This window comes from Periplaneta americana, chromosome 1 (genome assembly GCF_040183065.1).
Source record: "Periplaneta americana isolate PAMFEO1 chromosome 1, P.americana_PAMFEO1_priV1, whole genome shotgun sequence".
Classification (NCBI taxonomy): domain Eukaryota; kingdom Metazoa; phylum Arthropoda; class Insecta; order Blattodea; family Blattidae; genus Periplaneta; species Periplaneta americana.
In genome coordinates this window covers 205,960,718-206,032,806 of record NC_091117.1, presented here as the reverse complement: position 1 = coordinate 206,032,806, position 72,089 = coordinate 205,960,718, and the positions used below count along the sequence as shown (strand labels likewise).

The 72,089-nt window shown below is 35.1% G+C and overlaps 1 protein-coding gene across 1 annotated transcript; it reads left to right on the top strand.

The window, feature by feature from the left end:
- Positions 1–56,588: 56,588 nt before the first annotated feature.
- LOC138706643 (collagen alpha-1(VII) chain-like) lies at positions 56,589–69,911 on the top strand. The gene is made up of 2 exons (XM_069836189.1): positions 56,589–56,665; positions 61,855–69,911. Exons 1-2 carry the CDS (start codon positions 56,651–56,653, stop codon positions 69,709–69,711), a joined length of 7,872 nt encoding a protein of 2,623 aa, XP_069692290.1. The 5' UTR covers positions 56,589–56,650; the 3' UTR covers positions 69,712–69,911.
- Positions 69,912–72,089: the final 2,178 nt, after the last annotated feature.

Sequence of the window (72,089 nt, the reverse complement as noted above, 5' to 3'; positions counted from 1 at the left end):
AGAATTTAATATTACAGTTAATATAGTGCCAAATGTCAATATAATGATGCAAGATTATTTAAAAAGTAGAGTAAAAACATTATAATACACTTCTTCATAATTTAAATATCTAAGGAAATACAATTCTTTTTAATATTGTATGAAATTTTTCAATTGTTAAACTGAAATCCAATTGAGAATCACAGTTTAAAGACAGAGAGTTGTAAGTATTACACATAATAAACAATGGAGAGTTCTTGAAGAAAACAGTTCTAGGAATAGGAATAATAAAAGGTTGCCTATGACGTAATTCTGTTCTTTTTACATTGAACTGAAGGAATTTAAGAAAATCACAGTTGTTCAATATAGGCCTACCATTAACAGTCTTATACAGCAAAATTTGGCTATTTATTAATCGTCGAGATTTTAAAGTTTTATAATTAAATTCAAAATGTAACTGATTATATGAAATTTGCTTGTCATAGGACGACACGTGATGTTTTTAAAAATATAAATAACGTAAAAATCTTTTCTGTATCCTTTCTATTTGCATCTGATGGGAATGGAACTGAGGTGACCATATTGCAGACGCATACTCTAGCTTACTTCTAACCATAGTTTTATATAGAGTATCAATAGTATTTATATTTTTTAATTCTTTTGTATTTCTGATTATAAATCCTAATTTTCTATATGCATCAATTACCACGTGATTTATGTTGATATTTTGGTCACCTTGGAATAAGTATAATAGTATTGAATAAATATGTAGCATTTTAAATGCAGTACTACAGGGACATCATTTTATTTTTACTAACACTTTTAATATTAACTTGCCTATACCTCTGACTCAAGCCGTTTGCTACCCCCTTCCACGACTGGAGTTCGATGATACTGGCGTAATATACAAACAAATAACTTTACTAGGTATAGGAGGGAAGAAAAGTAGTTCATCCTTTTACGTAAACTAGGATATATCGCGATTTTGAGTTTGATTATTTTCATTAGGTTTTTGTTTAATCAAAATACAGTACAGTATTAACAATGAGTGTTTTTACTCACGAACTGAGCTGTCCATGTGGACGTATTCATTATGCAGTGTATATTATACTATCTACAGCACATTAGCGTACAATATAGAGAAGGAAGTTAAATTGAAAAATAATCATAATATGGATATTTAAAGACATTTTTTTTAAATGTTGGCCGTTCATTTCGATACAGGCTTCAGTTCTAATGTGCATATTATCGCACTATAGCCTATTGCATCTAATTCCAATTGCCAGTTTCGTCCTTCGCACTAGTAACTCATGTTGAAATAATTCTGTACCTACTCTATAAAAGAGTACCTTACGTACTGTAAATTCAATCTTCACTTCTGCCCGATCCGAAAAGATGAAATTACGCAGACATACTATCTACTGTCCGTCCAAGTGGTTATGTCGTAGAAATGGAGGTAATTACGTGACGGTTAATTACTTAACGAGGCCCTTTTATTTCAGTTATTTTAAACAGTTGTATGATTATTACATAGACGTCCAATTCCTAACAGAAATTAATGTTTTCAGAAGAGAGCTAAGACAGCCCAGCCACTAGCTGGCGAATAAAACTGGTGGGGGAAACCGGTATACGACGTAGGCAAATGGACGACAGTACCTGTGCGAAAATGATTCAATATTGAAAGCTCTTTCGTCACTGGAAAATGCGAACATATTTTTGGAACGTACTGTTTACTATGACCTTAAGGCTACTATATGCGGTCTTGGATCTGTGTGGAGGACGGTTGAACTTCATTAGTAGAAGGGGTGGGAGTGAAGTACATTCAAAAACTCAGGTACAATAAAAATTGAGGTAAAAATAAAATGATGTCCTTGTATAATTCTTATGATTTAGACGCTGTCTGGAACAAGATCTTGATTACAAGACCTTGAACTTGAGATACAGAGCATATAACATTTTAGACCCGGTTTTACAGCACTGCGCAGAACGAGATTCAAATGTTTCTAGAGGGCGCTGGACCGTGTTTATTTCAAGGATATTTTATCAGGAGGATGTGCAATTAGGATTCGAAATATACTGTAAAAGAAAGAGCGACGTAACGTACGTTAAATTGTTGTTATAGTGAATTCCTCACTACATCATGATCAATTGATGTTTCATTGTAGATCGGCAACATAAATTTTTTATATCCATTATGTATGGACAGTTTCATTTCCAGATTCTTCTATTTTTATTTAAAAACACTGTATCGACTACTACGTTGTTTAGCGTCGATGAAATTAGTGATAAGGAAATGGTATCGGACGAGATGAGGGCAAGGATTTGCTCTGTGACTACCTAAGATTCACCTTGCAGTTGGGAAAAAACTTCGAAAAATGCCCAATCAGATAATAAGCCCAACTGTCCATACCTGTGGAGTCTGGCCGCGAAACCAGGTGGCCCGGGCTCGGTTCCCGATCGGGGCAAGTTATCTGGTTGAGGTTTTTTTTCCGAAATTTTCCTTCAACCCAATATGAGCAAATGCTGGGTAACTATCGGTGCTGGACCCCGGACTCATTTCACCGGCATTATCACCTTCATCTCATTCAGAAGCTAAATAATCTAAGATGTTGATAAAGAGTCGTAAAATAACCTACTAAAAAATAAGCCCAACTGGGAGGGCAGAGCTTCGAATCAGCAGGAAAATGCGCTACCACCTGAGCTACGCCGGTTGTTCTCATGCTGCATACGGCTGTCTTTGATTTCCGTAGCGCTCGCGCTGGCTGCTGACTGCACGCTGACCAAGATCACGCGTTCACAGCAATGCGTTCCAATAACGAAACGTAACTCTGTAAATATTGAGAATAGAACCCATGTTTATGTGACATTTTTTGCTCAGAATGCCTTCAGAAATAAGCCCCGTAAAGGACTGTAAATCCTCGTGAATCACCTGTATGACAAGCGGAACTCCACATAACAATTTTCTAACAACCAGCAAAACAATCATCATAGCCTATTACATATCCGAAGGCCGTCAAATATATCTCTTTCCATACGAATGTAATATTCTTTCGTCTTTAACATCAGAAGTTGCCATTGCGAGAGAATGAATCACCAGTTTTATTCTCTTCAAAATATAAATACATTAGGGATGAGCTATGTTATAAGTCCTTTTGTGTATATTAAGACGTGTTATTACTTACATTATGAAAGTAATGATTAGGCTTCGAGACTTCGGACCCAATAGAGCAGTTCAGTGGGAAATCCGCATAACGACGTACTGAGTATAGTGGTAAAGCGTACAGTGGGTGGGGTTCTGTAGAATGAGTGCCAACAAATACGCAAAGAAAAACGCTCTGGATTTGAAGGTTCTAAGGAATAATTTGGTTTTCATACAAACCTATTTTCAAACTCTGTCTGAAACTATTACACGGTTAGAAAAGTCAGAGCAAGAGACGCCGGAAGCCCTCAAATTAATTGAGGAAATGACACAGAGAATTAATGAAACACCAAGTACACCGGGTACTGAACGTGTAAAACAGAAGTGGAAATCAATTTTATGTAAAAATAACGGATATAGAACATTGTGTAACATAAACAGCAATTTAGTGGACATAGAGTCACTCGAGAATAAAGGACTGTCTCTTAGAAACTGCAATGATGTTAAGTTTTTTCGTTTTGCTCCTATCACGTCATGCGACGTAGAGCGCAGCTTTCTACAGTACAAACTTTGGCAGATAACCGGAAAAGATTTACGTTTGAGACACTGAAAATGTATCTTGTAGTACACTACAATTCGGTACTGTAACTGCACTTCCTAAATATGACCGAAGGGATAAATGAAGAAATTAAAATTGCTACATGTTTATTTCCACCATTAACACTGTGTATAATTAAACACAAATGCTTATAAAAGACAGGAGAATAAGTGTTTTTCATATTATCTTGACATTGTCATTGTGTAATGTATATTTACTTTCAGAATGTACATATGTGTGCGTTTCCCCATACTACCGTACTCTACTATAAATAACAACGTTATTACCTCCACACATCTCTACCTTTCACTACCTACAGCGAGTCAACAAACTATAGTACATGCACAGTAAAGTTATTGTATCGGGTCCAAAGTCTCGAAGCCTGGTAATGATCTAAGGCGTCATGCCCTGGACTGGGGTTACGGAATGAGCACTGGTTCGAGTCTTCATGAGGGGAAAAATTATCTCGTAAAATTTCGGCCAGTGTATGAGATCGGTGACTACCCAACATTGTGACGAATTTGGGGAGCTACATTCAGTAGTGAAATTGTGATCAGTGAATCAACTATGAGTGCTAACTATCGTGCTAACTATACGTTACTCTCACACTGGTTGAATAATATTCCACCTATGCTAAGGCATGTGAGACTCAGGCTAGCAGTCGGCTGATAGGTATTGGTCTTTCATAGGCTGTTGCGAACAGGTCTATTATTTTTTATGCTCGACCATGTCGAAATGTAGTAATTATACACCTGGTAGCAGCCCTTTAATGGACCTCATTAAAGTACACCTATTCATTAAAGTTCAGGTGTTCCACCGATCAGAAAATACCATTGTAGCAATATGAAAGCGCAAGTATCGATTATTCTTGGATATGCAAAAGAAAGACAACAATAAATCGATAAATCACCTACATTTGAAATAAAGTCAGTTCTGTTACTATAATAATTAGCGTTAATTGTAAATAATATTCAAATAAATTCAATTTGTCATCTGGTTTTTCAATGTCTAATTCAATTTCAAGGTTATATCAAGATTAATGTTTATTTTACTATCTAGATTATATCAAAGTCAATGTCGACATTTGTTTCTAGGAAAAAATCAATACTTTCGCGTCTGCGCACATCTCACAATTTACGAGGTATTGCACATGGTCAGTTCCGCTCCTCAGTCAGATAAGAATAACATGAATACTTATGAATAATTTCAAGTTGGAAATATGGTCGAGCATAAAAAGTTGTATGAAACTTGCCTATAATGGTATTTCATACGCTCGTATGAAAATTATGAAACTCGCTTGCGCTTGTTTCATAAACATACTCGCGTCTTAATTACTACCATTATAGGCTCGTTGCATAATGTACTATTATGAAAGTCAAGTCCCATAGAAGATTTTGGAGTTACTCTTGAGACGAAGAACAAAGTATCTAAATCGATAATTGAGGAAACGTCGGTAGAGTGCAGGGAAGAGATCTGTACTGCTGTGGGTTTTCCTCTCCTAACAATGTTTCTCATTATGTAAGTTCTTGGAGGCTCCATTATCAACGAGCAAGAATTATCTTCTGTGCATCAGTGCAACTGACATTTGAAAGCGGTGTTAATATCACGCTATGTAAGTTAAGAAATAAAACCAAACATTGACATCTGTCGTTGTCAGTCATCTTTCAAACAAATGACGCCCTAAAATATTATTTATCACTCATATTAATTCGTGTCCTTTGAGTGATCGGACAAACATGACTCGTAAAAATTCTTTAATACTACAGAGTGACTTATATAGAACTAACACATTTCTTTCTGTCTTTATTTCAAAATGAATGATGCTAGCCACAGATTGTTATACCTCAAATGTAGAGTATCTTTGGAAGATTACTTACTAACCTCTATAGGAAATATTGAAAATTCTTTATTTATTCGGCTGAAAATTCACTTAATGATCAGTTTTTAACGTCACATCAAGCAGGAGTTTTGATTCCCTGTCACGAGATGCGCAGATGTTTATTCTTTATTCCTTATTGTTGTCAGCTGTTTTCGACATTTTTAGTCACTGAAAATGCAGTACACATTAAGTCAACGGCTCTTCCTTGTGAAGCAATACTGGATTACGAATTCAATTACAGCTACTCAAAGGGCATATCAGAAAGAATTTGGTGTTCGTAATGCCCCCAAAGAAACACAATACTGGGACTGGTAAACAAATTGGAAACAACTGGATCTGTGGTGAGTGAAAAAGGCAAACACATCGTAATCCATAATCGTAAACATCTGCGCATCTCGTGACAGGGAATCAAAACTCCTGCTTAATTTGACGTTAAAAACTGGTCATTAAGTGAATTTCCAGCCAAATAAATAAAGAACTTTCAATATTTGTTATAGAAGTTAATAATCTCCCAAAGATACCGTACTCTACATTTGAGGTATTACAAATTGTGGGTACCACTATTCGTTTTAAAATAAATAAAGAAAGAAATATGTTAGTTCTATATATATATATATATATCACTCTGTATATCTTATGACTTATTCCATTCAGAACTGCTATTGGCAGTTCCAACAGGTCATCGATGTAAGACAAGATTATGGACACCAATGTGTTCGATCCAACGATATGGGAGAACTTAATTAAGATATTTATAGAAATTTCGGTAAAACTAGACTATGGGGGTCGTCTTGGTGAAAAATGACGTCATCGGAATGTTTGTCTGGCTGTGCAAAATAACGAGGTTTGTAACATTTCAAGATAGGAGAGCCATGTTAATTTCATCCATGCCCTTTCGCTGATAAATTAAGTGGAAAACATGAACCTTTGGTATATTTGTTCCGTTTGTGCTATATAATTTGTTGTGATTTTTGTGTGATTTACGTAGGCTATGCCTCTTTACTGGAATCCTAGATCATATATGTAACAGATAACTCATCGCTATGTTAAAATCGGTAGCACTTTGAAGAGAACAACCGCCAGGATCGCCACCCGTCCGCCGTAAACGAACACGATATGGCAGTACAGTCGCTAATGCAATTCAAATGGGAATTATAACGTGACTCCTTATGTAATAACTAGATGGCAGCGTAGTAAACCCGACAAAAGTTGTTGACGTCAAAGCCTATAAGGGCGACCTATCTGTTACATATATGATCTAGGGTGGAATGTCGCATCAGCTGAGAAAACTATGCGGAAAGTAAAATAATTATTATTTCTTATTTCTGTTCTGTTCCTGATTCTTGTGTGCCGTTATTTGATTATTGAGATGTTCTATTAACTGATATAACTTCAAAATTAGCCATGAAACTACAGCATATATATAATATGTGCATTAGATTTATATGCAACATTCAGAAATATGACTATTTCACCATACTTCGAACAGCTGTCGTGACTCCGACTTAAGAAACGCAGAAAACTACATTCACTCTCGCCTCTGTATTAAATCTTGTCCATCTTATCTGTCATATCGGTTTCAGAATCTCTCATCTCTTCACAGCTTTGGTACCCGATCTCAACAACAGACTATTATTCTTGTACCTAAGCACAGAACATGCTGTTACTCTCAATCATTCATAATTTACATCTCTTGAATCTGGAATCTTCTTCACGCCGATATTAGAACCTGTCGAACGGTAATGTCTTTCAAAACTAACATGCATAATTACCTAATTCAACAGACATACTAAATTACATTCCCTCTCATAAGGAATATTTAATAATTTCAGTTTTTTTCAGACTAGTTTACTGAATTGATTTTCTCTTAATATGTTGAACAGTGATCATATTTAAGTATCTAAATAATTTACTTTTACTTTATAAATGATAGTCCTAAGTAATTATCTTTACATTTATAATGTAAATTTCTTGTACCAGGTGAAATTCATGACCGTACGAAAATGCTGCTTGAAAACAACATCATGTAAGTAGCTAAATTTTATTTCTTATATTGAATTATTTGAATTATCTGAACTGCGACCGAACACGGGCGCTGCTCATTCGGTCCTCAAATTTTGTTAATATTACTGTATCTCCTTTTTTATATTGATTGTATTATTTTATTTCTATTTCTATAGTTGTAATTATATTCTGTATTCTTTATATTTAAATAAATAAATAAATAAATAAATAAATAAATAAATAAATAAATAAATAAATAAATAAATAAATAAATAAATAAGTAAATCAATAAATAAGTAAACCAATAAGTAGATAAATAAGTAAACCAATAAATAGATAAATAAGTAAACCAATAAATAGACAAATAAGTAAATCAATAAATAGATAAATAAGTAAATCAATAAATAGATAAATAAGTAAATCAATAAATAGATAAATAAGTAAATCAATAAATAGATAAGTAAGTAAATCAATAAATAGATAATACGTAAATAAATGAAAAGATAAATAAGTAAATCAATAATTAGATAAATAAGTAAGTCAATAAATAGATAAATAAGTAAATCAATAAATAGATAAGTAAGTAAATCAATAAATAGATAAATAAGTAAATCAATAAATAGATAAATAAGTAAATCAATAAATAGATAAATAAGTAAATCAATAAATATGTAAATAAGTAAATCAATAAATATATAAATAAGTAAGTAAATAAGTAAGTAAATCTTTGTCTTTACTCTTTCGAATTCTGCACACTTCAACACCAAATTACCTTTCGTCTCGTTTCTCTTATCTATACTCTAACCACGACGTAAATACCAGATCACTTATCTGTGGCACGCTAAATATACCTCTTCATAGAACATCTTGTTATTCATCATCTTTTACAATATCCACCTCGCGTCAATGGAATTCCTTGTCACAAAGTATTAGGGGCTGCAAGACAATAAACACCTTTAAGAACAGCTTAAAAGATAACCTTATTAGCATTTCACTCCATTCATATTGATTTAAACTATCACTGACTACATTGTTACTTTTTTCTTTAGACATCATCCTGATTGTGCTGTATTTTAATTGTCTCGTAATAATCTCTTTCTATTATCTAATATTATTTGAAATATATTAACATTCTATGTATTTTAGTTTAATTCTGCTACACAGTTTATTTCAGTGTTTAATTAATAGTTCATAGTATTTTGTTGTTTAATTTGTAAATAACTTTTGTATACATGTAACTCTCATCTAAATCAAATTGTTGAATTCTTTGTAAGTTCATGCATATGTATATACACTTTTTGCTGGTTGAGTGGAAGAGAAGGCCTTACGGCCTTAACTCTGCCAGCTAAAATAGATCATTATTATTATTATTATTATTATTATTATTATTATTATTATTATTATTATTATTATTATTATTATAAATAGATAATAAGTAAATAAATAAATAGATAAATAAGTAAATCAATAAATAGATAAATAAGTAAATCAATAAATAAATAAATAAATAAATAAATAAATAAATTTCAACGTTACAATTGCTTGTTTGTCAAAATGTGTATATGATAACGTTATGCAATTTGCGTTCTTTTGTTTTGTGTGTTTTCGGAAACTATAATTTCAGTTAATGCTCCGCCATAAATGTTGTGACTAAAACCTTGCGCATCCCTCGTGTTTAACGTACGGCTCGTCCTCCCCCACACGTTACCTGCACTTTGTTTACGTTTTCACTGTGCCTAAACGAGACGCTCTACTATATGTGTATTTATCACAGCCGGGAAGACTAGATAATGCAAGTAATAATGGTGAACCAGTAAAGTCAAAACGTGCCAAAGTGACTGCAAAAACATGTGAAGCAATATAGATAACACAAAAGGTACGACAGATCTAATATTCCATTTATGATATAGAAATTATGGATCATAGGCGGAGATGAACAAGACAGCGAAAAAGAAGGAAGATTGGAAAATGATGAGTTTGTAGTGAAGGACCTGAAATTGGACGGAACTTGGATGGATATCCCATTATAACTTGCGTAGTTCGGAAAGAGGAACAAGATCTATTATATTAAATTCTAAAGATGTAATAACGACAAATTTTGACATAAATTTCGTATTAACTTATTACGTCATATATTTCCACCTTCTGAAAACAACTTTTACGTTAATTAGCACCAATGTATCGTTTAATATCAAAGTATCAGCGTTAATCTTTTAGCACGGATATTATAATTGGCAATTAACATGTTATTTCCACCGGATAAAGTAATTTGTTTTCGAAACTGGATGATTGTTATTATTCAGGCGTGAGAGTTGCCAGAAGCGTCTTTTTGTGGAGGATAATGTCGGTGATCGTGCGCGTTTCATTCAAGAAAATGTGAGAAATAATGAGTCGGTGGTATTCAACTGAAAGCGACATAAACATTTCTATTCAGCTTAATGACTCTGCCTAACATTTGCATTCTTTTTGTGAAGATCTGCGAGTAGAGACCCACAGGTCGGTTGTAATGATCAAAGGAATTCTACCTCACAGAGAGAAGTGTCTGAAAACACGATCCCATTGGATTTAGAAGCGGAAGATTTGCGTTTAAAATGATTTTTGCGTGAAAAACGAATGTATTTTTAAAGGAATTGACAATGTTAAATTTATCCACGACTTTGTACCTGCAAGGAATAAAATTTACCAGCGACTCAGAAAGCAAACTTAAACGATTCGTTATTATGTTCACATTAAGAGCTCGGAAGCAGATATCAATTTCAATAACCATGCAAAAATATCTTACATTACACTGTATCTTAATAATGGATTTTCTCTATGTTTGGTACATTGCAGGGATTTAAAATATTTTTTTAATTCAAGATAGGCCTACCAATAAAATATAAATTAATTGAATTGTGAAAAACGTTTTTAGTTCATCAGAAATATTTATTTTCAATTCGTAAGATATGATTTTAAATGGATGGATATGTACAACAAATACAATAAATGAAAAAAGGAATCAATGTGCACATTCAAAGCATTCTTTACCTACAAATGCGAAAACCCAAAAGAACCACAAAATTAAACCCCATTCAGTTCCTGTATTTTTTATAGCAAACACTACATACTGAAGACAATGCAGACAGAATTAATAATAATAATAATAATAATAATAATAATAATAATAATAATAATAATAATAATAATAATAATAATATTTAATGTGCTATACAACAGCCAGGGGCCAATAACAGTTCAGCACATGACAATTTCATTATAAAACATAATTACAATAAAAGTAGATAAGAATAATTATTAAATTAAGACAAATATAATGAGAATTGAAAATGAAAGTATGGAATCTTATATATGAATATACACTAAAAAAAAAGTTAAGCATAATTAGGCATGTAACGGTTTTTATTAATTAAAATAAAATAGATGAATTATAATTGGGTTTCTTGGTTCCACGGAATAAACTTAAACGTAGAAATACACTATTTGTTAACAATGGACTCAATATGAAATGAAAAAGTTGCATTGTTTGGAAACAACGGAAAAGATAAGGGAAGTTGAAATTCGTACATCATCAAAGAAAAGGAAATGGTGCTTTCAGTACCGTGTTTAATAACGTGTTGGTCCTCCACGAACCCTGAGGCACTCTTGTATGCGACGGGGCATACTCAGTACCAACGCATCTAAGCTCTCCTTAGGCAAATTGTCCCATTCTTCCAAGGCAGCATTCCTGAGTTCTTGAATCGTTAATGGGTGACGTGGACAATTGGAAATGGCTTTCCTGAGAAATCTCCATGCATGCTCTATGCAGTTCATATCCGGTGAGCATGCTGGCCAATCCATTCTTCGGATCCCATGTTCTACCAGATACCGCTGCACACTATGAGCACGATGAGGCCGAGCATTATCGTTCTGTAGAGTGAACCCTTCTCCTACAGTCTCTGCAAAACCACTTACTATGGGTTGGAGGATGTTGTTCTCATACACGGCAGCGGTCATGTTTCCCTCTATTGAAACCAGTGGTGTGCGGCGGCCAAACATGACACCTGCCCAAAACAAGATTGAACTACCAAACTGTTGGTGACGTTCCACGGTCATTGAGGGATGATTTCGTTCCACTGTTCATCTCCATACACGAATAGAGTTGTTGTCAGGGTTTAGGCCCATTCTCACTTCGTCTGAGAATAAAGTTCTGGTCCATTGGTCTCGTGTCCAATTCTCATGTGCTCTAGCCCATCTTGCATGACCACCCCTGTGATGTGGACGGAGTGCTGGAGTCTTGAGTGGTCTTCGAGCATACAACCCTATGTCATGAGGTCTATTGCGCACAGTTTGGCTACTTACAACAACACCAGTGGCTTCGCGCAGGTCATGGCGCAGAGTTGTAGCTGAGGCTATAGGGTTCCTACGTGCAGATAACCTTACATACCGGTCCTCACCTGGTGTTGTTTTGCGTGGACGGCCCTCGCGAGGTCGATCTGCTATTGACTGGGTTTCCTGGAACTTTCTCCACAGTCTGGAGACAATACTCTGATTCACATGAAGGATGTTAGCAACATCAACTTGTCTCATATTTTGTTCCATCAAAGTAATGATTTGGATGCGGTCTGCCATTGTAAGGGTGTTCCGAGCCATTGTACTGCACTATGAAGCAAAACGATACTGATTGAACTTTGCTCGAATTACAGGCTTTGTTTACTAGCCGTGATTTGGACGTTATCTAGTGATGCAGAATAAAACAAATGAAAGAGTTTGAATTGGTAAACATAATACGTGCCACATAAAACCAAAAGAAACATAAATATAAGGTATTATTGGGTAAACTGGAAATATGCTTAACTTTTTTTGACCAGTGTAATACAAATGATATAAAAGATAGCAACAGTAGTATTCTAAATACATATCTAAACAAAAGACATAAATTTTAACAATTGACATAAGACTCCAAAATGTATATCTACATATTAAATGGATCAATATGTAAATTAGCATATATTTTTATACATATGCTGATCGGAGAGAGAGATTTACAATTTCTATTGTAAAGAAAATATTAAATCTTAAACCTTTAGCAGGAATATGAAGACTGATATTGCTGATGAAGGATTTACAATAAATATCACTCTTAATGACTTTACAAAAACATAAGTAATCAATATCTTGACGTCTGGCAAATAAACTACAGCAATTAAAATATTTTCTGTTAATCTCATATTTATAATCATCGGAATTAATAATAATAATAATAATAATAATAATGTTAATAATAATAATAATAATAATAATAATAATAATAATAATAATTTCAATAAATCGATTACAAATTCAGATGGATGTCAAAATGTTAAGCAGGACGTACATTTTAAAAGACTTGCTGTAGTGTGGGTTTTAATATATCGTCGTTTTTTTTTTAAATTAGTCCATTTAAATTATTATTAATTAATGAAAGGTGATTATGCTTAAGGCAACAATTTTGCGATAAATGTAAAAGTCTGTTTAAAACGAAATACTTTCATTATAAAACTATTCCATGCACTTGTTTGCGCCTCGTTTTCATTTGCTTTCGAGGATAACGTAATGAAACGTCACTCCACTTGCGACAGAGACTCAGAGTATCGTCTGTCTCAAAGTGCCCCACGTCCTTTGAAACTGACCCGAGTTTCCTTCCATTGCTTTCATCTCTCTAATTCGCCAGATATTGTGAGTTGGCTGATGCGTGCTTATCTCCAACTGACCCAGTCAACGTGCGTGTTTACACATTCTTCCGCTTTGTACTAGACGCTGACAAGGCGTTTATTGATCTTCATCCTTGGGTTAATCAGTAGTATAGGCTACTGGCGTTTCACACAGAAACATAATTTTCGTCGATTCACTTATACATTTCAAATGGTCATCGAGACTAATTCTGTGGCCGGGAGGAAAAAGGTCTTAAGTATAAATTTTATGCTTTTCAGGAGAGCAGTAGAAAGATTGAAATTGGTGTCAATTACACTCAGGGACAAAAAAAAAACCGGACACTTCTATATTTGCTTGTATTTTGTTGCCAATTATTTTAAAATGAAACAAAATCCATTTAAACAAAATAACGTTTCATTTAGCACCTTATACGACAACATTTGAAAAAAAATCTCTGATGACAAAATTCACAAAAAATTACAAAGGGCGTATAACTATGGCATCGTTTGGTCTAACTGTTTTTTTTTTCATTTTATGGTGCCTTAAACATTAAAAACTCTTTTTAGTAACGGGTATTACCCCCTCTGGCTTGAATAACTGCATCCATACGTCTTGGCATGCTCTCAATTTGGTTAGCAATGTCTTCTTGAGGAATAAGTTCCCATTGTTCGCCAAGTGCTCGCCTCAACTCTTGTAACGATTCTGGTCTCGGTCGTCTATTCTTAACACGCCGTCCCAGCATGTCCCACACGTGTTCAATTGGGTTCATATCTGGACTCCTTGCTGGCTATGGAAGAACATGGATTCCCACTTCTTGAGATAATCTCCGACCGCATGGGCAATATGTGGCCGTGCATTATCATGCATTAAAACAAAATTATCACCTACAAATTGGCCAAATGGCACAACATGATCAGCCAAACATTTATTTATATACCTATCAGCTGTTAGTCTTCAATTTTCAACAAAAACCAACTCTATACGAGCATCCGTACACACCTCTGCCCAAACCATCACTCCACCACCTCCATACGGCACATTTTCGGAAATGCAATAGTGTGAAAATCGTTCTCCCCTCCTTCTCCAAACTCTTTCATGTCCATCAGGTGAGCACAGATTGAAACGGGACTCATCGGTGAACAGAACACAGCTCCACTGTCCATTTCTCCAATCCCTGCGATCATTTGCAAAACGCAGTCGTTCAACTCGATGCATCCTGAGAAGTCTGGGACCAGTTGCAGGTCTACTTGATATCAGTCCACTTGCTTTCAACCTCCTTTTAACTGTTTTGGCCGAAATTGGGCGTCCATGCATGTTAACAAATTGCTGGGCTACACTAGTAGCTGGCAGGTAGCGCTGCCTAAGAACTCTCAACACCAAATACCTGTCTTCATTTGGATTTGTAGCTCTTGGACGACCCGAACCTGTTCTTCTGGTATATTATAGGGTCTCTCTATACCGTTTTATGGCATCATGGGTTGTGCTTCTAGCCATATTCATAACATTTGCAATGTAACGTACACTGCGTCCATCATCGTAAAGGGCCACAGCTCGAGCCACATCTTCAGGTCACATCTTGTTTTAAGACAAATGTTACAACCCCACTTAAACTCAGAAAATGTAAAAATAAAGAATAACGAATGATAACGATAATGAAGCACAAAATGGTTGAGACAAAATTGTTATAGCTGAGACTCCGAAAGCAAAATTGGAATATTTGGTTGTAATGGCTTGTTTATAAAACAAAAAACAATCAACAATGTATACACGTCTCCATAACAACGGATGGCTACCATAATATTGTATGAGAAGATAATGTTTTGTAAAATACCAGCAAATATTAAAGTGTCCGGTTTTTTTTTGTCACTGAGTGTTTTATAGAGTTTTTTTAATTAAGAGCTTTTTCTTGATATTATTTGTTTATATTTCTTCTAAAATACGTAATGTTGCTCATTTAACAATTGTCTTTGTTATTTCCAAAAATAGCCGCACTTAAGCCCTTTTAAGACTAGAAGCCAAACTGAGTCGAAGGGGCTATTAAACATAAGACCTTTTTCATGTCAAAATAAATGAGAAATGTAAATTATTAGAAATGCAAAGTAGGTCTTAAACAATTATAGGACTGTTTACCCTGGTTCTTAAAGTTTTAAAAGGAAAGGGCATCAGTATGTGATAAAATGGCTAAAATACAAGTTAGACCTTTTTAATAGGGAAGCATGGAAAGTAAACATGTGATGGTTTGTAAGGAATAAAGTATTAAATATTCTTAAGTCCTTTATTCTGTGTGTGCTTGATTCAAAAAGTACTTAGGACATTTGGTAACGCTCTATAAATCCAGTCAGGAGTCTTATTTGACTTTAGCCATTTTACCAGATTGTAGATAATTGTTTCCGCTTTCAGAATATATAAAAATCTCATTTTCACAAAAAATTGACTTAAGACCTTTTCCCTCCCTGCCACAGAATTAATACTGAAGTAAACATGTACAACCACTACCAAACGTTTATGGACACCCCTCCATAAGTGATGTTTCACTCCTGTTACACCTATGTGAAATCCCTTGATGTTTATAAAGGGATGAAATGCCTGTGAAAAATGAAGTTTTTGTTGCGAAATTGTCATGTATATATGACAAGAATTCTAGCAAATATACCGAAGAAAATGTTAATATTCCTAGCATTTTTTAAATGCGACCTGCAACATTGCCTATAAAGGGAACGAGTATGATTCGGATGATTTTATTAAATTCATTTCCCAGTCTCTACAAGTTGCAAAACTATCTATTATACCTTAAGACAGTGACGTCAAAGCAAGCGCATTTTTCTGACCTTGACGTGCGCGGGCAGCAAGCGCTAAGTATGGAAAGAGGAAGGGTTGTGTATATGAATAAGCAACCTGTTGGATTAAGAAAACAGTGGTGCACAAACTTCAAACGGAACGTGAAATTTTATGTCGTTATTTTTATATGGCTTCTTTTGTGTTTAATATTATCTATATTTTCTGTAAAACAAAAGTACTAACACTGATTTCTTAATATTGCAGTTGTGTTTTAAATCTTAATAACATAATAGAGAGTTAAGAAGGAATATTCACTTAAATTCCATAGTAGTATAATATTATAATGTATTAAATGGATGAAACACATCATTCATAAAGAAAGTGATATTCCAAAGAAAGAGATTGAGTATGACATGATAAGTTGGAATTGATATTGATGGTATCTTTAGCCTTACAAAAGTAATCAATAAACTAATCAAAACAATATTACAGTATAAAGCAAAGTTACCTAGGTACTGTATCTGTTTTAAGTGTAACTAATATTACATAACAAAACTCTTATCGCATTATGCTTTTAAGGTGATATTTGTGAGCAACTTCCTGCCCTGTAAATTATTTTCTCAAAATCTGCTGAAGCTATAGAGCTGACATTTTTACAACACATGGGCACGTATCTTTTGCTTATGATGTAACAGTAGTTGCTTTGTTAATTCATTTCCTTACAAACAATTTCCATGCGAATATTTTCAAAATTTTCAATACGCTATCTTCAGTAATACGTATATACGGTATATTAGATTTACGAAAACATTCTGTAAGGCTATTAAATAAATAGGCCTATACCTGAAAATTCCAATTTTCTATTCGAAAAGTTGAGAAAATGTTTGTTTTGAATAAAAAAATGAAACTTGTGAAAAATGAGCATTAAAATTAAAACTTACATTCTTATAATGCACTTACACTTCTCAGGCAAATCTAAAAATTAACATAGATACAGTTTTAATAAGTTCTCTTCCCTTTATCTATTGATCAGTGCTGGCCATCCCTGAATATAATTCGATCAAGCGGCATATACCACCTCTTTCTTCTGTCTCTTTCCTTTCCGCTGTAAAGCGCTCAGGTTCTCCTGAGCTCTAAAGCGCGCGCTTGCTCCTGTGGGCATCAATTGACATGCCTGCCTTAAGATATAGAATGAAAGTAGGCCTATCTGTAGTCAACAATCTTTACCTCCAAGCTTGTAACATGACCAAACACGCTATCAGTTTTTTTTCTTGTTTCTTCATTATGGCAACGCTACTTGCATCGTGTATTTATAAGAGCCAAAGGAAACGTTACACACAATAGTAAATATGAAAAATAATACAGTTGGGAAGAGGAAGGGAGAAGGGGAGGAAAAATGCATACATGTTCGCATAAATCCATTTTGTATGGAAATGAAATTTAGCCATTGACAGGCATAAAAATGAGGTAAGGTAACTGAATTCAACTGTCCAAGAAGTTTGCATTTGAAGGAAAATGTGTCACAGCATCAATAATAAAGTAATAGATGCATGACCTTGTTGAACGAAGGAAAGAAGAACTTTGTCTGAAGAGTGGTTACTGCTAGGAACGTTCATAAGTGGAAGGACAGGATTATAATGGAAATCTCATGTAAAAGGCATATTAAAATGTAGATAGTTCTGAAAGACAGGAACTATGACGACAGTGAAGTATAAAGAACGAAGACAACTAATCAATAAAGTGCGTAGGAAAATTAAAAAAAAAAACAATTTTACATTCTTTTACATTCTTCTTTGATTTTGTTACAGAAATTCACTTGAGATGATTTAAATAATTTGCACGACGCTACGATTCGGGACGAAGATTTAGAATCACGTTCTTCAAAATTGCTGATGTCTAATTTATGATTTGTGTGTGTACTTTTCTTTGGAATCAAATTACCTCAAAACTTAGAAAAGTCATTCTTCATGTTTATGCTTGACCTTATTTCAATATATCGATATTTCAGTAATTCCTAATCATATCATATATGCACATAAATATACACCACTACAAATCTTACTAAAGTTTATTTCCTTGGCACACGGTCCACCCAGTTTGTGTGCATGCTTGAAGGCCCATAAAACTTGATCAATGGAATGCATTATTCAGCGATGACAGAGACACTAATATTTTCTGCGGCTTCGCGAGAGGATGTTTCGTGTAATAAATCTGAATAAAGAAAGCCCTAGTTTTTGCAACTTCATCTAATTATTATTTACTAGCATAATATTTTATGGATATTTTGAAATTAAGGGCAACGTAGACGTCATTTTGCATCCGAATTCTTAATTTATGATAACTCTATGTATTCTTAACAGTAAGATCAAATATTATCCTGTCTTCCTGATTGGAAAGCCTAGAACATCATATTTTAATAATATAACGATAACATCATACTCTCGGTGCAAATTATACAGGATGATTCACAAGAATTTACCGTCCTTTACGGAGCTTATTTTTGAAGACATTTTGTTCAAAAAATGTCATATAAACATAGTTCCTATTCTCAATATTTTCAGAGTTACACTAATTTATGTCGAAACCGACATAAAGCACTTCTTTCTATCCCTCATCATAGAACGTGTTTATACTCATCTTCCTACACTGTAGAAATACCTCGCCTCTGGAATTCGTTACCTAATGACGTCAGGGACTGCCGGACTTTATCACAATTCAAAATTAAATTGGAAAATTTTGTCTTAGTTAATGTTTTTAGGTATTACTAGAAGTATTGATTTGTGGTTTTTTTTCTATTTCTTTTTTAATCTAGATTAAAGTTGCAAGTTTCTTGTTTATGTTAGTTAATTAGTTAGGATACAATTAATTAATCATTTAAAGTTTGTGTGACTGCAACCTGTGTATATTTTTGTGTGGCTTTACTTTGTTTATAGTTTTTTTCCTCTCTCTCTCTTTATTTTTTGTGTAGCTTTACTTTGTATATAGTGTATTTTTTCTATTTATTTCTATTATTGTATTTGTATTCCTGGTGTTGTGGAAGAGAAGGCCTGATGGCCTTAACTACACCAGAATAAATAAATAAATAAATAAATACATTCATAAATAAATAAATAAATAAATTTAAAGTTGTTTGTAAAATAAGTTTTTTCTTTAGTTTGAAAGTAAAAGAATAATGCAAATAGAGAATGAACCATTCAGAAATATCATTTCTTTAATTGGAAAGTATTATGAAGCTAAAACTGTGCTGTGAACTCCTTCGCTGCTCCGTACAGACATTTTTCTCTATTTTAAACTAGAAAATTACATTATTCTTACGCACTTATCACAAATTATAAATCACGCTACTTTCACGGACTTAATTATTTGCAGTTCAATTTTGCGTCCTATTTATAGTCTTGGAGAGTTTACATCACATTTTAAAAAATGTCGCCGTCCGCTTGAGTACACTTGGCCGCACGCTTGTGAACGGCACTCGTCGCTCTACGTAACTGCATACGGCTATCTTTGATTTCCGTAGCGCTCGCGCTGGCTGCTGACTGCACGCTGACCAAGATGACGCGTTCACAGCAATGCGTTCAAATAACGAAACGTAACTCTCTAAATATTGAGAATAGGACAAATGTTTATATGAAATTTTTTGCTCAGAATGTCTTCGGAAATAAGCTCCATAAAGGACTGTAAATCCTCGTGAATCATTCTATATTAACACTGGTCTACACTTTGAAACCTTTTTCTATTGTTTTGCTCTTATACGCGATTATTCAGTGACTTTTTTGTGCTGAATTATAAAATAATTTCCTATATTTTCCAACACGTCAGCTTTTCACACAAATTATAAAAAATGTAAATAAATGCTAATATATTAGTTACTACCCAGAAATGAAATTGTAGCTTTGTGAAACGTCATAAAAATTATTTTCAACAAGCATTTTGTAAGAAAATCTGGACTGAAATTTATTATTAATCATTATAATCACATCATAACCTTATCATTATAACCTTAATAATAATCATTATAACCTTAATTATATAATAATCATTATAACCTTACCTCAAATTTCGAATAAAATATTATTTTGGTGTTAGCTATCATCGTCACGAGAATTTTGGCGCATATATTTTCTCCTCAGTGAAGTAATCGTCATTGGATAAAAATTATCCTCTAAAATATTAAGTGAAGGTTTGTTGAACAATATATATTTTTTTCTCGATGTTATTTATTCTCGCTTTAACATCTTTGGTCATATCGCGAGTTAATCTTTGGTTGAAATCCGAAGGCCTGTGTACTATTGTTGAGACTGGTTCTATTGTTGTGAACTGGATGGCGACTCGCAGGGGCGGATGCAAAGGGGGGGGGGATTAAGGGGATATATCCCCTCCCGAAATTTTGAGAAAAATACAAAACAAGAAACAAAAATAATATTAATTTTAATTCGTGAATGTACATAGGAATTAGAGAGTTTTCCACGTAAATTCTCTTTGCTAAAGTGTTAAATTCCAAGAACTGTAGGAAGACAAACACAGCGTTCGTACTTCAAGACAAAGAGTCATGAAGAGTATTTTAGGCTTTTAATTTTCCTTCTCTTCTTAGACTATTTCATTAGTCAGCTCAAGGATAGGTTTTTAAATCATAAGGGAATCCTAAAGTCCATACAAACTTTTCTGCCTAAAAACATAGTGCGAGCATCAGATGAAGATTTAGAAACTGCTGTTGAGGCTATAGTAAATCAGTGGCTCAATGATGCTGATGCATCACCAGTGTCTTTTTTCAATGAATTGAAGATGTGGAGAAGAAATTTCCTTGATCAGAAAAATCTTCACCTAATACCTACTGATTTTATATCATCTTTGAACAGGTGAAATGAAACTATTTTTCCCTGCACGTTGCCTGTAAGTACAGCAACACCAGAACGGTCGTTCTCAACATTGCGGTGTTTGAAGAATTACTTGAGGAGCACGATGAGAGCAGACAGATTAAATGGACTGGCCTTGATGTAACTAATATACATAAAAATGTAGAAGTAAAAGCTCATGAAGTACTGGATGAAATGTCTAAGAAGCCTCATCGCCTTCTTCTGTAAATGTCATTCTGTCATTGTTTTTTTGGTATTGCAGTCATTGTAAATTAAAATTAAAAAATTATGGTTTATTTAACAATGCTCGCAATTGCCGAGGTTATATCAGCGTCGCCGGTGTGCCGGAATTTTATCCCTCAGGACTTCTTTTACATGCCAGTAAATCGACTGATATGAGGCCTGTCGCATTTAAACACACTTAAATGCCATCGGGCTGGGTTGGGGTAGAACCCGCAACTTCGAGCACAGAAGGCTATACTGACTACGCTAGTCAGGCCAACTTGTAAATGTTTGAGACTCGGAAACAAATTGTGTGTATATAAACTTATTTCTCATTACTCCATTTTTACTATCTCCTCAAATCCCTCCCCGAAAAAAAAATCCTGCGTCCGCCCCTGGGCGACTGTATATGTATTACTGATTTGTTATGAATATGATTTCGGTGATGAATGAGGCCGGTGATATTCAGGGATGTTGTGGCCCGAATTTCCTGGCATTTGCCTTAAGGTTGAGGGAAAACCGTGAAAAACCTCAACCAGGAAATTCAACCCGACCGGGAATCGGACCCGGGTCCTCTGCGTAAGAGACCAGCATGCTGACCCCTGCACCACAGAGGTGTTCAAACAATATATTGTCGAGATAAATTTCGACAATATTTCTAACTTATGTAGATATATATTGCGTTAGGATAAATCGCTGAAAAAGCTTCCAACCCACGTTTATCTGAGATACATTCGGCTAACAAGCAATATTCAAAGTTACGCTACTGCAGTGTATGTAATTAACGTGTTTTGCAATAATTACTTCATTGTTAGCGTATACGAGTATTCCTCTCTCTCAGAAAATATTTACATTCACATCGATCTTACACACGCTCATCTCCCCCCCCCCCACATGAACTATTCCTGGATTTGCGATTTTGATTATGACGTTCTACATTCCCAATACTATGTTATTACTACATTTGAACGCCGTCCATTATCCTCCTATATGACGTAGCCTATGTTGTTTGTACGCGTATTGTTTGCATGGCACAAAATAAATGCTACATATGCGTTAAGTATATCGTGGCATCTTCATCGAGTTTTGGTATTCATGTTTTGTATGAAAGCATTCATGCAATGTAATGCGCGCAGAGAGGATGGACGGTGTAATTTGATCCAAGACAAACAGTGACGCCAATTTCGACTCTGACTCTGAATTTCGGACAGTGAAAAATTAGCATCAGTGAAGATTATAAACGACAGAAATTTTAAGCATAGCATGTTACACACTACGGATGAGTATTTCAGAAAAAAAAATTGTTTAAACTTATAAATGAATGAATAAATTAATAAAAAGCAAATAAATCCATAAATAAGTAAATAAATACATAAATCGGTAAACAAATAGTAAGCAGGTAAATAAATGCATAAATAGGTAGGTACCTATATGAATACATAAGTAACTGAATAGGTATATTAAGGAGTAAAGAAATACGTACATAAGTGAATAGATTAGTAAATGCATAAATAAGTAAATAAACGAAGAAATAACTAATTACATAAATGAATAAATAAGTAAGTAAAGAAATTAAAAAATGAATAATTACGCAAGTGAATAAATAAATAAATAGGTAAATAAATGTATTAATAAGTAACTAAACGAATAAATGCATAAATAAGTAAATAAACGAATAAATAACTAATTACATAAATGAATAAACAAATGAGTAAAGAAATTAAAAAATGAATAACTACGCAAGTGAATAAATAAATAGGTAAATAAATGCATTAATAAGTAACTAAACGAATAAATAGATAGATATATAGATAGATAGACAGACAGACAGATAGATTTATTTTTATTTTATTTTATTGGGTTATTTTACAACGCTGTATCAACATCTAGATTATTTAGCGTCTGAATGAAATGAAGGTGATAATGCCGGTGAAATGAGTCCGGGGTCCAGCACCGAAAGTTACCCACCATTTGCTCGTATTGGGTTGAGGGAAAACCCTGGAAAAAACCTCAACCAGGTAACTTGCCCCGACCGGGATTCGAACCCGGGCCACCTGGTTTCGCGGCCAGACGCGCTGACCGTTACTCCACAGGTGTGGACTGGATGGATGGATAGATAGATAGATAGATAGATAGATAGATAGATAGATAGATAGATAGATAGATATATAGATAGATAGATAGATAGATAGATAGATAGATAGATAGATAGACAGACAGACAGACAGACAGACAGACAGACAGACAGACAGACAGACAGACAGACAGACAGACAGACAGACAGACAGACAGACAGACAGATAGGTAGATAGATAAGTAAATAAACGAATAAATAAGCACATATACGAATAAATAATTACACATAAGTAACTAAATAAGTACATTAATGAATAAAAAAATAAATAAATAAATGGGTGAATAAATAAGTACATAAGTAAATAAATTAGTAAATGCATAAATAAGTAATTAAACGAATGAATAACTAATTACATAAATAAATAAATAGGTTTATAAATGAATAAAGAAATACGTAAACAAATGAAAAAATGAATAAGTACTCTAGAGAATAAATAAATAGATAAATAAATAAATGAATGAATAAATAAATAAATATATAACTAAATAAATAAATTTATAAATAAATAAATAAATATGTGTATAGTACATAAACGAATAAATAATTATACATAAGTAACTAAATAAGTACGACTACATTAATGAATAAATAAGTAAGTAAATAAATGAATGAATAAGTAAAAAAGTAAATAAATACAGAAATAAACAAGTAATTAAACGATTAAATAAATATGTACATAAGTAACTAATTAATTATATAAATGAATAAATAAGTACATAAGTAACTAAATATGTACATAAATGAATAAACAAATAAATAAATAACAAATAAGTATATCAATGAATTAATAAATATGTACGTAAATAAATAAATTAAAAATATGTAAATAAGTACATAAATGAATAAATACATAAATAACTAACTCTTTACATAAATTAATAAACAATTAATTAAATGAATGACAAATAAAATGCATAAAGATATAGCACATGGAAGAAGTTGGCGAATACCATTCGGGAAAATATCGCTTCCATTTCTCAAAGAAAACTGCGACAATTGGTGCACCATTTCTTAAGCGGATCCCACTGAAGTTTGGAAGAAGCCAAAGAAATGTAGTAGGTCTATCTCCTTGTTTAATTTGTGGAAATAAATTACGTTTTAGTTTTTTTATAATAAATAATATTTTACATGAAATATAATTTTGAGTTGTTGAATCTCCGTCAATACTTTGCCCATAATCGGTGCGTGGGTTGCGTAGGCTGGGAGTCAAGTTGCTGCTTCGTTGTAAGGAAATAATCTTCTCACTCAGTATATATTTTTCTTGACAGTTTGTCATCACTACCACTACAATCACCATCATATCGTAATCATCATCATAACCATAAATGCAAACAATGCTGTGTTGGCTGCTGTCCATTCCCATCCGGGTTAGTTTAGTGCTGAATTTTCAGTGTGCTGTCTATCTCATAATAATACCGCCTTAATCATGTTTGTAATTGTGTAATTGATAAGGGATTCGTGGTATTTCCATTAACAATATATATAGCTATGTTATTTAATTTTTACATTGTAAATAATTGTGTCTACTATATGGTATTAAAATATTACATTAATCTTCTATTTAATTCATCTGCTTGCAACATGAATTTCTACTAGAAAATAATGAAGAAATATAATTTATTTTCCATACATTTGTTAGGATCTTTTGATAGTAGTTATTCAGGTCTCCCAGCATATAATATCAGCACACGAAGAATTATTATTTTTTTAATTATGATATTTTCTTTTTTGTACTATTGAGTGAATTTTAATCGTGTATTTGGTTTAGTTAAATATTTATAGAAACAATCGCTTATAAAGAGACATTTAAGTTTGGTTATCTAACTTAATACCAGTAAGTATATGATTATGTCTCGTGACGAGAATATTGTACGAAATGGAAATATAAAAATTGGAAATTTATCTTTTGAAGAGGTGGAGAAGTTCAAATATCTTGGAGCAACAGTAACAAATATAAATGATACTCGGGAGAAAATTAAACACTGAATAAATATGGCAGCTGCCTCTTATTATTCGGTTGAGAAGCTTTTATCATCCAGTCTGCTGTCAAAAAATCTGAAAGTTAGAATTTATAAAACAGTTATATTACCGGTTGTTCTTTACGGTTGTGACACTTGGACCCTCACTTTGAGAGGGGAACATAGGTTAAGGATGTTTGAGAATAAGGTACTTAGGAAAGTATTTGGGGCTAAAAGGGATGAAGTTACATGAGAATGGAGAAAGTTACATAACACAGAACTGCACGCATTGTATTCTTCACCTGACATAAATAGGAACATTAAATCCAGAGGTTTGAGATGGACAGGGCATGTAGCACGTATGGGCGAATCCAGAAATGCATATAGAGTGTTAGTTGGGAGGCCGGAGGGAAAAAGACCTTTAGGGAGGCCGAGACGTAAATGGGAAGATAATATTAAAATGGATTTGAGGAAGGTGGAATATGATGATAGAGAATGGATTAATCTTGCTCAGGATAGGGACCAATGGCGGGCTTATGTGAGGGCGGCATTGAACCTCCGGGTTCCTTAAAAGCCAGTAAGTAAGTAAGTAACTTAATACCAGTAAAACATAATTTGATGCAAACTTTTTCGTGCCATCGAGTGTCAAAGCAGTGAAACATAATCGTTACTCAATATTTAGGTCTAAGTAGGCTTCAACCTCCTCATCGTATTTCTAAGCTCTTCCTTTTTGTATATAAAGTCGTCCTTCCTTTTAATGATACGTTAAGGGTTAAAAGTAATAATTATATATACCATCGTTAGCAAAGAAAATTTATACTCAACTCTCACAAGAAAAGATTACAATAACAAGGAAATACAGTATGACTGTTCGGTTTCTCAAATATTTTTTCATTTTTTACCTGGATGGTAGGCCTATTATAAATACGAAAGTGGGTAAAACTGGATGAAGGAATTTAAATTACTAGGACGAAAATGGTGTCAACAACTATGCCATTCACATTTGATTAGTTTATAGTATAATTTTGAGATTGCAAGTGAGAATTACATAAAATTCTAAGAGAATACGTTTTAACAGAAAATGACATGGACACTAGATGAACTTATAAAAACAAGTGCATAAACACATATTGAATGCTCATTCTAGTGGAATTTAATTTATTAATGTACAACCCAAAACAGAAGTAAAATTTCAATTAAGAATAACATTATAGCACAAGTATCTACATATGTCCAACTATATAGAAAGTTTAGTTTCATATGTATATGAAAAAAATAGAGACAATAGAATTCCTAAGTATTTTTTTACGTTTCAGGTATTGTTATTTTAAAATTTTATTGGTTTATTTTACGACGCTTTATGAACATCTATGGTTATTTAGCTTCCGAATGATAGTGATAATGCCAGCGAAATGGCTCCAGGGTCCAGCTCCGAAAATTCCTTAGCATTAGTTTTTATTGGATTATGGCATCCAGGTAACTGTTCAAAATGATTGGAATGACCTATATGCAGCGGGCTTTGAGGGTTGTTCTCCCTTAAGAGGAGAGGACGATATTTTTTAAAATTTTTTTCCTATTTGGTGTAAAATATTAATTTTTTGTATGCAGAGAACTCATACCTGTAGAAACTCAACCAAAAATAAATATTAAAAAAATATTTAGGGGCCCAGATTTAAAAAAAATATACCGAATGCAGGATTTGACAAAAATCGATATATCTAAACCATATTTAAAGGTAGATTCATCCCGTTTTTTGCAATGTACTTCCAAACGCATGCTCTACGAACTGTCTGTAACAGAATTTTGATATTAGTCTCTACGTTTGTAAAATAAACAATTAAAATTTAATGACACTTTTCTGAATTCCTTTCTTGCAAACAAACGGACGTAGTTTTAAAATGAAATCAATTAACAAACTTCTGTTACAGAGAAAAGTTTCCTAATAGTCTAAAGAATGTGTATTCTAAATTTCATGGATGTATCTTTAATAGTTCAGAAATTATATCCATTTTTGTCTGGCAATGTAGCAAAAAAAAAAAAAAAAGTTACCGTAAACCGATAAAAGGGGGGCGAGTAATTTAAAAATCCATAGCGCAGGAAGTTTAAAAATGGCGTCTCAACATTCGATAAGGGCACAAATACCCACGAAATGTTATGCAATGCATTCCACACACATTAAAGAGTATTTTAAAGAAAAAAAAATTTTGAAAATTCAATTTACCGGAAACAACAATAAAAGGGTTAGAGTGATTTAAAGATCCATAACGCAGGAAGTTCAAAAATGGCATCTCAGCATTTGATAAGGGCACAAATACCCACAAAATATTATGCTATGCATTCCACACATATCACAGAGCATTTTAAAGAAAACAATTTTTTTTAATTTACTCATTTTTCACCAAAAAAATACCATCCTCTCCCCTTAAGGAGATTTATAAATAACTTAAAAAGTTATGTATAGACTGTAAATTAAGAAAAAAAAGTTATATGTATTTACTTAGCCTGACGAGTTATTCCCTTGGTTTGAATTGTAAATTCAAGAGGGTCTTAGACTAGAAATGTTTAGTTTAATGTAGTTCTAACTCTAGTACTAAATAAATTTATAAGGGAAGCGATGTATTCAAAGAAAACTTATTTTTGAACTGTCCCCCCCAATTGCCATCATTTATCTACTGGTCACTCATTCGTGATCTCCGATATGTAAATTTGAAGCGTCAGTCACTTAGTTAAGATATTTTTAGTAGCAATTAGGCTTCATTAATAATTCGGTTGCAAGGTGCTTTAATTTTCATTAATATTTGATGGGCCTACTGCGGTACGCTAAGGGGCTCATCCATAATTTATATTCTTTTAAGAGTATGACTTTCAGCTGTTCTAGAAAATAATACCAGAAAATTATGAACGTCCGCGGGGAGCAAACTTACCGCAGAAGGGCAGTGAGCGCAAGATTGATGGGCATCGCTCGAGTATTTTTAAGAAAATTGACAATTTTGTTGTTTTATTTGTTTAGATTTCTCGTATAATGTTCAGATTAGGTAGCTGGTCGATTACAGTTGCTCCTTTTTATACGGGATGAAACAAGGACGCGAACTCTTGGGTAGCACAGATATTAATAGACGAGATTGTAAGAAAATCGAAGTACTCAAAGACAAATCATCTTTGAAGTGATTTTGCTTATGAAATTTCCACCATTACCTACTCTTCTCCCAAACGTTATCTCTGATGTGTATTTTTTTCTGTTTATTTCTATTGTTGTACTAGCCGTACCCGTGCGCTCCGCTGCACCCGTTAGAAATAAATATAAAGTAATTACATAATTAAAATAGGACATTTGATCCAGGGAAGATTCGTGTTTGATAGAAGGATAAATCGTTTAATATGTTACTTAATTTAAATTGTATTTAAATGATTAAAATGCAATCATTTTGGTCCAGAGACCACTCATTTGGTGCAATGACAATTCCTTTAACATGTTTCTTAATTTTTATTAAATGCTTCCATACTTTAATGAAGACTGACATATCATTTAGATTTAATGTGTATACTTTATTTTACTTGCTATATGTTTCCATTGAATTATGATAATAACTTAATTTTAACCCTTGTTTTCTACGTGTTCAGTAAATGGCGCTTGGGCCACTATGGTTCTGAACCCTTCAAATAACTTAAATAACTTATATTATATTATATTATATTATATTATATTATATTATATTATATTATATTATATTATATTATATTATATTATATTATATTATTTTATATTATATTATATAAAAATGTGTTGATAACGGATGTACACCGATAAGTAAGTTTTTAATTTGTTAGGGGGGCTATTGAATCTCAGCGCAACATAATCTGCTTGGCTCATTACCCAATTTGTTTGCATTGCATTTAATGCATATGTATTTTATGTATTTTAACACGATTCAATTGAGCATAGTTAAAATTTGGATTATAAAATAATGAAATGCTAAGCTAACATATTATTACTGCATACTAAATCAATACACTCTTGTAGTTCGTTAATTATCTGAAGTAAACATTATTTTAAGAAATACAGGAAACGAATACACAGAATAGCCTATCAAGTTGTTTGTGCATAAGAAGCTATTTTATTCTTACCTATCCTCAATTCACTCCGAAGTTACTGTAATTACATTATAGCATTATGTCCATATAGAGAAACTACACTTTCCAATGTGAAATAATAATTAATTACACAAATCGGTTAATTTAGCTTCCGATATTACTTCATACAAACACAGAAACATTCTCTGTAGGCTATAATTTATAGCTTTCGATTGTTGTTGACCAAGGCCCCTTTTAGACGAAGTCATTTGTTTATTTCATTATACCGCCTTATATGGCAGTTATATGGTATTAAATATCAGTCCTATCAAACTTTTTCAAAGAATAAAACTCATCGGAAATGATTTTTAAAGAAATGTTTGTTAGGTAACATTTTTCACAAAAATCAATAATAAGCGAGATATTTCGATTTATTTAATTCAGATCCCCTTATAACCCCCCTTTTAAATAATGTATTTTGAATGCCATGTAGCCTAAAATCTAAGTTGCAACGAACTTAATTTATATTCCAATTTTCATCGAAATCGGTTCAGCCATTATCGCGTGAAAAGGTAACAAACATACAGACAGACAGACAGACATACAAACAAAAATTTCAAAAAAGCGATTTTCGATTTCAGGGTGGTTAATTATATATGTTAGGAGCAATTATTTTTGGAAAATCGAAAATTACCAGAAAAATTTCGGCTACAGATTTATTATTAGTATAGATTTGTATTCCTGGTGTTGTGGAAGAGAAGGCCTGATGGCCATAACTACACCAGAATAAATAAATAAATAAATAAATAAATAAATAAATAAATAAATAAATAAATAAATAAATAAATAAATCACTCACTTAAGGCAGGTCAGTATAAACCAATAATGCAGTTACAGGTGGTTTTGTCTTCTTTTATGTTTGATGCTCCTGCGATATGCTAAAGAGAGCAAATTTATCGTTACCTGATATCACGATCATGGCTTCGAAAGCCGAATATGGGGTAGATATTTGCTCGTTGTGAATGTGGTTTCCTGTTTTCTATTAGGTGGAGTCATGGCAAATTGCCAGCAAATGTCAGTTCAGTCAGTGCAATAATAATAATAATAATAATAATAATAATAATAATAATAATAATAATAATAATAATAAAGGACTATGGTTAAGGGGACACTCCAAACTAAAGATGTCAACTTCTTTCATTTTTTTCAACCAAATTTTGAGACACGTTTACTATGTACGTAAAGGACTAACAAAATAAAAATTTTGAACTCCCAAATGTTTTTGGCTTTTGATATATTTTTTCTTCAATTTTGTTTACAAATATTTTCAAACCTAAGGTTTTAGTAGAAGATCTCCATAGTTTTAAGCTTCTTTTATATATAAACTAGTGGCTTGTGCAGCAAATACTGGTGCAAACTAAGTTCGTTAGACGTTCAAATAAAATTTTTTCAGATTTATTTTCAATGAAGAATACTTGTCTTTTTGATAGTTATTTGCTTCCATAATAACGAAACATACTCTCTCTGAATGGATTTTTTAGGCCATATACTTTTCTTGAACCTATCCAACTTCAGTTTTTGAGTTTCAACGCGAAAACGCAAGTATCAATGTCAGGGCGATAGCAGTAGCTATTTCAGGTCATTGTGGATTGTAGGCAAAAGTTAAAAAAAAAAATGTCAGGTTTGCTAAGCTTTCGAACAATAGCATTTTCGTATAGCTGCTGCATGTAGAACTTGAAATGTAGAGCGTAAAATCATTTTATCCTACTAAGAGATCTTGCTGAAATTATCTGGAGACTACAAAATTTTCTAGGCCTCTTATTTTATCAGTAAGTAATACCTTTTGAACTTTCCTTAGGAACTGTAATTTTTGCGCTCTCTCGAGCCAATACTGAACACAATGACACAGATCAATATCTACACTACACCGCCATTAAGTATATGAAAATGACCCAACCCCACTGGATTAATAAGTATAAAAATATTTGATTTTTAATAACAATATTATTATCTTACTTAAGTTTTGATTAAATGTGAAGCACAGGAACGCCATTTCAAAATTTCAATTAAGAAACACGCCAAACGAATTATCTTTGTACCAAAAAGCGGATGCTCCCTGGACCAAAAATACACAAATTCAATCTTCTAACACGATTTTTGTTTTAATACTTTCATTTTATAGTTTATTTCAGTGATTTTGAAAAAGGTAAGAAGTGGCGTTCCTGTAATTCACAATTACCTTTATTTCTAATGTAATAATGTCATCAAACCACTTCAAGTTTCGTGGATTTGAATATCCAATACACAGCTGTACTCAGAAAATTATACACTGCAGAATCAGTTTTTAATAACAAATTGAATTGAGCTCTAAATATGTCGGCAATCCTGCAGGTCATGGCCTTCGTGTAATAGCCTATTGTTTATTGTAGTGTGTGTTTTGTTCTGAAATTCAATCAAGTCGGCCATGATTGAATAAATTTAGTTCTCAAAACTGACAACAGATGGATTTTGGAAAATAGGAAAATTATGTAGGAAAATTGACATTTCACTGAAAACTACTACTTTTCCGAAAAACTTTGGATGCCAGGCATGAAAATGAGGGGTCACTCATTAAAATCCGTTCAGCCGTTTTCCCGTAATTCCCATTACCAGTTCAAATTATATATATATATAGATTCTAAATTATAGACATCAGCTCAAAGAATTTGAGTGACCACAAGGGTCCTGAATACAATAAATATACAATATAATATACCATGTAATGTGATGTGATACATTAAAGAAAAAATAAAGTTAATTGTTTAAGGCAAATATAAGTGGATTAATTGAAATAGAAATGATGGTGTAATATTTGAAGAAAATCCTTGATAATATTTATAAGGACAGACATTACATAATCAAAAGGAATGTGAAGTACCTTAAGATAATTCCATGTGAATTTTGTGATTGAACCTCTACTGCCAAACAGCAAACCAATGACGGACCATTGTTTAAGAGGGACGTTGTACTTTTGAGAAAGATACAGCAGACAAGGTTCATATATGGACTTCTTCTCAATATCAACTTGGGTGGCCTGATTTAGGTTTCTTTCGAAGCGGATAGTAGGGTCAAGAACAAGAGCCCGTTTTAAGCGTCCGTAAATAGCAATAATGTCTGCCCGTCTGAAAGAACCATCTGATGATACACAATGTACTTCCTCATGAATCTCCCAATTTAAAGTTTTTAACGATGTCGCCAAAGCATGTCGTACACGATGATGTCTAGCATTGATCAGCAGCTCGCCTTTGGGGCATTGTCCAAGCACCTGTCCAAGTGTTTCAAGCTCACTACAGTCTGGATGACGGCAGCGGGTTGTGCTTAGAGTTCTGCCCGGTATTGCGCGAACCGCCGAAATATTGCTTGACATTTTTAAAGCATTGGTCCATTCTGAGGAAGATAGGCCCTTTCGATTGCTCACCCATGAGTTAGCCTTGGGGAGATCACTATAAACAATAACCCCTTTACCACGCAAGGTATGGTTTGTCCAAGTTTGGAATGCGTCATTTCTTAAGTGTTTACGAATTTTACGTAGACAAAAATTTATACGCATTCATTTTATGAAATATCTAATTTATTCACTTTGTAAATATCTTTTGAAATTGGGAAAATATAATTTCTTTTATAATTCATTAAGAACTTAAATAAACTAGCAGCATTTCTTACAAATTAAATCCATAGAAACATGCAGCTATCTCATAAATACTTGCTGTAAAGATTTCATCCAGATTGATTAATATTTGGCGTAAAAAGTTGGTGTTGAATCAGTAAAAAAAAGTTACGGAAAAATGGATTTGAAAGTAAAATGAATGTTAATGTAACACATACTTATTAAAATTCTCCTCGCTACATTCATCTAGTAACTTCAGGGAACCAACTTTGGAACAAAAGTTACTAGATTTGTAATCAGAAATTTGCAAAGAAGAATTCTTTGAAGAAAAAATAATTTTGATGGGTCTTTAAATGCCTTAAGCCTTAATTAAAAAAATTGTAAACATATTTGTATTCAGAATTGAACTAAATTCATTTGTAGTAGGGAAGTATACATTCTAAAGCAGTAAAATAGCCAAAAATTTTTTTTGGAAAATTTTCATGATTTTTATTGAAACCTTTCCTTAAATCTCAGACAGAGATTATGGAAACTTATTGAACATGACTTATAAAGAGTTACGAATTAATGGACAATTTTGTGTTAGTAATAACTTAATAGGCGTAAGTAATATACCGGTAGGTTTTATTTACAATAAATATTTACTTTGGTTAAAGACATAATTTAAAATATCTTTGTGCGAGATCGTGCGTATTTGCTTGCTTTCCGCACAAAACCAATACGCGGTAAGTGTGAAATACCACATTCAGTATTCCCAACGTAACACACATAACAATTTCCCTCTTCTTACCGCTTAAGAGACATATTCATTTTACTGCTTTAGGCTTTTAACATATGATTTTTAGAGACGTTTAACATAGTAATAATTATAAATTGGAAACTTACCACTGCAATTTCACCTAAATTGCACTGTTAATTATTGTTTTTAAATATTTGCAAAAATTAAGTAAACTCTACTACTCCACTAAAGTTATTGCATTCGTGATGCAAGAAACATTAAGGAAGCCGTGAAAAAATCAACAAGATTCCAGATGCCGATGTTATTACTGCAATATGTTATATAAATAATATTGTTGAAATATTAAAATGAAAATAAATCGTTACATAACCTTACCGTTTGTTTTAAGTTCGCATTTATAGACTGGCGGAAAAAAAAGACAGACGTATATCACGGCCTGCTGCAATATAATAAACACAGAAAATATTTTATAGCAACAATGTTGAAGAGAGGTATTTTTGTTTTCCAAAATTGCCGTCATTGAACAGAAACCAAGATGGAGATTTCATTGCAACTAATTAGAAATTCGTCTTTCAGGTATGTAATAAACGATCTTCGCACAAAATAATGTACGATACATGAGCGGTATGTTTGTTTTCATGTTCTCGAACATGAAAACAACAACATACCGCTCTTGTAACGCATATTACTTTTACAAAATCTGAAGTCCCTTATATATAAATACTCCTTCCTTAACAAAAACAAAACAAAGCTAGCTCACCTTCTAAATTATGTGTTCAAATTGGTAGCCCTCGACTGCTTTACAATGTGTCACTTGATCATAGAAACCATTTAAGAAATGATTTAACCAGGCTTTAGGAATATCTTGCACCACTTCCATTTTTATTTAGCAACACTGAATTTGTACAGAAGTATCAAGTGTGGGTAATTTTTGAAAAGCTCTTAATGAGCTTTATTCAAAAATAAAAATATATATATATTGGGTGTTCCATTTAAAATAAGAGAGTTGGAGTTACTTCCGGTTAAACCGGAAGTAGAAAAAACTCGGTAATACCATTATTGAGTTCTTAGTATATAGTTATCCCCACATACCAAGTTTCATGTCACTGAACCACATGCTTGAAAAGTTGTTTAGGTTGTGCTGGACTTTTAACTGTATAATAAATTACCCAGCTATTAAATTATTTTATTGATAATAAATTCGTATTATTAACTAACCAATCAACCCTTAAACAAGTAATTATACTCAATTATTACTTACCTATTTTATGTAAACACATCATTCTCGGCATATTACTAACTTTTAAACTCATAAACGAGCGGCATTTTCCATGTTCATTCGTATTATCTTTCTTTCGTAAGAGCATTTAATTTCTCGTGAAGTAGACTATGCGTTTCTGTTCCATACGATTTATAACCATGGTTTTAAAATGTACTTTCGCCTTTGGTTTCCATGGTTTCTGCAGCACTTGAGCTCGTCATTTATTTCTCTAAATGAGCCAGTAGTGGAATTCTTAAGACATAATCAAGCAGTTATCAAAGCATCTCCAACATCAGCCCATTTACGAGAGAGGTTTTCATTCTCACAAGCACGCTAGGCATATTTCTAAATTTCATGAGGTGCTTCTGTCCTACATTCAGTATAATTTATCATAAAAGCAATGACCACCTTTTTCAGAGTTTCTGCTGTTCATTTCTATTAGAACAAGGGTAATAATTAGTAAAATATGTAAAAGACTATTTTCTAAAACTCTCATAATTATGAGACATCCATATCCAACGTTTTCTTAAATAAAAGACATTAGTAAAACATGACCGACATAGATGAGAAGGATAATATTAAAATGGATATGAGGGAGGTGGGAAATGATGGTAGAGACTGGATTAATCTTGCTTAGGATAGGGACCGATGGCGGGCTTATGTGAGGGCGGCAATGAACCTCCGGATTCTCTAAAAGCCATTTGTAAGTAGATAGATAGATGGATTTATTGAGTAATATTATGCATACAGATTTTATATTATCGTAATTTTCTCTAAAATCCAATGCACGGGTCTTCTGACCGTACGTGTTTTGTATCTAAAACAAGTCCTACTTTGTAGGTTTTACTCCCCTCACCTATGATTATATCCAAGAGTTGTTAATTGATTATAAAAAAGTGATTCTGATGTTTGAATGAGATGAAGGTGATAATGCCGGTGAAATGAGTCCGGGGTCCAGCACCGGAAGTTACCCAGCATTTGCTCATATTGGATTGAGGGAAAACCCCGGAAAAAACCTCAACCAGGTAATTTTCCCCGACCGGGAATCGAACCCGGGCGACATGGCTTCGCGGCCAGACGCGCGAACCGTTACTCCACAGGTGTGGACAATAAATAAACAACAAACAAATAAATGAAATAAATAAATAATAAATAATAAACAATTAAATAAATAAATATGTACTTATACAGGGTGTTTCCGAGGTCGTGTTACAAACTTTCAGGGATGATGGCGAAGGGCACATGTATCAATTTGAGATAAGGAATCATGGTCCGGAAATGACTGAGTCGAAAGTTATAAGCAAAAATAGTTGTGTGGAAATGGAATTGTAATTTGGCACCACGTGCCTTCCTTCCCTTAACTTTTGGAACAGCCGTGGAAAAATGGTATGGTCCGGATGTCTCCTACGTGGGTACTTGCATGATACAATCTGTGAGCTTGTCTACTTTTCCCATTGGCTCATCCGTATTCGAAAATCAGGTCTGTTTATTCCGCTCTCGTGTACTCCTCCATTTCACTAGGACTGATCGACTGGACACTGCAACTTGTACACATACACTGCTGTCTACAGACGTGCATATCAGGACCGACCATGTCCGTTACACATTACGCTATCTGCATTGCTTTAGTGTAGTTTCCTGTCCCCATTCCTCAGACAGCGCACTGAATGGAATACTGTAAGTAGACAACGTAAACAACGTCAGATGAATACAGTATGTGTAAGATGTACAGATAAATACACATAAATAAGGTGTACAGAGGAATAAAAGTATTTCATTTGCACACAACTATTTTTGCTTGTAACTTTCGATTCGGTCATTTCCGGACCAGGGTTCCTTATCTCAAATTGATACTTGTGCCCTTCCCCATCATCCCATAACACCACCTCGGAAACACCCTGTATATATTAATTTAAACTCTCCATCAATATCCTTAATATTTGAGCATTTTTCAAGGCGTTGAATTATATTTACTTTGTCAGAAATACTCCAGTAAAACTTAATCTTGTAGTCTCCTAGGGCAAAGCACGGTCTTTAATTGTCATCATTCATTCGATTTTAATATAACCCCCCCATATCCTGCGACGCACTCTGGATATCTCTAACGAACTAATAATATATTGGTGGTCCACTTTTCTTCGGCACTAACGACATCTATGAGCTACGCTCGTAGTTTATGGGGGAATAATGGCAAGTTAAGAGTTAGTTGAATTCAGGGGTTAGCTACAGCTTACAGTATTAAAATTTTTGGAAATATTCAACATTTTTTTCTTCCATTACTGTAACTTGTACAATAATGAATTTTGGTATGTGTAAAATACTGTCCTCCTCCTATATGAAAAACATACCTTTACGATTTAAAAATAATTATTTATGTCTTTTTTTTTCTTCAAAATTCAAAATGTTGGCAGTTCTCTGTACAGTGATGAAGCATTTCCTCCATAACTCATAAACTTGTTAACTTTTTCATGTTCTCTCTCTTTTATTTTATTGCTGAAACTCATGTTTACAATGCCATGCTCTTTAAACTACATCCCTTAATAAATATTTTTCTTTTATTTTGTGTCAGAAGAAAACACTTATATTTGACCATTTTTTAAAATGATTTTTTTTTATCAGACAATCTATCAAAGGTAGAGAAGTGATCTTGCATCATATTGTAGATACGACTTGCATAAATATACAAAAAAATTTTCATCACAGAATGATGGATAGCTTTTGAGTTATGTGGGAAACGCTTCATCACTGCACAGTGAACTGAATTTAAAAAAAATAATAATAAATATTTTTTTAAATTGTAAAAATACGTTTTTCATATAGCAGAAGGACAGTGTTTTACGCCTACTAATTTTCATTATCGTACAAGATACAGTACTGGAGGAAAAAAATGTTGAATATTTCCAAAATTTTACTGCTGTAAGCTGTACCTAACCCCTTAATGAGGATTTTGTATAGAACGCAGTTACCAGTTAAGAATTTTCCGTGAAAGTTTTGATGTAGAATTTATAAAAGAATAATCCTGTATAATACAGATACAGATATTTTATATTATAATTTGTAACGGTTAGGCAATTACTGTATTTTATGCTCGACCATGCCGAAATGTAGTAATTATACACCTGGTAGCAGTCCTTTAATGCATGTCATTAAAGTACACCTATTCATTAAAGTTCAGGTTTTCGATTATTCTCGGATAGGCTATACAATCGAAAGACAGGTATCGAAACGTCACGGAGGCTGGAAATCCAATACTGTCGCAGAAGGTTATGTTCTGTTACTATAATAATTAGCGTTAATTGTAAATAATATTCAAATAAATTCAATTTGTCATCTCGTTTTTCAATGTCGAAATCAATTTCAAGGTTATATCAAGACTAATGTTTATCTTACTCTCTAGATTATATCAAGGTCGTCGACATTCGTTTCCCGAAAAAAATCAATACTTTCGCGTCTGTGCACATCTCACAATTTATGATGTAGGCTATTGCACTCACTCACATAACAATAACATGAATACTTATGAATAATTTCAAGTTAGAAATATGGCCCAGCATAAAAAGTCGTATGAAACCTGCCTATAATGGTAATTAAGACGCTCGTATGAACATTATGAAACTCGCTTGCGCTCGTTTCATAAACATCCTCGCGTCTTAATTACTACCATTATAGGCTCGTTGCATAATGTACTATTATGCTCGACCATGCCGAAATGTAGTAGTTATATACCTGGTAGCAGATCTTTAATGCATGTCATTAAAGTACACCTACTCATTAAAGGTCAGGTCTTTCAGCCAATGACGACTCAGGTTACAACTGTTCAGCCAATGACAGGTCAGCTTTCTACCGTTATAAAACCGCAAGTATCGATTATTCTCGGATATGCAATCGAAAGAGAATTAGCGAAAAGTCACGGAGGCTGGAAATCCAATACTGTCGCAGAAGGTTATGTTCTGTTACTATAATAATTAGCGTTAATTGTAAATAATATTCAAATAAATTCGTCATCTCGTTTTTCAATGTCTAATTTCATTTCAATGTTATCTCTGTAGGTTCTTATGACCTAGCAAGATCAATGTGGACATCTGTTCCTCGGAAAATATCAATACTTTCGCGTCTGCGGACATCTCACAACATACGGGACATTGCTCCAGGTCAGATACAATAAAATTAATAATATCAAGTTAGAAATATGGTCGAGCATAAAAAGTCGTATGAAACTCGCCTATAATGGTAATTAAGAAGCTCGTATGAAAATTATGAAACTCGCTTGCGCTCGTTTCATAAATATCCATACTCACTTCTTAATTACCTTCATTATAGGCTCGTTGCATAATGTACTATTATAGTGTCATGTAGTTAAAATACATACAAAAAATATATTTTTAAAACATCAGATGCCAAGATCAAGAGTTAAAATGATAGCTTTTGTTTATGAAGTTCACGACAAGACAGCTCGGGTTGACTTGAAGAGAGGCGATGGCAAGAAATGTGATACTTCAGCTTCAGTAATCTGTAAATTATAGAATACTTTATCGCTGTTTCGACATAAATAATTAATTTTCAAATTTCTGACGCAACCCTACTCCTATCCTTCTCAGTAAGACAGGCAAGGCACTTTCTATTGTCGGATGACTTATGAATTTGATATTTCTGCCTTTTCTCTAATTTGAAACTAGATTCTAGTTTATCTCACTCGACTGTAACACAAAAGGATTCCAGTTTCATTTAGGTTGAATAATTAATTGAAATACTTCAGTTCTACGCTTTTGTATCCCGGATACGGGAACACGTGCAAGAAAAGCATAAAACATATAATGCACAATAACCAGTGAAAATAATTTAGTAACACTCTTCCAAGACAGATGAAATGGTTTTCTGCTTGTGAAAGGTTTTGCTGCTTCTAAGATGAATTGAATCCAATTTGATTTAAGATGATAGCATACAATTCTTTCTTTCATATTAATTTTGCTTTAAAAGAAAAATGGATGATGCGTACTGTGCATAGAAATTACAACATTTTCTTCTCGAGTCGAAATAAAAAAATGTATAGGTCTATTAATCTATACTAATAATAAATCTGTAGCCAACATTTTTTTGGTAATTTTCGATTTTCCAAAAATAATTGGTGTTAACATGTATAATTAACCATGCTGAAAGCGAAAATCGCTTTTTTGAAATTTTTGTACGTCTGTCTGTCTGTCTGTCTGTCTTTATGTCGGTCTCTCTGGATGTTTGTTACCTTTTCACGTGATAATGGCTGAACGGATTTCGATGAAAATTGGAATATAAATTAAGTTCGTTGTAACTTAGATTTTAGGCTATATGGAATTCAAAATACGATATTTAAAAGGGGTGTTATAAGGGGCTTGAATTAAATAAATCGAAATATCTCGCTTGTTATTGACTTTTTTAAAAAAATGTTACATAACAAAAGTTTCTTTAAAAATGATTTCCGATAAGTTTTATTCTTTGAACAGTTTTGATAGGACTGATATTTAATGAGATAAATGAGTTTTAAAATTACAATAACAACGCCATCTAACAAATGACTTCGTCTATAAGGGGCCTTGGACAACAACAATCGAAAGCTATGAAACATAGCCTACAGAGAATGTGTCTGTGTTTGTATGAAGTAATATCGGAAGCTAAATTAACCGATTAATATAATTAATTATTATTTCACCATTGGAAAGTGTAGTTTCTCTAGATGGACATAATGCTATAATGTTATTACAGTAACTTCTGAGTGAATCGAGAACAGGTAAGATTAATCTAAATGATGTCAATCTTCATTAAACTATGGTTGCATGTAATAAAAATTAAGAAACAAATTAAAGGAATTATCATTGCACCAAATGAGTGTCTCTGGACCAAAATGATCGCGTTTTCATTATTTAAATACAATTTAAATTAAGTAACATATTAAACGATTTATCCTTCTTTCAAGCACGAATGTTCCCTGGATCAAATGTCCTATTTTAATTATGTAATTACTTTATATTTACGGGTGCAGCGGAGCGCACGGGTACGGCTAGTTACTTATAAAATGAAGTTGCGTTGGTATCATGAATGAATAAGTGAATGAGAATATGGAAGGTGAAATAATTCAAAGGTAGGCCTATGCGATTGAACGTTATTGCATGGAAATTTTAAGTTGTGAGGAAGAATCTTTGAGTTCGAAGTTGGTTGACCACATGTCTCAGTCCGTTTTTCATCATTTATTTGAAGGAACTTGGAGAAATATAAAGGGGGGAGAACCAAAATTTGCATAACCTAATAAATGTCTTGGGGTTCTTCTGTATGGTTGTGAAACTTGGACTCTCACTCTGAGAGAGGAACATAGGTTCAGGGTGTTTGAGAATAAGGTGCTTAGGAAAATATTTGGGGCTAAGCGGGATGAAGTTACAGGAGAATGGAGAAAGTTACACAACACAGAACTGCACGCATTGTATTCTTCACCTGACATAATTAGGAACATTAAATCCAGACGTTTGAGATGGGCAGGGCATGTAGCACGTATGGGCGAATCCAGAAATGCATATAGAGTGTTAGTTGGGAGACCGGAGGGAAAAAGACCTTTAGGGAGGCCGAGACGTAGATGGGAGGATAATATTAAAATGGATTTGAGGGAGGTGGGATATGATGATAGAGACTGGATTAATCTTGCTCAGGATAGGGACCGCTGGCGGGCTTATGTGAGGGCGGCAATGAACCTTCGGGTTCCTTAAAAGCCATTTGTAAGTAAGTAATAAATGTTTTGGTATTTGAAGGGTTAGCCATAGTGGGCCAAGCGCCATATATTAAAAACGCAGAAAACAACGGTTAAAATTAAGTGAATACCATAATTCAATGAAAAATATAGCAAGTAACCATAAGCTATGCACATTAAAACTAAATGATATGTCAGTCTTCATTAAACTTTGGTATTCGCTTAACTTTAGCACTTGCTTTCTCCGTTTTAATAAATGGCGCTTGGCCTACTATGACTCTGAATCCTTCATTTATACATGTGTCATCGGCCTGGTTGGCGCAGTAGGTATAGCGCTGGCCTCCTGTGCCCGAGGTTGCGGGTTCGATCCCGGGCAAGGTCGATGTTATTTAAGGGGTTAGGTACAGGTTACAACAGTAAAATTTTTGGAAATAATCAACATTTTTTTCCTCCAATACTGTATCTTGTACAGGGACATCATTTTATTTTTACTAACATTTTTAATATTAACCTGGCTATACTTTTGGATCAACACCGTTTGCTACCCCCTTCCATAACTGCAGTTCGATGATACTGGCGTAATATACAAATAAATCACTTTGCTAGGTATAGGAGGGAAGAAAAGTAGTTCATCCATTGACGTAAACTAGGAAATATCGCGCTTTTAAGTTTGATAATTTTCATTAGGTTTTTGTTTAATCAAGATACAGTATAGTATTAACAATGAGTGTTTTTACTCACGTACTGAGCTATCCATTCGGACGTATTCATTATTCAGTGTAAATTATACTATCTACAGCACATTAGCGTACAATATAGAGAATGAAATTAAATTGAAAAATAATCATAATATGGATATTTAAACACATTTTTTAAAATGGTGGCCGTTCATTTCGATACAGGCTTCAGTTATAATGTGCATATTATCGCACTATAGACTATTGTACCTAATCCCAATTACCAGTTTCGTCCTTCGTAACTAGTAACTCATGTTGAATAATTCTGTACTTATTCTATAAAAGAGTACCTTATGTACTGTAAATTGAATCTTCACTTCTGCCCTATCCGAAAAGATAAAATTACTCAGCCATGCTATCTACTCTCCATCCAAGTGGTTATGTCGTAGGGTCGTAGAAAGGGAGGAAATCACGTGACAGTTAACTTAACGAGGCCCTTTTATTTAAGTTGTTTTAAACAGTTGTATAATATTACGTAGACGTCCAATTCCTAACAGAAAGTAATGTTGTCACAAAAGAGCTAAGACGACAGCCCAGCCACTAGCTGGCGAATAAAAGCAGGTGGGGGAAACCGGGATACGACGTAGGAAAATGGACAACAGTACCTGTGCGAAAACGATTCAATATTGAAAGCTCTTTCGTCACTGTAAAACGCGAACATATTTTTGGAACGTACTGTTTACTATGACCGTAAGGCTACTATGACTGTATAAGCGGTCTTGGATCTGTGTGCAGGACGGTTGAACTTCATTAGTAGAAGGGGTGGGAGTGATGTACATACAAAAACTCAGGTACAATAAAAATTGAAGTAAAAATAAAATGATGTCCCTGTACAATAATGAAAATTGGTATATGTAAAACACTGTCCTTCTGCTATATGAAAAAAAATATTTTTACAATTAAAAAAAATATTTATATTTTCGTTTTACAAATTCAAAATGGTGGCAGTTCACTGTGCAGTGATGGAGCATTTCTCTCATAATTCATAAACTTGTTGACTATTTCATGTTCTCTCTCTTTTATTTATTGCTGAAACTCATGTTTGCAATATCATGCTCTTTCAACTACATTCATTAATATATAATATATATATATTTTTTTATTTTGTGTTAGAAGAAAGTATTGATACTTGGACCAGTTTTAAAATTAATATATTTTGTATCAGGAAAACTATCAAAGGTAGAGAAGTGATCTTGCACCATATTGTAGATGTAACATGCATAAATACACACAAAAAATTTCATCGCAGAATGTTTGAATAGTTTTTGAGTTAAGCGAGAAATGCACAATTTGCTTATATCCAACAATGCTTTAATGACAAGCGAAATAGCGGAATCGGCATTTTTTTCTTTCTTCTTGCTCTGCTATCTGTTGTTACGGTCAACAATTACCAATTACGCATTTCCTGACATTCTTTGAGCTGTTCTTTCTAATGATACCGGTATGAATTTCTTAAAACACATAGACCTAGTGACAGAATTATAGCAGTTTATAACCTCGGAATGTTTCTGCGGACACCCTGTATTATATGATTAATTAATTTCAATCGATTGAAGAAGAATAATTACTTTAATCAACTACAGAGACAAGTTTTTGTTACTAAAGTTATACTGCCTAACAGTGACGCTGCGGAAATAAAACCTTGGAATGTTCGCATCGAGTAAAAGATCAAGAACAATGACTTTGAAATTAATATTACTTTCCAAACTATGTGCGTCTACAAATCGTAACGATATAAAAGAAGTAATTCACAATGAAAATAATACACACAATTTTATTAATTATTCCGAATAATGTTATATAAATATTTCAATTAAGGTTCCGGACTAAATATTCGAAATATTTAACAGTAACAACAAAAGTGAAATTTATCTTTAACGTAATTTTAAATTCGATAGAAAAAAGATTTGCTGAAAGTTTGATTTCCCGTTATGAAAGCCATAAGTTACTATAGCTATAGCGTTCACGGATTAGCCTATCCCCTTCGTGAATATTCTTGATTTTACCGTAACGTTTACTTTTTTAAGTTAACGCTTACATAGCACAAGAAAATGGTTACAACCCAAACATAATTGACAATATCATAAGGAAGACAAAACAAAAACACACAAAACACAATACAAACACAATAACACAAAAAATACATCACACTAACATACGAAAACAAAAACACACACAAGATCGCATCCTCATTCGGAAAACAGAAGTACAACATAGCATACAGAACAGAAAACACACTACAAAGACATCTCAACACACAAACAATACAAACAAATAAATACAACCACACAGGTGTATACAAACTCACATGCAATAGTTGCGACAGTTTCTACATTGGACAGACAGGCAAACTCGATACAAAGAACACATTAAAGCAATAACCAGAGGACACAATACATCTACATAACTAATGCTAACCACACGTACAATAACATAAATACAGACATGGAAATCCTACACATACAACCCAAAAACCAAAATCTCAACACACTAGAACAATATGAAATATACAGACACACTAAAACACACCCTGATCAAATTCTCAACACACAGATCAATTTCAGAATACACACAATATTTGACACAACTCTTCATCACACGAACGCACCCACACAACAGGCAGCGAAGTTGAGATAGCGCCGAGATCTAGTAGGCTCTGTGTCGAATAGCACCGAAACAGATGTAAGCCGCACATGCTTACATAATTAACACGAGTAAGATCGCCATTTAATCAATTATTTATATTCAAGTGTTAAAAGTAGTGTACGAAAGATTCAACATGGCTGGCGTTATGTTTAATTTTCATTGTGAATGAGCCTTTAGTCACCAATGACCTACCTAGACGAATGACCAGTTGCTCCAACACGAGGCCGAAGAGCTACTGGATCATCGCTGTGCATATATAGTAGACGAACACAGCAGAACCTCATGACTGGCTTGCAACCTAATGGCGTTACGAGTTACTTTTGCATAAATTTGCATTTATTAGGAATTATCGTATTGCGTTGATAGCATAAGTGTACCTATTACGGTTATTAGGAAAGGCACTCTGATTTATTTATAGACGGCAGACATAAATGTAATGAATGAGGATTCAAACATGCAGTTAATGAGAACGGACTATAATTATTATGAAAAGTAAGCGGCAGAATTGAATGAGATGATGATTAAATGTCACAAGTAATGGAATACCGTCAAAATAAGTTTCCTTCTGGGTTGTACAAAATTTGGGCCACATGGATTTTCCAAGTTCCAATTATAATACGTATACTCCAGGTGCTCAGTAAGCACCCAGTGTAAACGGGACTTGGAAAATTTAGGTGACCCAAATTTTGGTTCTGGGTCTCTACTGCGGTATGGCATAGTTGCGCCCCGCGGTCAATTGAGAGGCCTAGGCATGGCATAATTGCGCCCCAAAATCAGGTAGCAGAATGGACATGGCATAGTTGCGTCCTGAAGAAATCAGGTAGCTGAATGGACATGGCATAGTTGCGCCCCGAAGAAATCAGGTAGCTGAATGGACATGGCATAGTTGCGTCCCGAAGAAATCAGGTAGCAGAAGGGACATGGCATAGTTGCGCCCCGATGTGCATAGTACATACGAAAGTGATTGTCATAATATAAACAAATTACTTAAAAATATTACAGTGATAACTGCATTGAAATCAGGTAGGCCTAGCATATGATCAATTTTGCTATTTAAAATAACACTTTTTTTTATCGATCGCACAATAAATGAACTGCATTTTTTGTTTGTACATCGATATCTTAACCCTACGATACAGGGTTTCGAATATTGAAACTTAGAACCATTGTGAATTATCAACTCTTTACCCTTTTCACTAAACTTAACATTCATTTTAAATTTACCTCACTATACGCCTCACACGGTGTGAAAATCACTAATAAAATGCCAACGGCTCACTCATTTCAATATGTCAGTTAATAAAATACTGCCAACTTTATGGTGTTCATTTTAACGGTAGGCTATTGATAATCACTGCATAAACATTAGAAAAACAGTTAATAAAGTACTGTAAACTTCATGGTGTTCATTTTTACGGTATCGATAATAAATATTAAATCGAATAAGAAATCAATAAGGTTGGTTGATTACGAGGCTCGAGTTCCCGTAATGTCTTTTTCTCTACCTATTTCATCGGGGCGTAACTATGCCATGTCCCTTCTGCTATCTGATTTCTTCGGGACGAAACTATGCCATGCCCTTTTTTCTACCTGATGGGAACGGGGCGCAACTATGCCCACTAAACAGAGACCCTTTTTTATATGCTGCATTTTATCTGACCGTGGGGCGCAACTATGCCCTGCCCCGAGCCCCTCTACTGAGTAAGAAATTCACAGGTTGAAAAAAATTTTTTTTTTTTTAATATGACAAAAATACCTTACTTAGCTTGAAAAAAATTGTTAGTAGGTACTCACCAACCACACTTGAGTGCTAGTAGTTGGCCGAGAATTGCAGTGAACAACAAAGATCATCTCCAAATTCTCCATCACAAATGCATGCCGATTATCTCTGAACAACGACTTATACTGTGAAAACGATCTTTCCACATCACAGGACGTCAGACGTGCATATATAAAGAGAGGAATGTCACAAACACAAACACCGTCAATTTCACCTACAGACACATCCTCCAATACTTGAGCAACTTTACGCATTTTTTATATCCACTCCTTTTCCCAAACACATTCTGGCATTTGTCCCTTAGTAATTGTGCTTCTGAACCTGGTAGCGAGTCTAGTTTAATTTCCACGGCACGCACCTCCCTTTTTCAGACAACAGGTTTTTGGATGTTTCGAGTTTTTTTATGGTGTCACACAAAAAGCTTAAATTTGCTAATAGGAAAGCCAAATCGTTTTTTAAATAACCATCTTTTAGTATATCTTGAAGGATATCGATTGACAAAGCCCAGTAACAGGGAATCACAAGATATATTGCCTTACATGACATGAGCGAGAGGCGAGATATTTGTTTAAATTAAATCATGTTCATACCAGAGCTCTTATCTGTTTGTTTCACAAACAAAGCATGGAATGAAATCATCTTCAGCAACAATAAACATTCCTAATTATGTGTTGCAAGATCTCTCCTCCTTGTCCATGTTAATTTATTCTCTAATAATAACACTGATATGATGCCTAGCAGTTCTTAGAACTTGTGGTGATACTATTACGAAAATGGATCACGGATACACCACACAGCGCTTAGAAACACGAAGCAACCAAGAATTCTTTAAAAGATAACGTACTTCTGAGTGCCATAATTGATTTAGTTTCAAAATATTTAAAAGCTCTTATAAGAATTTATTCAAGTAAAAAAAACTCCAAGATTTATGTGTTTATAATACATTTCCTGAAAAGATGTATTTGCATTTTTTTTTGTGAAAATATGTGTTTTTATGTGGAATAAAATTCGGGTTTTAAACTTGAAACTTAATGATCGAAATTTTTAACTTTCTTAATTGTGTTTTATCACACGCAAAAAGAATATTTAATTACATAGGAATCCGCTCCTTAATAATTACATTACACTATTGCACCCAAAATAATTGATAGAAAATTAATTATTGGAGTTTTACTTTGTATAACCTGTCTGAAAGGGTATTAAAGTTAATAAGCGAATTGAGGCGTCAGAAGCAAAGGGATGTAAGTACACTTACGTTATTTTCCACAAAATGTGATTAAAAGTTACTAAGCATTCGTAAATTCCGTGAAGATTTAATTTTAAATTTCAATGTGCGATGTGGTTAAAAGATATAGCCCTTTACCACTCAAATTTTAAATGCTTTAGTTTATCCTGGATGCACTTAAATCATTTTTATTTTAGAAATGTCACTTACACCCCTTTGCTTCTAACCGCCTCAATTGTAATTTTGTACCTCAATACCTCGCGGGAATGACGTTGATTGCGGCACTCTTCTTATCGGCAAGTTATACTACTCCGACCGAAATGACCTGTTGCCAGGTCGACCAAAGCTCATCAGGACTACGTCATTAACTCGTTGTCACAAAGTACTTGAACAGAGTGTGCCTTTCTGTCAAAGTTCATACTTTCTCATTTCTAAGAAACAGAGTTATGTTGTATTGTGAAATCATTGAATATTTAAATATAAAATTTATTGTTAAAACAATGATTGGTTCCCTTGCTACTGAACTATCAGTATAACTTAATGTTGACTATTACACTTTCACTGCTTCATACTTCTTTTGACCAATAAAACGGTACGAAAGGACGTCTTTCAACCAATCACGGCTGCTTATCCTACAATTGTGTCACTTTTCTGGCATTTGTTTATTTTTATCACTTCCCTAGCATTTATTTCTTTGTTTCAACATTTCAAACTGCAAACTCTTTGCGGTACTATAAAACATGCTTTGCGATCGTCGTTTGTTTTCCGCATAGACAGTCGACTGAAAATGACGGCTCCGTTCAAACGTTTTGGTGAAGGTAACATTAGTGAAATAGAATTTTAACAAGACAATTAATATCTATTTTATTTTATTAGAGTACTTTATTTCTTCTAATCTTTATATACCTTCTTCTGTTTTTATCACCTCCCCTCTTTGTTTGCCAACATTTCAAACTGTAAATTCTTTACGGTATTATATAACATTCTTTGTGATCGTAATTTGTTTCCCGCATAGTCAACTGAAAATGGCGGCTCCGTTCAAACGTTTTGGTGAAGATAACATTAGTGAAATAGAATTTTAGTTAGTCAATTAATATCTATTTTAGAATAACTCTTCTCGGGTTCTCACCTGGCTGAGAACCCGAGAAGAGTTATTCTATATCAAACGCCGGGAAAGCCTCAAGTCATACAATATCAATTTTGTTTTATTAGAGTACTTTATTTCTTCTAATCTTTATATACTTTCTTCTGTTTTTATCACTTTCCTACCATTTGTTTCTTTATTTGCCAACATTTCAAAATGAAAATTATTTACGGTACTAAGTTATAGAACATGCTTTGCGATCGTCATTCGTTTACTGCATAGAGAGTCAACTGAAAATGGCGGCTCCGTTTAAACGTTTTGGTGAAGATAACATTAGTGAAATAGAATTTTAGTAAGTGAGTTAATATTTTATTGTATTAGAGAACTTTATTCTTTCTAATCTTTATCTACTTTCTTCTTATCGTATAATAGTCAATTAAATCCCAGTCGAGTTTTGATTTTCTCTAGATAAATCAAAACCTCTTAAAGAGATTACTTTTGATAAAACAAGTGCAATTAAATTTAATGCACCTAATAGTCCTAGTTTTTTCTACTATATTAGGTTAAATGTAATATAAGATCAAAATTTCTTGGCTTGGAATTGGATAATTACTTGAACAGTAAAACACTCGTAAATTGAACTATGTTATGCATTGAGATGTCGAAAATGTAGCCATTGGCGTTGCTCAGTCGGTTCAGGCGCTTGCCTGCCGATCTGAAGTTGCGTTCGGGCGCGGGTTCGACTCCCGCTTGGGCTGATTACCTAGTTAGGTTTTTTCCTAGGCTTTCCCCAACCGTAAGGTGAATGCCAGGTAATCTATGGCGAATCCTCGGCCTCATTTCGACAAATACCATCTCGCTATCACCAATCTCATCGACGCTAAATAACCTAGTAGTTGATACAGCGTCGTCAAAATAACCAAATTAAAAAGAAACTCGAAAATGTAATGTGTGGCGAAAATTCCGCATGTAAAAAAATTTATGACTAAAACGCCGAATCCCAAACTTGCATCGTCTGCATGTAAGATTAAAACGATATCACAAGTTAATGGACATGAAGGCACTTGTTACAGAAAATAGTAATATGCGTTACAAGAGCGGTATGTTGAAGTTTTCATATTCGAGGAAAAGTTTGAAAAACCGAAGCATAGTTGAGCTTTTTTAATTTCCGAGAATTGAAAGAAAACATACCGCTCATGTATCGTACATTATTTTGTGCGAAGTTCGTTTATTACATACCTGAAAGAGAAATTTCTAATTAGTTGCAATGAAATCTCCATCTTGGTTTCTGTTCAATGACTGCAAATTTGCATAACAAAAATAACTATCTTCAACATTGTTGCTTTAAAATGTTTTCTGTGTTTACTATACTCCAGCAGGCCGTGATATGCGTCTTTCTTCCCCCCCCCGTCTATAAATGCGAGCTTAAAACAAACGGTAAGGTTATGTAACGAGTCTGGAATCTTGTTGATTTTTTCACGGCTTCCTTAATATTACTTGCATCACGATTGCAGTAACTTTAGTGGAGTTGTAGAGTTTACTTAATTTTTGCAAATATTTAAAAACAATAATTAACAGTGCAATTTAGGTGAAATTGCAGTGGTAAGTTTCCAGTTTATAATTATTACTATATTGAACGTCTCTAAAAATAATATGTTAAAAGCCTAAAGCAGTAAAATCGATATGTCACTTAAGCGGTAAGAAGAGGGAAATTGTTATGTGTGTTAGGTTGTGAATACTGAATGTGGAATTTTAGACTTTCCACGGATTGGTTTTGTGCGGAAACCAAGCAAATACACACGACCTCGCACAAATGTAATGTGCGACGAAAATTCCGCATGTCAAAAAATTTATGATGAAAACTCCGGATCTCAAACTTGCATCGTCTGCATGTAAGGTTAAAACGATGCCACAAGTTAATGGACATGCAGGCACTTGTTAAAGAAAAATACATCTTCAGTTACAATACAAGAACGCTTGTGTTTTCAAGGTTATGTCTTTAGACTTAATCCTACATGACATGTGAAAGGAAGATCACGAAGACACAGTATTGGTTAACCCAATTTACTTCAAATCTACATTCGAGGTGTGCAGATTTTTTTTTTGTATAAATATGTGGAAGCCACATTTTAATGATATTACCAACAAACAAGTAGAAAGCAGTATGTATGACTGTCGCATGATAAATATTGAAAGATGCAGAAGTGTAGTGCATTAGTTGGATTTGTTTTAACATTCATGGGACGAGGGACACTGAGGTTTCCGACGATGAAATATGTAGCGATCTGGTCTTGCATGTTGCTGCCGCTCTTTGAATTAGAGATAAGGCAGTGTCATGGGTACGTGATGCAAGCTCCGGAAACTGTTGTTTAAGATTGCAGGACCTCCTGGTCCACTTTCCATAAAACTGTGAGGAATCACATGATAAGGAATTGGCCATCTGCTGTATTATTACCAATATGTGACTGAGAATTTATAATTGAAGCGTTGGGCCGAATAACTGTCTATGTTACAATCTGCTAACTGTGTAGAAGGACCAAAAATTTTACATTGTAATTCTGCTCATAAATTTACTATCGGACGGGCAACATAGATCGTTATTCCATCAGTATGTATTGTACACTAAGCGAAGTATATGATTGTACATTACTGAAAGTCGTATTAAAGTAAGCGTTCACTACATCGTATCGCACTCATCGGACAAATAGCACGGATCGGAAAAATACTATCTTTGCTGTAATTGTTATGTAACCGCGTTCACTACATCGTATCGCACGCATCGCCTCTCGGCAAATCCGTCCACGTTTCTCGGATGAGCAACTTTTCCGATGCGTGCGATCATGGCCTTCTTTAATAAATCAATTTTAATTGTCAACTGTTACTATTATGTTGTGCCATGTTCAGTGTCGCGCCAAAATGGCAGACGGAAATCTTATTTCGCTTGTAGAAAATTGCGAAGAATCATATAATTTGAGGCGTTCCCTTTACAATAATCAAGTCATTTCTTACATATATATTATGTAACCAATATTTCTTTCGTTTCTTCCTCTTCAATTAAGACGCATGAAGCAATTACACATTTTTATTCGCTAACAGTCATAATTAATTGACCTAACCTCAACTCCTCTGTTTTCAGCAATGTCAATATCGTACGACGCCATGTTTTAAACAGCTGATAGGGGAATCCGATGAGGCGATGAGGTGAAGCCGTTACAGTGAACGCACTGCACTTAAAATATCCGTTGTGTGGGATTCGTACGAGGAGTGCGATACGATGTAGTGAACGCTTACGTTTACACATCATAGAAGTTTGTAACATTTTTAACTTCACAGAAATGCTAATGGGCAGTACAGACAATAAATAGTTTTATAGAATCAGAATATAATGAAATATAAAAAATAAATAAAAAGGTTAAATTATGAACAAAATTATTATGACATTTATTTCTAAATGCTATAAATTAATATCGTCGTTGTTCCTGCAATAACTCCTATGTGCAAAATATAAAATTTTTCAGTAGGAAGAGAAAACATTTATTCATCCTATGGCAGCCGTACATAGGAGACTGTGCATTCTTACATTTTCGAAAAAAAATATATTTTCTAAATTATAGACATCAGCTCAAAGAATTTGAGTGAACACCAGGGTCCTGAATACAATAAACATGTACAACATAATGTGATGGATACATTAAAGAAAAAAGAAAGTTAATTGTTGAAGGCAAATATAAGTTGATTAATTGAAATAGAGATGATGATGTAATATTTGAAGAGAATCCTTGATAATATTTATAAGGACAGACATTACATAATCAAAAGGAATCTGAAGTTCCTTAAGATAATTCCATGTGAATTTTGAGATTGAACCTCTACTGCCAAACAGCAAACCAATGACAGACCATTGTTTAAGAGGGACGTTGTACTTTTGAGAAAGATACGGCAGACAAGGTTCATATATAGACTTCTTCTCAGTATCAACTTGGGTGGCCTGATTTAGGTTTTTTTCGAAACGGATAGTAGGGTCAAGAACAAGAGCCCGTTTTAAGTGTCCGTTGATAGCAATAATGTCTGCCCGTCTGAAAGAACCATCTGATGATACACAATGTACCTCGTCATGAATCTCCCAATTTAAAGTTTTTAACGATGTCGCCAAAGCATGTCATACATGATGATGTCTAGCATTGATCAGCAGCTCGCCTTTAGGGCATTGTCCAAGCACGTGTCCAAGTGTTTCAAGCGAGTTGTGCTTAGAGTTCTGCCCGGTATTGCGCGAACCGCTGAAATATTGCTTGACATTTTTAAAGCATTAATTACATACAGGAGATTTTATTATTTGCTGTATCACTATTTAAGTTACTTAATAGAGCAAAAATTTGAAAATCGATAAATATGTCACATAGGAGTTATTGCAAGAACAACGACGATATTAATTTACACCATGTAATTTATTAAAGATACAATCAATGTCATATTATGAATAAAAATACAATATTGATCAAATAATAATACTGTTATTAGGAAATAACTTCAGTATTGAGATGTAGGTACACCATTAAATTAATGAATGTTGTAACAATAGCAAATGAATAAAGAAAATTAAATATTACAGTTGAGAAATTGTTTGCGGCTGGGGAGATCATCGTGCTAACCACAAAAGACCTCCTGGTTGGATGATTGTACACCTCTGCTCCAGCATGTGGACCTTAGGGCACTGTAGGGTCACAGTTTATTATTATTATTATTATTATTATTATTATTATTATTATTATTATTATTATTATTATTACATGTCTCAGTGAAACGTACAGCAGAGTTCGTATAGATCAGATTCTACCAAATGCGTTTCCATTTCGCTGTGGGCTAAAGCAAGGAGATGCATTATCACCTTTACTTTTTAACTTTGCTCTAGAGTATGGCATTAGGAAAGTCCAGGATAACAGAGAGGGTTTGGAATTGAACGGGTTACATCAGCTGCATGTCTATGCGGATGACGTGAATATGTTAAGAGAAAATCCACAAACGATTAGGGAAAACACAGGAATTTTACTGGAAGCAAGTAAAGAGAGAGGTTTGGAAGTAAATCCCGAAAAGACAAAGTATATGATTATGTCTCGTGACGAGAATATTATACGAAATGGAAATATAAAAATTGGAAATTTATCTTTTGAAGAGGTGGAGAAGTTCAAATATCTTGGAACAACAGTAACAAATATAAATAATACTCGGGAGGAAATGAAACACAGAATAAATATGGGAAATGCCTGTTATTATTCGGCTGAGAAGCTTTTATCATCTATTCTGCTGTTAAAAAATCTGAAAGTTAGAATTTATAAAACAGTTATATTACCGGTTGATCTTTATGGTTGTGAAACTTGGACTCTCACTTTAAGAGAGGAACAGAGATTAAGGGTGTTTGAGAATAAGTTGCTTAGGAACATATTTGGGGCTAAGAGGGATGAAGTTACAGGAGAATGGAGAAAGTTACACAACACAGAGCTGCAGGCATTGTATTCTTCACCTGACATAATTAGGAACATTAAATCCAGACGTTTGAGATGGGCAGGACATGTAGCCCGTATGGGCGAATCCAGAAATACATATAGAATGTTAGTTGGGAGAAAAAGACTTTTGGAGAGACCGAGACGTAGATGGGAAGATAATATTAAAATGTATTTGAGGGAGGTGGGATATGATGATAGAGAATGGATTAATTTTGCTCAGGATAGGGACCAATGGCGGGCTTATGTGAGGGCGGCACTGAAACTCCGGGTTCCTTAAAAGCCAGTAAGTAAGTAAGTATGAAGCGTATGCGGACACGGAGACCGGAGAATGCTGAGTTTGTAGTGAAATATCTTCCCTAGTACAGGAAGTTATGAATGAATGAAGATCATAGTGAAGAAGCTGAATTTTTGCGAGAGGCGTAAATCTTATAACGAGAAAAATCTAAGTATATAATATTATGTGAATTGTGTCCCGCGCCGTGGCGTCGTGGTCTAAGGCATCCTGCCTAGGACTCGCGTTACGGAGTGCACGCTGGTTCGTGTGCTCACGGGAGAAGACATTTTCTCATGACATTTCGGACAGTGTATGGGACCGGTGCGCACTCAGCATCGTGTTGCACTTGGGGAGCTAAGATGGCTAGCGAAATTCGGTTACAAACCCCAGCTATAGCGGCTGGGGAGATCATCGTGCTAACCACAAAGGACCTCTTGGTTGGATGATTGTATACATCTGCTCCAGAATGTGGACGTGAGGACATTGTAGGGTCACAGTTTATTATTATTATTATTATTATTATTATTATTATCGTAATAATAACAATAAAATAATAATAAATAGTAATAAAATAATAAAATAATATAATAAATTTAGAGTCCGGATGTGTGGCAAAATGCCTTTTTTACTGGTAGATGTAAATCATTATTTGCATATATATATATATATATATATATATATATATATATAACTATGATTTGGAGTAAATCAAAGTGATAGGGCAAATTATTATTTGCCCTCTTTGGTCTTCTTAAGGTGTTTGTTATTAATAATTGCTTTTTTGTCATTTTAAAGCAATATTTCTTGTTTATTTGCAATTTTCTAATTATTTGTAATGTAATGTGTGTAAAATTTAAATATTTTAAACAATGAATAACTTTTATATTGAATAAGCAGTCGCGGACAGCCGATGAGGGGTGGTCCTCCAGCTTGGGGGTTGGGCGAAGGGCTAACAACCCATCACCGTAAAAAAAAAAGTTCGTTACGAATCCTTCAAATAAGCCTCGGAAGATAATATTAAAGTGGATTTGAGGGAGGTGGGATATGATGATAGGTAATGGATTAATCTTGCTCAGGATAGGGACCGATGGCGGGCTTATGTGAGGGCGGCAATGAACTTCCGGGTTCCTTAAAAGCCAGTAAGTAAGTAAGTATGACTAACTTTACTAACAATAGTAAATAAAAGTAATTTATTTTGGTGCTTAAACTACTAATAATCGTGCTTTAATACTATTGGTGTAATATGAATAAAGATCGACAATCCACATTTACAAATATAATAGGCCTATTGTCCTGTCGTCACGATAACAACAATCAGCTTTATAATTTCATTATTTATTACTTTGCAGCGTATAATGCTTAAAATACAGGGAGCAAAAACAGCTGTAAAATCTGTAGTATTTTCATAATACATGAATTGAAGATATCAAAATTACAATCATACATTTCTTTCGAGATCTACATAAATGCTTCGTTCAAAAAGCTCTACTAAGTGTACCAAATGAACTCCTACTTTTTAGGATATGGATTCGCTCCAAATTGCTGTTTTAAATGGTTATTGTCTATCACAGTTACACTTTCGTATTACTTGAGGTCAAGTTGTGAACATTCTCAGCGACCTCTCTCGACGTACGTAACAAGCATGGCGAGAGGTTTCCGTATAAAAAGCCAAACTGTCTTCCAGTAGTCCTCATCAACCAGCGGTTCTTCCTCAGTGAAGACTAGAGGTGCTTTGGCCCTCTACAGCTGCAGCAGTCACCATGGGGACATTAAATGTAAGTGAATGTTTGAAGTTTCTATTTCCAATAATCATGTTCTTGAATACCAGCTAACAGGAAATTATGTAAAGTAGATATTTTATTTGGGAAGTCGAGAATACAAATTCCATATTGAAACCAGTTTATATATTAACGTTTTAAGAAATTTATAATTACGCTGTTCTAAGTAGATAAGTTCAAAAATAAGTTTTAATGAATGAGTCTTGTATTACTTAAATTTTCAAAGATATCCATGCAAAATCCATTATGTAATAATACAAAGCTCTCAAATATCTTAAACTAGCCATACCCGTGAGCTTCGCTGCACCCGTTAGAAATAAATATAAAGTAATTTCATAATTAAAATAGGACATTTGATCCAGGGAACATTTGTGTTTGATAGAAAGATAAATCGTTTATTATGTTACTTAATTTAAATTGTGTTAAAAAAATTAAAATGCTATCATTTTGATCCAGAGACCGCTCATTTGGTCATAAAAATTATTTTAGGAAATACAGGAAACGAATGCCTATCAAGTTTTCTAAGCATAGGAAGCTATTTTAATCTTACCTGTCCTCGATTCACTCAGAAGTTACTGTAATAACATTATAGCATTATGTCCATCTAGAGAAACTACACTTTCCAATGATGAATTAATAATTAATTATACAAATCGGTTAATTTAGCTTCCGATATTACTTCATACAAACACAGAAACATTGTCTGTAGGCTATGTTTCATAGCTTTCGATTGTTGTTGTCCAAGGCCCCTTATAGACGAAGTCATTTGTTTTTTTATTTAATTACACCGCCTTAGATGGCGTTGTTATTGTAATTTTTAAGCTCATTTATCTCATTAAATATCAGTCCTATCAAAATTTTGCATGGATAAAACTAATGGGGAATTATTTTTAAAGAAACTTTCGTTATGTAATATTTTTCATGGAAATTAATAATAAGGGAGATATTTCGATTTATCTAACTCAAGCCCTCTTATAACCCCCCTTTTAAATAAAATATTTTGAGTGTCATATAGGCTAAATTCTAAGTTACAACGAACTTAATTTATATTCCAATTTTCATATAAATCGGTTCAGCTATTATCGCGTGAAAAGGTAACAAACATCCAGACAGACATACAAACAAAAATTTCAAAAAAGGGATTTTCGGTTTCAGGATGGTTAATTATACATGTTAAGACCAATTATTTTTGGAAAATCGAAAATTACCAGAAAAATTTCGGCTACAGATTTATTATTAGTAAAGATTACGTATTCATAGTTTATACAGAGTAAATGATTGGTAATAATAGTAATACTAATTCATAGCTTTAATGGAAATAAACTTTAAAATAAACTTACGATACTTTATATGGTAGTTAAAATATGAACAATAAATATTTGCTTATGAACAAGGAAGCATCTAAGTATTTATCAGTAGTGTACAAAAATTCTGCTCCTTACGATCTTACCAGTAACGCTTTTGAGATTCAATAGCAAAATAGAAAGGCATGCTTTGCATTGCAGTTCCATATTTTTGTTAGACAATCGAATTTCCAATTATCAAAATATTTATACTAAGGAATAGTATAACAGGTTACTTTTCGTAAAACGTCATACATATTATCACAGTCCGCTTTAAATGTACATATGGCGAGAACCAATAGCGAAGCGCTGCGACGTAACAGTATCATCTACGAGAGAAAAGGAGAGATGGAGACACATTATTGTAAAGAAAATAATATATATTAAAATAATAATAATTTTTATTTGAAAGATAATAATAGTACACTTTTGGTTAGCACTCCCGATAAAGCAAAAGCTTGTGGCGGGAGTATACTTTACATTAAATAATTAAAAACTAATATTGCACGCTTAAACCTACACTAAAATATTTATTTAATTGTTTAATTTAATTAATCAAATATAAGTAAGCAAAAGTAAAGTGAAAAATGCCAAAATAATAATACATGAAATACGATGAAATTATATCAGATGAGGCCACCGGCGTGGATCAGTCGGTTAAGGCACTTGCCTGCCGGTCGGGCGCGGGTTCGATCCCCGCTTGGGCTGATTACCTGGTTGGTTTTTTCCCGAGGTTTTTCCCAACCGTAAGGTGAATGCCAGGTAATCTATGGCGAATCATCTCGCCAAATACCATCTCGCTATCACCAATCTCATCGACGCTAAATAACCTCGTAGTTGATACAGCGTCGTAAAATAACCAACTAAAAAATTCAGATAATACACAAAAGAGTAGATTAACTAGAAAGTATATGGAGCAATGGCCCCTTTAAACAATAGTAAAATGAAATGAAAAAGTATTAAATAAGACAATTGTAAATTAAATACAAAATATTATGTAATAATATAATGAAGTAATATATTATATACACAAATGATTTTTTTAGTTCCATTTTATTTATTGAATTTTGAAAGATTCATAACATAGTTTTTTATTTTTTCAACATTTAATTTAACACAGAATATAAAAAATTTAAAAAATGAAAAAAAAAAAAATGAAAATGAAAAAAAAAAATACCAAAATTTATTAGAACACTAATCAGTATTTAAAATCAGTTGAAGTCTTTTTATTGGAAGATGCTAATTTTGAATGCTTTTAATGGACTTATTATACAATTTCTGGCCGAAATTTGAGCCATGAGTCCTGCTTTAGAATTGCATTTGGGTTCAAACAAAGGACATTATATATATTGTGTCTTGTTTTACTGTAATCATGGTAATAATAGTCATTATTTTTATGGTAGTATTTTAATAAGTGATATATAAATATATATATATATATATATATATATATATATATATATATATATATATATATATTTGTTTAACATTCAGTACATTAAATTCCTTGTATATGAGGCCTGTATGATAATCCATTTTTTTATTAATGCAAATTTTTAGTCGGCCTGATCGGCGCAGTGTGCTTAAATGCGACAGGCTCATGTCAGTAGATTTACTGGCGTGTAAAAGAACTCCTGCGGGACAAAATTCCGGCACACCTCGGCAGTTACGAGCGTCGTTACATAAAACATAACATTTACATATTTTTATTATTCTCCTCCATAATAACATCAATGGTATGAGTGAAGACTTCATTGCTCCATTTATATATATATATATATATATAAATCATTTTAAACTAAATCAAGTGATATACGGTACATAAATTCTTGCCATACAAATAAATTCAAATATAAAAATAAACGTAATAAGAAATGCAAAGTTGGCGTTGTACATTAACAAATTTTATGCTCGACCATGCCGAAATGTAGTAATTATACACCTGGTAGCAGTCCTTTAATGCATGTCATTAAAGTACACCTATTCATTAAAGTTCAGGTTTTCGATTATTCTCGGATATGCAATCGAAAGATAACGAGGGAAACGTCACGGAGGCTGGAAATCCAATACTGTCGCAGAAGGTTATGTTCTGTTACTATAATAATTAGCGTTAATTTTAAAAAATATTCAACTAAATTCAATTTGTCATCTCGTTTTTCAATTCTAAATCAATTTCCAGGCTATACCAAAATTAGTTCATGTTATTCTCTACATCAAGGTCAATGACATTATTGTTCCTCGGAAAAAAAAATCAGTACTTTCGCGTCTGCGCACATCTCACACGAGGTATGCATAAGGTCACTTCCGATCTTGAGTCAGATACAAATAAAATGAATAATTCTGAATAATTTCAAGTTAGAAATATGGTCGAGCATAAAAAGTCGTATGAAATTTGCCTATAATGGTAATTAAGACGCTCGTATGAAACCTCTTGCGTCTTAATTACTATCATTATAGGCTCGTTGCATAATGTACTATATAAGCATCAATTTTGATAAGTTGCAATGAGAATTCAGAAATGAGATTTTTATACACTTAATGGAAAATTTACGATAATGCATTTTGAAAGAGAAAAACAATTTATTCAGCCAGTCACGGTATTCAATGCTGCATAACTCCCAGAAGAAAAAGTGTGAAGAAAAGAATTTCTATAGATTAATGAAAAAGGGCGTTAGTCAAATTGAAAATAAGATTTTACTTCTCAGATTCGCGCAATATTATAGTAGACATAATAAACTCAGTTAATGTCATGGGCATGGGCGTATATCAACTTTCAACTAGCACATAAAATGAGGTCTAACTTTTTTTGAAGCAATAGACTGATTACACCGTTCTGCATTTCAAAACTTATTTTCTGTTGTTTTCAATATGATCGGCGATTCTAAACGGATTTTTTGTGCTGAATTCGAAAATAATCTCCATTTTTCCCCATCACGTCAGGTTTTCAGAGAATTCATGAATGACTAGAAATGAAATTATTGCTTTGTGAAAAGTCATAAAAATTATTTTCAACAAGAATTTTGTGAGAAAAACTAGGCCATAATTTGCTATTTGCCACTAATTAATCAATAATTAATATTAATTAATAATTATAAACACTTTCATAACCTTACCTCAATATTGCACTTCAAATTTTCTCCTCTTTGACCTCCTCGCATGTTGTTCAGAGCAGTCCCTTTTTAACATCCAGCAATAGTCCGCAATGTTTCCATTATGAAGCAAGACACCTTTAAGACCTTTCTGAGAAGAATCTAAATATATATACAGGGACTCTATGTCATTTCTCTAATTCATTGTTAGTTTTAATAGCAATCTCTGAGAGTAAATATTTTCTTCATAATTTTTTATGATCTGAGACACTAAACATTTCAACTTCATGTTTATAGATAACGTTGGGTGCAGACAGATAAAAATCTCCAAGAATAAACAACGGATGTCTTAACCTCGGTTCATTTTAAGGGGGAGGATACAATTTTGTACATCCCCCAAGGGCGGATATAGTCAGTAAATTTTAATAAATATCAAATACAAACATAATAAAATATATCATGTCACATTTTAAGTAATAAATTTTAAATTATAAGCTGTCGTGACTTTTTAACAAACGACAAGCACACTGTAATATTACTATATTACGAAAAATATTGAAAACATAAAATTTTGAATTGTAAAAAATTCTGACGTGGTACGCGGAAGCGGATTTTCATTTTTGAAATCAGTGTGAAATCGTGATTCAGAAACGCTCATTTATTTCAAAACAACAAAATCTATGCAGAAAGGTGTTATTTATAAGAATCAATTATCACGATTGTTTACAACATTATGTAATAACTGTCTTTGCAGATTGGTTTGTTGCTTGTCACAACTTGTATCCTCTACCAAGAAGCCGTATCCAATCCCCATTTCGGTCTGTCATTCGGCGGATTTGGAGGGGGGAAAGGCGGAGGCGGTTATGGCTCCGGAGGAGGAGGATACGGATCTAGTGGTGGAAGTGGTAATAGATTCTTTGGATATGGCGGAGGTGCAGGAGGAGGAGCAGGAGCAGGAGAAGGAGCAGGAGGAGGCGGAGACGGAGGGGGCGACGGAGGCGGTGGCGGAGGCGGCGCTGGTGGGGGAGCAGGCGCAGGGAGAGCTGGCGGAGGTGGCAATTTAGGATTCAACATTGGTATTCCTGGCTTTGGTATTGGACTTAATTTCGGTGGTGGCGGAGGTGGCGGAGGTCGTGGCGGAGGAGGCGGAGGTCGTGGCGGAGGTGGTGGAGGCGGCGGAGGTCGTGGCGGAGGAGGCGGAGGTGTTGACGCAGGTAGAGGCAATGGTGGATTAGGAGGTGACGTTGCAATCCCCGGTGTGAACACCAATGTAGGTGGCAAAGTAGGAGTATCTTTCCCAGGTTTCGACAATGGTGCATTCGGATGGGGCGCAAATCCCGAAGAAAAACCAGGAAACGGCAGAAGAGGAAAATATGTTGATTACGTCGTCGACGTGCCTGACAGTCGCGGCCACAAGCACAAGAAGCACATCAGGAAATGGGTTGAACTCGACGAAAATGGAAACCCTGTGTCCCTGGAAGGAACTAGCGGTGTCAGAAAAGAAGAGTGGCGCAAAATTACATTACACCGAAAGGGAAAGACATATATACGTAAACAGAAGCTCGTGGAATATGAGATAGACGATCCAACAGCTCCAGGTGGCAAACGAAAAATAAGCAAATGGGTATCTGAAGAAGATCTTGCAAAGCACAAGCCGAAACGACATAGGCGCGTTAAGAGAGTCAGGAAGATATATCTACCAGGGCAGAAAGTACCAAAAGAGATTGTACAGTACGTAGACGTTCCTGAACCAGAAGAACAAGGTCCAGGAGGATCACCTCTCCAACCTGGTGAGGGTACACCTCAGGTCCCTGAAGAGCTGGGTCCAGACGGAAAACCACTGCCCCTAGAAATTGGACCAGACGGGAAACCCAAACATCCTACACGAAGGAACAAACGTCCACATCGCAGAGTCAGGAGAGTAAGGAAAATATATTTGCCCGGACAGAAGGTCCCTAAAGAGGTAGTAGAATACGTGGACATACCAGAACCTGAAGGAGGACATGGTGGAAAGCCACAACCTGGAGGAACAGGTCCAAGAGGTAAACCAAGACATCCACGACGAAGGCGAAGAAGACCACATCACAGAGTTAAGAGAGTCAAGAAGGTGTTGTTACCAGGGCAGAAAGTTCCAAAACAAATAGTGGAATACGTTGATGTACCTGAACCAGAAGCTGTAGGTCCTGATGGTAAACCAATACCTAAAAAGCCTGGTGAAGAACCGGAATACTATGACGACTATCCGGAAGAAGGACCAAATGGAAAACCAGTTCCGGAAGAGATTGGACCAGACGGTAAACCTAAGCCAAAACGAAGAGGACCTAATGGTGAGGAATATCCTGAGGGAACAAATGAAGTAGGACCTGATGGTAGACCTAGACCTAGACGAAGAGGACCGAATGGTGAGGAATATCCTGAAGAACCGAATGAAGTTGGACCTGACGGAAAGCCAATACCCAGACGTAGAGGCCCCAATGGTGAGGAATATCCTCAAGGACCGAATGAAGTAGGACCTGATGGAAAGCCACGACCTACACGTAGGGGACCAAATGGTGAGATATATCCTGAAGGACCGACTGAAGTAGGACCTGATGGAAGGCCAAATCCTCGACGAAGAGGACCAAATGGTGAGGAATATCCTGAAGGACCGAATGAATTGGGACCTGATGGAAAGCCACGACCTAGGCGAAGAGGACCAAATGGTGAGGAATATCCCGAAGAACCGAATGAAGTAGGACCTGATGGTAAGCTACGACCTAGAGGAAGAGGACCGAATGGTGAGGAATATCCTGAAGGACCAAATGAAGTTGGACCTGACGGAAAGCTAAGACCCAGACGTAGAGGCCCCAATGGTGAGGAATATCCTGAAGGACCGAATGAAGTAGGACCTGATGGAAAGCCACGACCTAGACGTAGGGGACCAAATGGTGAGATATATCCTGAAGGACCGACTGAAGTAGGACCTGATGGAAGGCCCAGACCTCGACGAAGAGGACCAAATGGTGAGGAATATCCCGAAGAACCGAATGAAGTAGGACCAGATGGAAAGCCAAGACCTAGACGTAGGGGACCAAATGGTGAGGAAATTCCAGAAGAACCGAATACAGTAGGTCCTGATGGTAAACCACGACCAAGGCGAAGAGGACCGAATGGTGAGGAATATCCTGAAGAACCGAATGCAGTAGGACCTGATGGTAAGCCACGACCAAGACGAAGAGGACCGAATGGTGAGGAATACCCTGAAGAACCGAATGAAGTAGGACCTGATGGAAAGCCACGACCAAGACGAAGAGGACCAAATGGTAAGGAATATCCAGAAGAACCAATTGAATTGGGACCAGATGGTAAACCACGACCTAGACGAAGAAGACCGAATGGTGAGGAATATCCTGAAGGACCAAATGAAGTAGGACCTGATGGTAAGCCACGACCTAGGCAAAGAGGGCCGAATCGTGAAGAATATCCAGAAGAACCGAATGAAGTAGGACCTGATGGTAGGCCTCGACCTAAGCGAAGAGGACCGAATGGTGAAGAATATCCAGAAGAACCGAATGAAGTAGGACCTGATGGTAAACCACGACCTAAGCGAAGAGGTCCGAATGGTGAGGAATATCCTGAAGAACCGAATGGAGTAGGACCTGATGGTAAGCCACGACCTAGGCGAAGAGGACCGAATGGTGAGGAATATCCTGAAGGTCCGAATGAAGTAGGACCAGATGGTAAACCACGACCTAAACGAAGAGGACCGAATGGTGAGGAATACCCTGAAGGACCGAATGAAGTAGGACCTGATGGAAAGCCACGACCTAGACGTAGGGGACCAAATGGTGAGGAATATCCTGAAGGACCGACTGAAGTAGGACCAGATGGTAGGCCTCGACCTAAGCGAAGAGGACCAAATGGAGAGACATATCCTGAGGAACCAACGGAAGTAGGGCCAGATGGTAAACGTCGACCTAAGCGAAGAGGACCGCATTCTAAGGAATATCCAGAAGAACCGAATGAAATAGGACCAGATGGTAAACCACAACCTAGGCGAAGAGGACCGAATGGTGAGGAATACCCTGAAGAACCGAATGAAGTAGGACCTGATGGTAAGCCACGACCTAGGCGAAGAGGACCGAATGGCGAGGAATATCCTGCAGGATCGAAAGAAGTAGGACCTGATGGTAAACCACGACCTAAGCGAAGAGGTCCGAATGGTGAGGAATATCCTGAAGAACCGAATGGAGTAGGACCTGATGGTAAGCCACGACCTAGGCGAAGAGGACCGAATGGTGAGGAATATCCAAAAGGACCGAATGAAGTAGGACCAGATGGTAAACCACGACCTAAACGAAGAGGACCGAATGGTGAGGAATACCCTGAAGGACCGAATGAAGTAGGACCTGATGGAAAGCCACGACCTAGACGTATGGGACCAAATGGTGAGGAATATCCCGAAGGACCGACTGAAGTAGGACCTGATGGAAGGCCAAGACCTCGACGAAGAGGACCAAATGGTGAGGAATATCCCGAACAACCGAATGAAGTAGGACCAGATGGAAAGCCAATACCTAGACGTAGGGGACCAAATGGTGAGGAATATCCAGAAGAACCGAATACAGTAGGTCCTGATGGTAAACCACGACCAAGGCGAAGAGGACCGAATGGTGAGGAATATCCTGAAGAACCGAATGCAGTAGGACCTGATGGTAAGCCACGACCAAGACGAAGAGGACCAAATGGTAAGGAATATCCAGAAGAACCAATTGAATTGGGACCAGATGGTAAACCACGACCTAGACGAAGAAGACCGAATGGTGAGGAATATCCTGAAGGACCAAATGAAGTAGGACCTGATGGTAAGCCACGACCTAGGCAAAGAGGGCCGAATCGTGAAGAATATCCAGAAGAACCGAATGAAGTAGGACCTGATGGTAGGCCTCGACCTAAGCGAAGAGGACCGAATGGTGAAGAATATCCAGAAGAACCGAATGAAGTAGGACCTGATGGTAAACCACGGCCTAGGCGAAGAGGACCAAATGGAGAAAAATATCCTGAGGAACCAACTGAAGTAGGGCCAGATGGTAAACTTCGACCTAAACGAAGAGGACCGCATTCTAAGGAATATCCAGAAGAACCGAATGAAATAGGACCAGATGGTAAACCACGACCTAGGCGAAGAGGACCGAATGGTGAGGAATACCCTGAAGAACCGAATGAAGTAGGACCTGATGGTAAGCCACGACCGAGGCGAAGAGGACCGAATGGTGAGGAATATCCTGAAGAACCGAATGCAGTAGGACCTGATGGTATGCCACGACCAAGACGAAGAGGACCAAATGGTGAGGAATATCCAGAAGAACCAACTGAATTGGGACCAGATGGTAAACCACGACCTAGACGAAGAGGACCGAATGGAGAGGAATACCCTGAGGAATCAAATGAAGTAGGGCCTGATGGTAAACGTCGACCTAGACGAAGAGGACCACATGGTAAGAAATATCCAGAAGAGCCGAATGAAGTAGGACCAGATGGTAAGCCACGACCTAGACGAAGAGGACCGAATGGAGAGGAATATCCTGAGGAACCAATTGAAGTAGGGCCTGATGGTAAACGTCGACCTAGACGAAGAGGACCTAATGGTAAGGAATATCCAGAAGAACCGAATGAAGTAGGACCAGATGGTAAACCACGACCTAGGCGAAGAGGACCGAATGGTGAGGAATACCCAGAAGAACCGAATGAATTTGGACCTGATGGTAAACCACGGCCTAGACGAAGAGGACCGAATGGTGAGGAATATCCTGAGGAACCAACTGAAGTGGGGCCTGATGGTAAACCACGACGTAGGCCAAGAGGACCTAATGGAGAAGAATATCCTGAGGAACCAACTGAAGTAGGGCCTGATGGTAAACGTGGACCTAGACGAAGAGGACCAAATGGTGAGGAATATCCAGGAGAACCGAATGAATTAGGACCAGATGGTAAACCACGACCTAGGCGAAAAGGACCAAATGGAGAAGAATATCCTGAGCAACCTACTGAAGTGGGGCCTGATGGTAAACGTCGACCTAAACGAAGAGGTCCACATGGAAAGGAATATCCAGAAGAACCAAATGAAGTAGGACCAGATGGTAAACCGCGTCCTAGGCGAAGAGGACCGAAAGGTGAGGAATATCCTGAAGAAGCGAATGAAGTAGGACCTGATGGTAAACCACGACCTAAGCGAAGAGGACCGAATGGAGAAGAATATCCTGAAGAACCGAATAAAGCAGGACAAAATGGTGAATTGTATCCTGAAAGTCCTGAGAAACCAAGACATAAAGATCAAAGACCGGAACATATTGAATTAATAGTAAAGCCGGGACATAAGAAACCTAATAGAAGGACACGTCCAATAGGACGTGCAGGTCCGCACGGACGAAATGCCCGCCCTGAGTATCCAGAGGACGAAGAGTTGCCTACAGATGAAGTGGTTTCTGGTAATCCATTGGAACCTGGAACGAATAACAAACGTGTCCCTAAACATATTAAACCAAGGCACAGAGGCCGAGAAATCCCTGGACAATTGGGACCCGACGGTAAGCCTTTGCGTACTCGCAGACACAAGAAACATCGTCCTCATCGTAAAGGGCGCCGCCCGCAATATGAGATAGGTCCTGATGGTAAACGTAGAAGGATTCATCCAAAGACACGTAAAGGACCTAATGGAGAACAAATACCTGTTGATGAAGAGCCTGAAGAATTAGGTAAACCAGGAAGACCACACAATAAACATCGTCGTCCACATAAGAAACACCACAGAAAACACCATAGACCAGGAAAGAGAGCACCTAATGGCCAAGATCTACCTTCCGACGAAGAACCTGAAGAACTAGGTCCTGACGGTAAGCCTATTAAACCACATAGAGGTCATCGTCGTCCACCCAAGGGACATCCTCGTACGAGACATCATAAGCCTGGAAAGAAGGGACCTAATGGGGAAGAAGAACCGGAATATGAAGAACCAGAGCAAGTAGGCCCCGATGGAAAACGTGTCAAACCACGTAGAGTCCATCGTCGTCCTCATAAACATAGAAGACCAGATGAGTTGTTGAAACTTCTAGATTTGTTTGGCAAACCAAGGAGACCAGGAAGTAAACAGGTGCCTAGAAATCCAGAAGAAGGTCCTAATGGAAATGGAGAAGAACCTTTGGGACAACCTCAGCAACCAGGACAACGTAGGAAACCCAGAGGCCAACCTGGTGAACCCAATGGAGAGCCGGAGAATGAGGAGCCCACTCCTGAAGATTTGATAGACTCTCTCAGACCATATCTGAGACGCAGGCGTCCGAAGAGTGTGAAACCAGGAGAAGGCAAACCTGGTAGTCCTAGACAACCAGGTGCTCCTCAAGATGAAACACCAAACGACCTTCTTGAATATTTAATTCAGCTTCTTCCTAAGAGATCTAGGAAACCAAAACGTCCTGGACAGCCTGAAGAATCTGAAGGACAACCTGAAAAAGAAAATCCAAATGATCCTGATTATGAAGATGTAGAATATGTCTTGAAATATATAAGAAATATTTTGAAAAATAAGCCGAGACGTCAGCCTAATCCATCGAACCCTGAAGAGAATCAATCTCCTGATGATGACATTTTTAACATAATAATTCGTTTCTTACAGCGCGAAAAGAACCATCCAGAAGAAGAACCAGAGGATGATGATTATGATGATGATGACGATGACGATGATTATGATGACGATGACAATGATGACGATGAGAATGACAATGACGAAGAGCCTGAGGAAGTAATAGAATATGTAACACAACCTCCACAAGAAGAAATCAAGGTTAAATATGTTATCCGAAGAAGGAAGGCCAAACCGGGAGAAGATACTCGTCCAAAATATCGTTTCACTTGGAATGGAAAATCCCTGCCAGTTGGAAAGGACGGAAAGCCAATATTATATGGAATACCAGGTTTGGAAAACATTAGCCCAGATGAATTTGTGAGAAGGTTTCCACCAGCAAAAATAGCACGAAGTCCGGAAGGTCCCTCAGGAGGAAATGACGGCGGTTATCCCGCAGGAGACGATGGTAATGGAAATGGTGGATCTCCTAGATATGGTGGAAATGGCGATGGATACCCGGGAGGTGACGGTGGAAATAGTGGTGGTTCCCCAGGAGGCGGCAACGGAGATAACGGTGGAAACGGAGATGGTTATCCTGGAAGTAGCGGCGGAAACGGAGGTGGTTATCCTGGAGGTGATGGTGGAAACGGAGGTGATGTTGGAAATGGAGGAGGTTATCCAGGAGGTAGCGGTGGAAGCGGAGGTGTTGGTTCTGGTGGTAATGGTGGAAACGGAGGAGGTTATCCTGGAGGTAGCGGTGGAAACGGAGGTGGTGATTCTGGTGGTAGCGGAGGTGGTGATGCTGGTGGTACCGGTGGAAATGGCGGAGGTTCCTTAGGAGATGGCGACGGTGGTTTCGGTGACGGTAATGGAGGCGGCTCTTCAGGTGGCGGCGGTGGCGGTTCCTCTGGAGGAAATGGTGGCAACGACGGAGGATCGTCATTTGGAGGCGGTGGCGGAGGATTGTCTGGAGGATTCGGATCTTCCGACGGCGGAGATGTGTTAGAATGATAAGGTTGATTAACATTGCGACTGCTTTCCCTTGTAATGAAGTTCATGAGACAGAGAATACATCTCGGTGTAATCTCCTTTGTTGTGAATGTATGTCTCATGTACTTTTATTTGTTTATGGTTCGTGGTTTTAAATACTTGTAATAATATATCACATGTATATTTTTGAAGAAAATAACAATAAACAAATACCGTCACCTTATAAATTGTTGTAATTTAATTTTAATATATTTAAATTGGCGCCTTCATTCATCGCATGTGCTCTCATCTTATGGCATATTACAAACATTAAAAATTAATATGAGGTGTGTAATGCATAATATGTCTCTTCTTGATGTGAGCTGCTTTTTCTGCTTTTTTTTTTTTTCAAAATTTTCTACTCTTATTAGGCCATGTAACTCAGAACATCGTCATGAGCGTTAGACACATATTGTCATTTTTTGTTTCCCCCTTTTTAAAATTCAGTTCTATATCATGCAAATATTTTTTTATATAATTACAACTATAGAGATGCAAATAAAATAATACAGTCAATATAAAAAAGGAGATACAGTAATATTAACAAAATTTGAGGACCGAATGAGCAGCGCTCATGTTCGGTCGCAGTTCAGATATATTATTAATAAGCATAAAAGAGAATATACAAAGTAAAATAAAATAGGAACTGAAATTATAACTACAGCTACAGTGAAATTATATAATATAATAGGCCTATATTAATATAAGAGGAATATAGAAAATGAAATAAAATAAAATAGGAAATAAAAATTAAAATGACAGCGGCAATGAATTTATATAATATAATATTAACATAGAGAAGAATAATAACGTACGTGAATAAAGTATGACAATTTATAAAAAAGATATATATAAATTCCAAAATTATAGAATACAAATATAATATAGGCTGATTAATTCATACACATAGGCTATACATTTATTTAATCAAATTGAAGATATTAACACGTTTCTAATTTTCTTGTTATATTTTAGTGGGTTACATGTTAGAAGTTCTGGGTGTAATTTAGCTAAAGAATTATACAAACAAACGAGGGCCAAAATTAATGCTATGCTTTAGATCAGCAAATGTGAGACATTTAGGTTCTACTAATGTTGAATTATTATTTCGTCTTGTCCACACCTGTGGAGTAACGGTCAGCGCGTCTGGCCGCGAAACCAGGTGGCCCGGGTTCGAATCCCGGTCGGGGAAAGTTACCTGGTTGAGGTTTTTTCCGGGGTTTTCCCTCAACCCAATACGAGCAAATGCTGGGTAACTTTCGGTGCTGGACCCCGGACTCATTTCACCGGCATTATCACCTTCATTTCATTCAGACGCTAAATAACCTGAGATGTTGATACAGCGTCGTAAAATAACCCAATAAAAAAAATTAAATTAAAAAAAAAATTATTTCGTCTTGTGTCATGATTATGTGCCTGTAATATAAACCTATTACGATTTTTATGATAAAATTTTAACAGAGTATATTTATAAATTTGTTCAATATTAAATACATTACATTCAGAATAAATTAATTTAGTTTGATAATCAAAACGTTTCTTCAAACAAATTTTAATTATTTGTTTTTGTAGTAAATTTAACGGACTAAGATTATGATGAAAGAGCAATGGAACGGAGAAAAATTCTCTCCGGCGCCGGGATTTGAACCCGGGTTTTCAGCTCTACGTGCTGATGCTTTATCCACTACGCCACACTAAGATTAATTTTTGTACTTCCACCCTAAACAATAATACCATATTGAATGATAGACTGAAAAATGGCCAAATAAACATTTGGGTAAATAATATCGAAGATTAACGAATTTATAAATTGTTTTACGAAGCCTCTTACAAAGATAAGTAATGTGATGAATCCATTTTAAATTTTGATCAATAATTATACCCAGATATTTCACATATGTGGCTTCTGGGATCTAAACAATTTTCACTGTGTATTATTAGTCTATATTCATTTATAATTTTTAAATTTTGAACAATGGCAGTTGTTAACGAAAAAGGAACTAAGGTTGATTTAGATATATTTAAAGAAACCCTATTGATAATTTACTTCCCTTAAAATTAATGGAAACAAGACGAAGACAATGATCATTGGAAGAGTGTTAAGGTGAAGTTAGGAATTCTAAACGAGGCTGTACAGTAAGTGAACCGGGATGACTATAAGCAGTAGCATGAACTGCTGTCGGGAAGTGGAAAGAAGGATAACAATGGCAAAGAAAGTTTTTAACAGAAAAAGGTGTATTTTCCTCGGACCTCTGGAAGAAGAAGTTAGGAAGAGACCATTGAAATTCCTTGAGTGATGTGTATTATATTGTATTGTATTGTATTTATTAACATTCCATGGTATTCATACATTGCTTTAC